Raw genomic sequence first — 72089 nt, forward strand, 5'->3', positions numbered from 1 at the left:
AAACTATCTTAATATGGATATTGCTTGTATTTTATCACTTTTGTAAGAGATAAAAAATTAAAATTAAATTTGAAACCGCATAGATCCGCAACTCGCCCGCCTCACATTAATTTTTAAAATATCTACTTCAACGCTCTCCATATTGCTATGCACCACAATCTTAAACCCACCACATATCGCTATCCACCACGACCTTAAACCAGCCGCACATCACTATCCGTCACAACGTTAAACCCGCTCTTATTTTACATAGCCTTAAATTCATCCCGCCCTGCATTTGCCCCATCACATTATCATCCCTAGTCCGAATATTAACAAATAATATATAAATGTTGCCTCATGGACCATATTACATTAATTTAAAATGATTATGTTATTCAATAATCACTGCCCCACGTGATATACATGACATACTTCATCTACTATCAATAAAAGTGATTTATTGTCTATAAAAATTATGGCTAAAAATTCAGTTAAACCTTTTGAATTAACATTATATTATCATCGATGTAAGTTATGTGTGCGTGGATCCGAGGGTAGTAAAATTTGATCTCAAAACCTTTGTCTATTCTTATAATATATTAAAGTGTGTGACCATTTCAATATAATTATAAATTAGAAAAAAAAGTTAAAATAAAGTATTAGAAAAAGTTATTCAATTCCGATATTAAACTTCACAAGTATAGAAAATTAAATTCATTTTTTATTATTAGTACATGTATTTGGTATTATATGAACAACAATGGGTCTTTTGGTAAACAACACCATAATATCATATGTATATGGGAGGTAGGGAATAGAGATGTATATAATCGAGTTAGTTTGAATTTTTCAAATAGTTTTAATGCGAATTTTAATAGTTTTATGATTTTTTTTGATAAAGTATTCATACAACTATTTATTTAGAACCTATTAAATATTATATTATGTTATGTTATATTTAGAGGTGGAGTCATGATAAAGAATTTAAGGTTTTAAATTTCCTTTAGAACCGCCAATCAATTTTGTTAGGTATTCACAAATTAATATACACATATTTAAATAATTTTGTAATATAAATACAAGATCCATGGAAAAGCAACTGGATTCGATCAAAGTCACGAATCTCTACCTAGCTCCGCCTCTAATTATATTATATTATATAATTTTTTGTAATAATATATATTTATATATCATATAAATAATACATTTAATTGAAAAAAACTCTATTAATTCCTCATTTACCTTTTAATGATGATGTTATAAGTATGGACGGTAGTGTTGTATTACATCAAAGGGTTAGTCATCTCTTTCCACTCACTATTTTATATTTCTATAATACTTTGTCCTAGTTTATATTTAATTTCATATGTTCGTTTTATGTAATATTTTATTTTTTGAGATTCAAATTACATAAATATTGAGTACTTTTCATTATATTGATGTGAAATTAATTTTGAGATTTCAATTAACTTCTATGCACTATATATTTATATTTCAAAAAAAAATTTAAAATCTTAAATTCGTTACTATCTTTGTGATTCTAAAACATATCTCAGTATATTTCGTTTATTCTTTATATATCGGTGTTCAAGGTTTAATTTGTAATGATTATCTTTTACATGATACCATGTTATTTCAATCCCCACAAATATTTGTGCCTTAGATATTGAACTTTTTACCTCTCAAAGTGAGAATTTATAAGAAAATTTTAATTAAATACGTGATATGACTAGATTTTTTTTATTTTTAAAAAGATAGATGATGGTAAATTAGAGCGCACATGTCTTGACCTTTTATACAGGCACAAATATCTAACTTCATGTGATTATCGTGGGATGATTGGGATCCTTTCACTATTAATCATTCAAAGTTTTGAGTATGGGCTCGATCGCTCGAATATGAAAAGAATTTGTTGAAAGTGTCATCCTCCAAAAATGAACCCTATAATGCAGAAATCTAAATTAAGTCTAATTCTAAATTCTAACATGAATATCTATTACCGAATGAAAAATAAAACTCGATACTTATGATTTGATTTCTTTGTCAACCGAAAACGGTATTGAGAATGAGACACAAGACTTCAATTAAAAGGGATATGATATATCCATATATCTACTATATATATGAAAAATAGCACTATTATGTTAAATGTGGTTAATTGTAAAGAATAAATATTTGTCACATGTATGGATTAAAAAGCTTTCAAACAAACAATAATTAAAAATAAAACTCAAATATATTTATATATTTAGTTTAAAAAGTTTATTTTAATACATGTAGATATATTAGTAAACCCTATATATAATGCCTCCTACTCTCCAACATTCATAAAACCAATTATAGTTTCACTTTTCCTTTTAAACAACTAATCATTGAATATGAATTTTATACTTAAAAAAAACTTTGGTGCAACTTGACATATACATTTAATAATTAAACAAAAACTCTAATAATTCTTAAATGATGATGTTATTATTTTTACTATGGTCGGTAATGACAATATATAACCATTTTATTGACACTATCTTGTGGGTTCAGCGTGTGTTGACATTTTTTTAAAATTAGTGTCACGTAGGTCTAAAAGGGTAAAAAATTATTTATAAAATAGAACCTTAGTATAGTATAAGTGTGTCTCTAAGACTTCAGATATAAATTAAGGGGTAGTTATACATTATTCCGTAGATATATTAGTAAACCCTATATACAATGCCTCCTAGCCTCCAACATTCATAAAACCAATTATAGTTTCACTTTTCCTTTTAAACAACTAATCATTGAATATGAATTTTATGCTTAAAAAAACTTTAGTGCACCTTGACATGTACATTTAATAATTAAACAAAAACTCTAATATATTCTTTGAATAATAATGTTTTTTTTTTTTACTATGGTCGGTAATGTTGTATTACATCATTGGGTTCGTCATTATTATAATCTCTTTATCAATTTACTCATGACAATATATAAACATTTTATTGACTTTTATACATAATCTCTAATTTTAAAATTATTATTCATTGTTGTTGCAATAGTGGTCCTCTCTAATCTCTATCCATCATTTTTCAACAATGCTAACCCTACACATTAAGGTTTAGTGGAATTAGAGCGACGAAGCTAGTAAGGATCCAGAGATTTATTCGAGTTTTTTATTTAGAAAATTTTATTGTTTATATATGTAGTTTAGATCAAAAGCGATCTGAATTTTATAATGATGATTTCAAGTGTTGATAATTGAATTATAAACTTAAGATTTGTACATATATTATAAACTTCTTAATCCAAATACACTATTTAAGCAAAAGTCACTGAATTCAACTGAACCAGTACGTGGACTTCTAATTCTATTTACATATAGCAGATATTGAACCCCTTCGACTTTTTTTTATATGTATGAATATCCCGACTCCATCATTGAGCATGAAATATTGTCATCTTGTTAATATTGAAAATATGAGAAGAAACTTTATTATTCTAAAGCTTAAAATTTCTACTAGACAATTCAGATACAACAGAAAAATTGTATGTTCTGATGATCTAAAATTTCTACTAGACATAACTTATATAAGACTTTTTATTTAAAAATAAAATCTCAGATTAAATAAATGTTGATTGACATAAGAACAATTCATATTGCAAAACAAAGAAAAAATTCACTTATTATGAATAATTCCTATAATAGGTATAAAATTTCCCTGTAAAGTATACAGAACTTATGCCTCATTACATCACAGATTAGTCAATAATGCAATGGTATCAACCAAAACTAAAACAACACCGCGATTTTTTCAATCTGATATCAGTATATCGAGTTTACCAGAAGGCCATCTTGGTTATCTCTGAGAAGATACTGTAATCATTATGTTTCAAGGGGCTCTGTCGAAGGGCATAGTATCATTGTAACAAATATCCCAGACAGCTTCCATGGTTTCCTTACTCGTCGTCTCTGAACAGTTTGGGTTAATAGACAACGATTTCATAACTCTTCGCTTCACACATTCCTTCATAGAGCCAAATGCAGAGGGAAGAAAGTTAGAAACTAATTTAACAATTAAGCAGTCATACATGTACAAAAGGATCTATATAAAGTTACATACAGACAGTCCATGCATTGAAGGATCAATATGAATCGATGTATGGAGACGAACCTAAAGAACCCTTTTTCCAATTCGATTCTATCTTTCCAATATCAAGCAGTCAAGTTTTTTCACCTTTTCATCACATACAGTATCCTTAAGGTACATGGGGTCAACGACTAAGGTAGATGGATAATATCTTGTCTCGTGAACCCATACAAGTACTGCAGTATTTGTTACATTCGTTAAAAGGTCCTAGAAAGATTGGTTTCATGTTTGGTATTTGGGGAACTTTTGTGCTCAAGGACTACCAAGAGCTTTTGGATAAACACTCGGCCTAACACAAACCCAAGAGCTAACCCGGGGAGGTAAGAATTGTCCAACACTGCAGGGTAGGTTCAACCAATGTGGGACTCTTAACACCCCAGGATTGTCTAAAACCATATAAAGAGAGTCGGGGAAAGAGACTGAGGTGCGGCTGGATTCCAAACTATTGATATGGGCCCTCAAAGAGAAATTACATTTTGAGTAGGACTGAGATGCAATGTAGGTCAGAACAGTCAAGATAGGGGGGGGGGGGGGGGGGGACTTAGTAAAAAGTGCACTCAAAGATGTAAAAGCCTCAGCAATTAAAGACAACGTAAGGCATATGTATGAAAAGAATGACGAGTTAAATTGCAGAGAGAATAACTCGAGAATTGCAGTAAAAGCAGTTGTCAAGTGACCATGATTTTTTTTGAAGCTGTTTGTTAAATTGGATAACAAGCCACCCCTCTACTCTTCTCCACTTAAATACCAGGCTTGTCTAGAGCAGGGTTCGAACTCATGACGTAAGACTAAACCCACACACATACGATGCGCTCTTAACACAAGACCAAAGCCCTGGGGGCCTGGCCAAATGTATAATTAAAAGAAATGTATCTCACTTCTATAGGTGAAAATCAATGGCTGTGCTAATTAGGGCCGTTAGTCCTTTGTCTTTAGCTTTCCATCCTTATAAGGATATGTAACTCAGAATAATGTCAAACAGCTAAATAGAACCGTTCAAATCACACTATGCGACGAGCTCGACCCAGAAGGCAAACCCCTTATTTTTGCTGGCAAGGGGTTTTAAACTTGAGATCTCCAACATGGAAGTCCCAAGCCCAAACCACTGGGCCACCCCGAAGGGTAGAAAGATGAAAACTTCTTCTTATCAAGCTTACTCCACAAAGTGAAGGACACAAGTTCAAAGCTGCTACGAGATTCTTTTCAGCTCAGTAAACAGTTCAGCTGGGGGCAGGGGTGTTTCCAATGAGCTCGGAGATGCAGCTCCATAACTGAGGTGGAGCAAAATACCACTCTACACAGAAAATTATAGGAGCAAACACGAATGATCAACAAAACTCACTTGTTCATGGCCACGTATCTTAAGAAAACCTCTCAGTAGTTCCCGTTTGTAATGGCAATCACCGCTAAGATGGCCAGCTCTGATCTGTAATAACAGTTACAAAGAATTCATTTTGAATAATCGAAGACAGCTCAAAAAGTACAAGAATCAGTATATAAGCGAGACTTGAGAGCACGAACTTCACTACAAGCATGATGAGCACAATTAGACCACTCCAAGTTTGCAGCACGACACTCATCATATGCATGAATTAACTCATGTATGATAACTTGATTCACCTCATCTTGATATCGCATGTAGTTACTGCACACTTGTATCTTAATAGCCAAAAAGAAACAAGATGAGTAAATACTTGAGGATGTAAGACAACCAACATAATAAAAAAAACACAGATAAACACACACACATCTGAAGTCTGCATATTTTAAGTGGAAAGGGCCTAAAATACCCTTTTAACTATGCGAATTGGTACAAAAATACCCTTCGTCTACCTTTTGGGCCTAAAATACCCTTGACGTCAACCTTTAGGTTTAATTTTACCCTTATCTTTAAGGGCCTAAATTCATTAATGAGGTGGCACTATCCTATTAGCTATCACAAAATTTAATTAAACTAATTAAAATATATATACCCACCCAATAGCCCACCCGTAAACTTATACAAATCCTCTAACCCAACCTTCATCCCTAAGGTTATCTATTGGGTTACCAGTGCATTCCAATATTTGATCACATTGAGAGTATTAATCTTTCAACACACAGGAAATTAAGCGAAAGGTGAATTGAAGAAGATTCATTACATTCCTACCAACAGATTTTGAAGTAACATTAGCACTTAGCATGATCAATCTTTTGGTGACATACCACCGATTCTATCTTCCACTATATGTATTCCTTCATCGTTTTCAAAGCAAAACACTAGATAATCTTGCTCTGAGAATTGAGGCCAGCTCGAGTCATTTTTTCTCCCTCCTAATCACCCTTCTCTACTGAAACTTTCACTATTTCCTTTTTCCTCTGTTCCATTTTCTTATTCAATTTCTTCTTTCTATTTTTCCTTCTATCACTAATCTGATCGAACACCATTTTCCTACTCTGTTTCTGAGGCATCATTGAGCAAAACTTATTCGATTCTTCCTCTACAAATGCACTAATATATATATATATATATATCAATTAGAGTAACAGAAAAAAGAGGTACTGTAGTACTCTTAACAGAGAAATAAAATTATCTAAGGGAACCTGCAAGCATTTCTTCAAGATACCCAATCTCTAATTCGCCATCTAACAAGCTTGGTTATTGTGTATGGACTGCTCATTCTTATTCAATTAACAAAATAGGAATATAATGGAATATATATTTGGGTAAGTTTACAGGTGGGATATTGGGTGGATATACATTTTCTTTTAATTAGTTTAATTAAATTTTGAGATAGTCAATATGATAGTGATACGTCATTAATGAATCTAGGTTGTTAAAGATAAGGGTAAAGTAGTGCCTAAAGGTTGACGTCGACGGTATTTTTGTACCAATTCGCATAGTTAAAGGGTATTTTAGGCCCTTTTTCGTATTTTAAATAAATATTAATACAAAGTCCACATCCATCATCACACGGGAGAAGTTAGCGTAGAAGTGTAACTTCAATCCTGAAGACATCTTTGACACTCTATCTACTTCAAAAGGTGGTTGTCCTCCACTGACCCACAAGGTTTCAACTGAATTTGCCAACTCCAAGACAGAAAATTGACAAACTGTATTTAGAACACAACAAGAAATGTTCTTCTAATCCACAATAGGCAGAAATAAAATTGGCCATCTCAACTTCTAATAGATATTGAGAAGTCCAGGAATAATAAATTATGTTAATTACCCCAAGTCCACGAACATAGAAGCCGCTGGCCATCTTGTTGCAATGGACAGCTCTTATGAAGTTATCACCAATTCGACAACCAGATTTCTCCAAATGCTCCTTTAAGAACTTCACCATTGGAGCTGCAAAAAAATGCTTACAGTCAACATCATTAAATTACGCCACAATCTTAAACTAGTTTGCATCAGCTGTACAAATTAAGTAGATCAATTCTATTCAGGTCCATTTATTTCAACAACATATGAATTTATGTTATAAAGCTTTTTGCTTTTATACAATGGTGTCTGGATTAGCTTGCAGGTGTATATATATATGTGTGTGTGTGTGTCATCCCATAAATTGTCGCAATTTATGTATAAAAAGCAATAAAGTAAGTACAAAACCAAAAACTAAAGAGTTTATATTGAATGGATGTTAACCACTGAATGTGAGTTACAACGCTATGAAGAAAACTATCAGAGATAGAGATACAGATAGAGAGATGTGAAGAACTTACTTCTAAGACTTCTCCGGATCATGTCTTGGCATTCCTCCACCGTACTTCCTTTGATAGTGGATGACTTCGCCATTTGGTAATTCGTGTTTCCTGGCTTCTCTCTGCAGAAGAGACACAGTAAATGGTTCGCACTTACAGGCCAACGAAATTCCCTTTTGTTTGTCTCACAATCATTCAAGGGAAAAGTCTCATTTTTATATGTCTATCTCAAGTCACTGTTGTGCCCTATTTTTTCTCAAAACAGATTTTGTGCACGACGCCACGACCTAACAACTCTTTTATGATTTGGGATTTTGAAGAGTCGCCACCTAACGAATTAAGACGCGTCAGGCCACCTATCTAACCTAAACTAAGGTCAACGAGCCACAGATCAGAGTAAGCGTTAAAATTACCTCGATAGAAAGGTGTTAGGCATGCTTGAGTTCCACAAATGTGGGTCCCAGCCGTATCTCATTCAATTTATGTGGGAGTTACAACGAGTAGCAATTAAGGTCACTTAAAACACGTAGCATGTAAATTCCTCTCCGCTTAGGTAATTCGCCAAATATATTATATATAATCTTAAAAGCAGGAAGGCTATCTAGTTGCCAAAATTACAGATATATTATTGTTGAAATCAAATTAAGGAGAGGAAAGAGAATAAATTATAGTCATAAATAACAAATAATCATCCATGAGAATCAATCACCCATGCTAAAACTTACCATAAAAATAACGAGTAAGTTTTTTTACCGGAGAAGGAGACACGAGGGCCTTGCTGATTTGTTGTCGCTGCTGTTGACCAGATTCTTGCCGGAGAAAGGAGGAGAAGGAAGAAGGAGTCTCGACGGAGCTCGATGTAGCTGCTGCGTGTGCTCTCGCCGAGATGCTACCCTCCGGAAAAGGGAACAGAGAAGGGAGGAGAAATCGATGGAGAAGACGACGGCTGGGAAGAGGGAGAGGATGCGCCTGTCAGGCAGCTGCTGGTGTTTCTGTCCGGCTGCTTCACTCGCCGGAAAAAAAAGGAGAGGAGGGGCGGCGGGCTGGAGAGGGGGAGTGAAGAAGAAGAATGAAAATAGTTTAGGTTTAGGAGTCTAGAGATAGAACGGTTAATCTGGACCCTTGAATAAATTAAGATGTAGGGCTAAGATTTGATCTTGAATTTAATGAATTAAATAGATGGATGAGTCTGAAAATTTAAATAATAAAGGGCTACAATTGCAATCAACTATGTGGTCATAATTGAAATGTCAATTGAATTAGAATGGCTAGAATCAAAATAAATTAGAATAAAAATAGATTAAAATTTAAATAATTTTGAGGAAAATAAAAGAAATGTTATTTAATTAAAATACTACGAGATATTTTATATAATTAAAATCACTTAAATTTTAGAACATTTAAATAAAATAATTATTTTGAAATTTATTTATAATTTGAAATATTTTAATAATATGTACAATAATTTTATAAAAATGTACTAAAACATATAAATTTTTATACAAAATCAATTAAAATTTTAAGCATAAATATATTTTAAAATAAGTATTTAATCAAATCGCATTCCTAAAAATGATCAAAGGTCAATCAAAATTAAATGTCAATAGTGACGGCAAAATCAGCAGAGCTACCCAGCTTAATCTCACAATCATCATCAAATTTGCTATCAATCTTGAACTAATACACTTCCAACTTCTGTTCTTTGGATTGTGTTCTTTCATTTCTAGGCTAAATTTGAGAGACCCTAGAAAATTTTTAGATTTTTCTTAAATTAATTTGAGCTAAAACTTTGTGGGGTGGTAGAAAACTTTTCTTTAAATTAATTTGGACTTTTCTTAAATTAATTAGCGTGTGATCATCTCACTTAAATGCTTAAGTTGTTTGAGAAAGCACACTTTTATTGTAGTTAATTATATTCTCAATAAGCCCCCTCATATACGGGCCTGATCCTTTTGCATGAGCCAAGCATGTGAAAATTCTTTTTGATATGGGTGATGGTGAGATTCAATCTCAAGACTTCTATCTAATACTATGTTATACTTAGATATCAGTTGTACGTCATGGGAAATAACTTTGAAATGGGTTTGCGTACTCTCCATCTTCTCCAAATTCAATTTGTGGGATTATTACACTAGGTATGCTGTTGTTAAACATAACAAACTAACCATAACTAACAAATAGTAAAAGCAATCCATTATGTAACTAATCATACCAAACGAAAAAAGAGAACCCACATCTAAAAATCCTAAAATAGCTTCTTCTTTTTTAATTCAAAAAACAGAGAGCGGTTTTTTCTATAGAGAGAAAATCATATGTAACAAGTCCAAATTAATTGGGTATATTATTTTATTTGAGTCAACAGTCTTTTCACCTACACAAAATAGGAGTGAAGTGACATATGTATCATTATAATAGCATTTGACCTCGTTAATCTACTATTTTGGATTGTAGCTCTGAAAAATGATAAAGTTGATTTTTGGAATATCATAGATTTTCTAATATAGTTTCTAGAATGGTATAGCGTGGTACCTAGAATAATTATCTTAAAGAAATATCTAGATATTCTAAAATAGCTATCTTGAAAAAATATCCAGATATTTCAAATTAATTACTAGAAGAAAGTTCACTCTTATAGATATATCTAGAAAAGATTCTAGTGTCATCCATGGACAAGTATAAACAGGGATGGTAGAAAAATCAATGTATTTAAAGAGTCTTTCCATTACAAAGTTCTTCTTTTCAAATTCTTTGTTTAACTTTCTAGCTTCCTCTTATTTTTAAGTTGAATCTTTCGATCTTACTTAACGATCTTGGGCTAGCATAAGGCTTCGTGAATTATACTTTTCTTTTGCTAATTCTTTATTGTAGCCAATAGCCACTTATATTAATCGAACTATCCCGGTCTTTTTCTTCAAGTCTACTGATCCTTTTTTAACCTTAATATGAGTTGTAAAATGTAAGTAATTATTTTATAGAGAAAGGTCAAAAATACCCCTCAACTTTCATTTATTGTTAGATTTTAACTTGTTATTATTATTGTTATCTACAAACTTATCATTGATTCCGCTTAATTGAATGAAAGACCCCAAAACAATAAAAATAACTCAATTTTTCTTAAATTGCTCAATTTTAACCTGATCCAACCACCTAATAATATAACCCATTTTTCGTAGAAAGTCAACTTTCTTTTATTAATGGAAAAAGGAGGCAACTCAAGATGGTTGTAAATCAAACGTGCCAACATCAAGGTTGTAATTGATTATGTCGACATAGTAATCAAAATCACAAGGTTAGATCTAAAATTAATACGATACAAAATCAATTTATCACATAATACTAAACAAGCGACAACAACAATAATAAGAATTAAGGATTAATTGAATATCATAACCAAAATATGGTTCATCTTTAAGGGATATAGGCCTCATTTGTTTCATTAAGATTAAGAAATCTGAATCTGAATACACATCTTAATATTAAGTTTTGCAGTAAGATTTGGATGTTTTGATTTGAATACACGTCTGAATATTAAGATGTGGTCTTTAAATCTGAACACTAAATATAATGCTGCTTGTTTTTATATCTGAATGTGGAAGTGAAATTAAACATTATAATAATAAAATATTATAAAATTTTCATTTCAACAATATATATCACTTTTGATATAAAAAGAAGTTTTAAAAGTATTAATAATCAGGATTAGAAGTACTATTTTTCATTCAAAAATCTTGATAAACTAATACACCAAAAATGTTATTGCAATCAGTGTTCACACACATCAATACAAGAAAAATATTAATATAAAAAAAAACTACTTGAAAGAATTTATGAAAACTTACCAATTGGAAAAAGATGGTGTTTGATTGAGAAAAGTGAGAAAGAAAGTTTTTAGTTATGAGATAAAACGCATGCCCAAAGCAGAAAAATTATAATTTATTATTTGATAACTTATTAAATGAGTCTGAATGTTGTTGATAGTCTCCTACATATCTGATTCGTTTAAACCTCTTTAGATCTATTAAGAGGTATTTTTTAAAAATAAAACAAATGAATTTAATGGGCTGAATTTGGAGTCAATTAAAACAACAAAGATACATAAGGAGAAATAAACTATTAGGCCTCAGCCCAAATTTCATTTCTCAGGCCCAAATCTAGTGTTATTCTTTGCATGGACTCCTTCAAATTATTGAAAAAGAAAAGTTGAAATGAGAACCAAATTAGATTCATTGGGTATTTTATTTCTATTTATTTATTTTTCGAGGATTGTAACACTAATCTATATATTCACAGGTAGACTACGTCCAAAATATTTATTCCCCTTCAAAAGGAAACAAGAGGTAAAATCAAAAATACAATATTCCTAACAAGGAAAGGTTAAGTGTATTGAACGTTCAAAATATATGTTGATGATATTATCGTTGGTGCTACAAATGAAATATTATGCAATGAATTTGGAAAGTTAACAGAGAATACATTTGCAATGAACATAATGGTAGAATTAAATCTATTTCATGAGATATCTTATGCACAAATATTTAGGTGCGTGTTTACAAAAGAATTTAATTTTATTAGCTTTAGTTCAATACTTTTAATTAATCGGAATGCATACTTTGTGTCATAATATACATTTATTGACTATATCATAGGATGCAAACCCCCAAATACTAAAAAGTTATGTGATAATGAATTCGGCCTCTAGATCCACACCTCTGTCGAATATCTGCACTCGAGTTTGAGCAATATAGATTATCTTTGTATTTCAGTTTTCTTGCGGAAGTAGCAAAGAACAAATATTATATTTGAAAATAAAAAAGAACAAGCAAAACAAATTTATGTATTCACCACTACACGACTTTAGGAGACAAGACTATGACAATGGATGTGATACCAACTACGCCAATTATAGGGGTGGGCATAAACACCGGAAAATCGAAACACCGAATCGAACCGATTTTTTTAAAAATTTCGGTTTCGATTTTTCGGTTTTCGGTTCGGTATTCGGTTTATTTTTTTGTATTTTCGGTATTTCGATTCAGTTTTCGGTACGTATTACTTTGGAATTCGGTATTTTGGTTTAAACCGAAATATTATATTTAATAATTATTAATATTAAATAATTTTTTTTAAAAAAATAAAAAACCCTAAATCCCTAATACCCTATCCTCTTCACTCTTCAGCAGTCAGCACAACTTCTTCAACTTCATCCTCTCTCTTCAACTTCATCCTCTTCCTCTCTCTTCAACTTCATCCTCTTTAGTCTTTTCTTCACTCTTCAGCCGCCGTCCTCGAGCAGCAGCCAACAGCAGCAGTAGCAGCCAGCCGCAGCAGCCAGCAGGTCAGCACTCAGCAGCCGCCCGCGAGCCGCGACAGCAGGTCAGCCGCAGCCAGCCGCCGGCGACAGCAGGTCAGCAGCAGCCAGCCACCAGCCAACCCAGGTGCAGGTATGTAAATCGTAATTTCAGTTTTTTTGATTTTTTTTTTTGATTTTTTTCATCTGATTTTGTTTTTATTACTAGTTAATAGTTATTGGGAATTTATTATGATTTTTTTTATATATAGATGGCTGAACAAACAGAATTAAATATGGGTGTAGCTGATCAAAGTCGAATAAGTATGGCTGATTCTACGGATAATACACCTACTAATAGCAATGATTTGTCGATTGGTACAGAAATAACAAAAAAAAGAAAAGAAATGGATCCTAGGTCTCTTGTTTGGCAACACTTTGAAAAGGTTTTTGAAAATGGTGTATTAGTTAAAGCAAAGTGCTTACATTGTAAACAATATTATGCTGCCAATACAACAAAAAATGGAACAAGTGGACTAAAACAACATTTGACTTATCGGTGTAAAGTGTATAAACCTCCGACTGTTGCACCCGGTATTCAAAAATTATTAAATATTCAAAATAACAATTTAGAGACTTGGAAATTTGAGCAAGAGGTATGTAGGAGAGCTTTAGTTGAGATGATTATTTTGGATGAACTACCTTTTAGTTTTGTTGAAAAAGAAGGCTTTAAGAAGTTTATGAGTAAAGTCCAGCCTTTGTTTCATATTCCTTCTCGTAGAACCATAACAAGGGATTGTTATGAAGTTTATGGTGAATTGAGAATAAATTTGAAACAATCTTTAAGAGAAATACAACCAAGAATTTGTCTCACAAAAGACACATGGACTTCAGTGCAAAGAATCAATTATATGTGTTTGACTGCTCACTTTATTGACAGAGATTGGGTGCTTCATAAAAGAATATTGAATTTTTGTCCTATCACTAGTCATAAAGGTGAGCATTTGGCTGAGTCTATTAGTAATTGTTTACTTGATTGGAAGTTGGATAACGTTTTTACTGTTACGGTTGATAATGCTTCTTCAAATGATGTGGCAGTTTTAGAGTTGTCCAAAAAATTAGATATGTGGGGAACTAATTTGATGGAAGGTAAGCATCTCCATGTGAGATGTATGACTCACATACTTAATCTAATTGTGCAAGATGGTTTGAAAGAAATTGGTCCTTCTATAAAAAAGATGAGACAAATGGTGAAATATGTTAGATCATCTTCTTCAAGGGCAAGAAATTTCTTGAAATGTGTTGAAATGCAAAAGATAGAATGTGATAAGATGTTGTCTTTAGATGTGCCTACTAGGTGGAATTCCACCTATTTGATGTTAGACACAGCAGAAAAGTTTGAGAAGGCTTTTGAGAGGTTTGATCTTTATGATGGTAATTTTCATTCTTTTCTTGCTACTGATGTTTGTGAAGATGGAAGTATCGCAGGGTCAATTCAATATGAAGATTGGGCTAATGTGAGGAATGTCACAAAGTTTCTTGAAAAATTTTATGAACTCACTTTGAAAGTTTCAGGTTCACGGTATGTTACTTGTAATGTTCATTTTGAAGATATATGTGAACTTGATGCTTATTTGAAATTATGTGTAGCAAGTGATGAACTTGATTTGAGTAAAATGGCTTTGGGAATGAAAGAAAAATTCAAGAAATATTAGGGGACTCCTGAAAAAATGAACAAAATTATTTTTATTGCTTCTGTTTTGGATCCTCGCAATAAATTTGTCTATGTTAGTTTTGCTCTTGAAGAATTACTTGGGGAAAAAACGGGAAATGTAGTGAATACGAAAGTAGAGGCTTACTTGAGGGATTTGTTTGCGATATATGTAAGTAAGTATGAAAAAGGTTCCAAAAGTCAACCATCTTCATCTGACTCATCTGATTCTTCTGGTAGTGGTATTTCTCAAAATATGTCCAAAAATTCTTTGAGAACTAAGTTGCACATGAAGAAACAAAAGAATGATTCTGAAAGTTTAGGTGTGAAATCTGAGTTGGATAAATATCTTCTTGAAGACCAAGAACTTGAATCTGAAGATTTTGATATTTTGAGTTGGTGGAAAGTTAATTCTCCTAGATTTCCAGTACTTTCACAGTTGGCTCGAGATGTATTTGCTATTCCTATGTCAAGTGTGGCATCGAAATGTGCATTTAGCACCGGTGGTCGAATTCTAGATCCCTTTAGAAGTTCATTGACTCCCAAATGTGTGCAATGTCTTATTTGTGTCCAAGATTGGCTTAGACAAGAAACCAAGCCTATTTGTGTTGAAGAAAGTTTGGAGTTTCTTGAAAAAATTGAACTTGGTAAGACTTTTTATTTTTTATTTATTTATGGAAAAAATAAAATACTTATTGTGTTGTATCTTGTATGACATGTTTCTTTTTATTAATTGTACAGATGGCAAATAGTGGAAGAAGCTCTTCCATTGTTGATCTATGATTGACTTGCAAGCGATGAGTTTAATACATCATTTATTTAATCATATCATTTTTTAATCTTAAAAGTAGTATTCTAAGTTTCCAATATTTGATTTTATCTTAAAAGGTCCAAGGGTCAAGACAATGAAGAAATAATTTTGTTGGCACGTGACACTTGAAAGTTGAAAGCGATCTCATGGAAGAAAGTCAAGAAACTCATTATTGTTATTTGTTATTGTTGAAAGTAATCTCATGGAAGAAGACAAGAAGTTCAAAATACATTGTTTGTTGCTTATTATTGTTTATTATGAGTTAATGAAAGACTTTATTGTTACTTGTTAGATTCTTAATATGTTGTATTTGTAAAGACATTAAGTTATTAACTACAAATTTACAATGCAACTTTTGTTTTAGTGTCACTGTGAATTTAAAATTTGTGGTGTTAATGCCTAATGACATATTGAAGATTTGAATCATTGATAATTGATATATTGAAATTTGGTAGTAAATTAGTAATGCACTTCTTTGATTTATTGTCTATTTTTACTTTTTAGCCCATTAAGTTGAAAAATCAAACAAAAAATTGTAAAGTTTAAAATTTTAAAAAGCCCACTAAACAAGCCCATTAAAAAACCGAAATAAAAAACCGAACCGAATTAACAAAAACCGAACCGAACCGAAATATTTTGGTTCGGTATTCGGTACGTAATTTTAAAAAACCGAAAATCGAAAAAACCGAAAAAAAAACCCGAACCGAATCGAAATACCGAATGCCCAGCCCTAGCCAATTACGATTTCTCTCCATTAAACTTAAAGCTAGTTTCTTAGCCACCTTCTATTCTTCCTAGTTTACGGGTTGATTTGGATCGATTATTGGTCAAAACTAAAACCAAACCAACTTTGTCGGTTTTAACATCATCAAAATCAAACCAAATCAAATATAGTATATATTTATCGATTTGATTGTTATCGATTTTGGTTCAATTTGATTATTCGGTTATTAACCACAGGTAAAATCAAAGAAACAACTCATTCAAAAAATGAAAAAAGTGACAACAATCCATTTGGCGGCTATAGTTAAGATAATCCACCTCACTCGCCCGATCGTCATCGATAAATAACAAGGGCTATTTGGTTCTCAAGATTGGAAGCCTAACCTTTATGTTGAATAAACATTGAGTTGATTTACACTTTGCTCTAAGATTGTCTGGAATGCACAAACACACAAGAGCCCTATCAATCAATGCCCAGTGGCATGTTGAATCAAACTACAACAATCAGTAATTCTAGATTTTGAATGACACACATCAAACAAGAAGAGGGAATAAAATCAAAAGTCATTTAATTTCTAAGCATCTGCCTCAAAAATGTTTCAAAAAGTAAAATCAAGGTTTTGTCAAACTAAATGACTAATAACAAAATCCATTACTAGACCAAAAAATACTTTCCTAAAGTAAGCTCAAGGGATGCATAGAGAACTAGATTGTTTTTCTTCTAATCAAATAGACTGAAGCCCATATCTTCATCTTCTGATGCCTCTTTCTCTTCCTTCTTTTCTTCCTTCTTCTCCTCAGCAGGGGCTGCAGCGGCTCCACCGGCAGGGGCAGCGACTGCAACAGCACCACCACCAGAAGGTACTGAAGCCAACTTTTCTCTGCCAGCAGCAATCAGCTCTGTGATATCTTTGCCATCGACTTGAGACAAGAGCAGTTGAATTCTGTCATCATCAGCCTCAGCACCAACTACAGACCACATCAACCACAAATGTGAGTGTGCAACAAACAACAAGCCACATTTGGCATGGGCATGGATATAATAGATACCGATAGTAAGGTAACACAATTCGTCGTGTCATCTGCTCAAGACATCTCAAAGAATTAACAACTGTAAATCAATGATTGTGCATTCACCATGTACATGAAACTAAAACTTAATGGTACTCCTACCTCATGTATACATATTAGAGATACACCATATCACTATAATCTCAACATTGCAGGTTAATGGAAAACGACAACGCCATGGTCACTTCTACCGAACTTAAGAAAAGAATACAGGGACTAGCAACACACTTGAAGTCTACCTCATTCATTAGCAGCTTGCAAAGTATAGAGTAAATTCAACTACATCAAATTTCATAGTAAAGGACTTGTTATTTGAAAAATTGAACCATTTAATACTACCAACATTATTTTAAAATATTTTCACCGTAATTCTTAATAAGGCAAATCATATTTCAAGAAGACAACAAAATCAGTGTCAGGATTCATACTTCTAAAACCCCTCCCTCTTTCTTTCTGCATACTTAATCTTAAATTCCAATTCAATCCCAGTCGACCTTAAGTAGCTTCTGGTACTCTCCGCACACAACAAAGCTTCAATTTTTATACCAATATATTACTCTATTGCCTGTGTAGATGATTCTAGGCAACTAATGGGCAAAACAACTCATATTTTCAAAGATCGGTGGCTAAAAAGAACAGGCCCAAAGTCCAGAGGTAAAATCTACTCACTAACAGTATGCATATGAACATTATTCGTTTAAGAAAATCTAAACACCATGCCCAAATCCCCTTGCCCATGAATCACACAATGGCCTTTACCAGATTGCTACCTCAAACACACAAAAAAAGACTATGAAACCAAACTATTAGGCTTTTTCGTATATCGATTATCTATATACATTCTGCTCCAGAGGTTAAATCTACTCACTAATAGTACACACAAAAAAACACTGAGAAACAAAACTATTAGGCTCTTCCGTATATCGATCATCAATATACATTCTGCTCCAAAGGTTAAATCTACTCACTAACAGTATGCATAAGAACATTATTCATTTAAGAAAATTTAAACCCCATGCCCCAAATCCCACTTACCATGAATCACACAATGGCCTTTACCAAACTTTAAGCTTTTCCGCATATCGATCATCAATATACATTCTGCTCTCAGTAACAGTATGCATGTGAAAATTATTCATTTAATAAAAGCTAAACCCCATGCCCCAAATTCCCCTTACCCATGAATCACACAATGGCCTTTACCAGTTTGCAGCCTCAAACACACAACAAACACTAAGACACCAAACTATTAGGGCTTTATTGATCATCAATATACATTCTACTCCATTCATACCCATTTCATTGTACTACCCAATAATTTAACATGTTTCAAATAGTACATTAATCTATCTCTCCATTTTGATGTTCAATTAACATCCTGATTACACCATTTTATCAAAAACATCAGTCAAATTTAAACAAACCAAAAAAACAAAAAAGGAGTTAACTTTTTTACCACAACCGAGGATATTCTTCAAGTCTTTTGCTGAAGGTGATGCATTACCACCCAAAACAGCCAACAAATAAGCAGCAATAACCTTCATTTCTTCTTCTATAACAGTAAACACAAGAAAAACATTAGATACATAAATTGAAAACACAATACGATACGATACGGCTAAAAAGTATGAATCAAGAGACAGATCAATTACTGAGGAGAATTGGAAGCTACGAGAAACTTCTTCAATGGTAGATTTGGGACTGCTATTAGGGTTTCGCAATGGTGAATATTGCCGCAATTTATACAGTTAGGGTTTTGGTAGGGTTAAAGTTAAGGTGATTGCGGTCGACCCGGAATGTTAGTGAGTTTACATTTCTACCCTTCTTATTTCTATAGATTGACTTTTTCTTCTTCATTTCTTTTTTTCCTCGTTATTAATTTTTTGTAACAATTATTTTCTTCTATTTATTTACTAGATATAAAAGCCCGGGCTCGTCTATTAATTTAGTTTTTTTTTTTGTGATACAAATAAAATTAGAAGAGCCAATTAAATTTTTAAATATTTATTGTTTTTTATTTTTATTATATTTTTTAATGTATTTTTCAAATAATATCTTTGGCATATGTTAAATATTTAGAGAGTAAATTAATTTTTGAAATTTTTTAAAAATATTTTAAATTATTAATTATTATGATTTATGTGGCACATGTAAAATTTTGAGAATTAACTATATTTTTAATACATTCTTTAAAAAGTATTTCAAGTATGTAATTTTTAAATAATATATGTTATTTCTCTTGTCCGAATTAGTATATCACATGTTAAATTTTGAGATTTAATTAAATTTTAAATATGTTTTTAGATAATTTAAGTCGTGATTAATAGTATTTTTAATGTAATTTTCAAATAATATATGTTACTATCTTTGATAATATATATGTTACTGCCTTTGAAACAATTTATGTGGCTCATGTGAAATTTTGAGAGCTAATCACATTTTAATTTGATTTTCAACTGTATTAAGTTGTTAAGTATTGTGATTTATAAACTCCAAATATGATTTTCAAATAATATATGATACTTTCTCAGTCCTAATTATATGGTACATGTGAAATTTCAAAAGATAATCAAATTTATAATATTTTGATTTATTTTTTATACCAATTTTATAAATTCATAGTATATAAAAAAGAAAATATAAAAATAAAAATAAATTAAAACATATAAAATACGAAACATAAATAGAAGAAGTTGAGGGACCTGCTGACCCTAAACTCCTCAACATTCGCTTCTAAAAATTCTAATATAAAAAAACTATAGACAATCTCGTTTATATTTTGTGTATTTATATAATTGAGCTATTTTCATCTATATTTTTATAAATCTGATTGGTATGAATTGGTTTTAGTTTATTGATTATTATAACTTTTAATGAAATTAGTGTCTGTATAAATAATTTCGCCTATGGTTTTTTTATAAACGAAGAAGTAAAAGTTGATTTGTACTTATAAGTTCGTATAATTATGTTGATAGTTATTGCATATTTTCTGTGCAAGTAAAATATAGAAATATACCACTAGATTAATTATATAGATCCAAGATTGAGAGTACACAAATTCCAAAATTGTACAATGAGAAAACTCAAAATAACAAATTTATATAAACACAAACATCTAAAACAATTATACAAATTATATCATACAAATGTCGAAAACTACTACACTTTTGGTACGACTTATATAATTGTAAAAATGAGAACATGAGCTAATATTTACATGGACAAAAACTACTAGATAGAAAACATGGAACTTCGTGCAATTTTTTTCTCCGTTAAAAAGTAAAGAGATCACATTTACAAATATACATATAAAAATATGCATAAAAAGAATATAAATATATTTGGACCATATTATAAATTTACATATCAAACTGTACATGTTCCTGTAATAGGTGCAAACACTATAGGTCCACAAAATGCAAGAAACATTTCAGAGCAAAGAATGAACATTTACTCGTAACATCGTTACGAAAACATATACTCATAGCGACATTACTGAGATCGAACATGGCGACATTACTGAGATCAAAGATACGAACATGTACTCGTAACAACGTTATGGAGATCGGAGATACGGAGTTGCAACATGAATTTACAGGTGAAAAGGGAACATATTTACATATATTCTATCATATAAAGAGAACTGTGTACATCAAAGAAACGACATCGTCATACACTAGCAAAAACAAAGAGAACTGTGTGCATCAACGAGACGACATCGCTGCATTCCTCGTACAACATGAATTTACAGGTGAAAAGGTAACATATTTACATATATTCTACCACATAAAGAGAAGTGTGTACATGAACGAAACGACGTCGTCGTACGCTAGCAAAAACAAACTGTGTGCATCAACGAAACGACATCGCTGCATTCCTCGTTCACTAGCAAAAACATACCTTTTAAGTCCATGGGAGAAGAGGTTACCACATAAAGAGAACTGTGTACATCAACGAAACGATCCCGTTGCATTCCTCTTACACTAGCAAAAACATACTTTCCAAGTCCATGGGAGAAGAGGCACAAGCGAAAATATAGCATGTACAACGATTGTCTACTCCGTTTTCCATTATTGCTCGGGTTCGGGTTCAGCTGTGTCGTATACTACATCCTGCTCGTCGAATTTTACCGCCACCAAGTACCTTATACTCACCTTGACAGAAAAAAAAAAGCGGAAAATGTCAAACAAAGGGATCGTCCGTCCGTCTTGGTTCGGATACACCTTATACGCACAGCCAACAAAAGGGAAAACAAATCCCACTATAATAATATATAACAGAACATCGTTGTATAAATGTTGTACAAAGTACTATTGTATGAAGTACCTGCTGTGGATCATAGACGGCATATTCGTTATACTCGAGGACACTATCCTTGTGCTCCGATGGAATCAGCTTACCGCATGGTACCTTAATATCATCCTTCCAGACAAAATGTTCTTTCTCGTTGGTTTTCTTCCTTCCAAGTCCTTTTACTCCGATTTTCTTCTCTTCCAATGCCCGAGTATCCTGCATCATAAAGCAGACAGTCAGATCAATTACAAACTAACATTCGAGTGCGTATATAACAATGTCTTTGCTACCTCGGGAGGACTCGGAAACTCCTTAATTTCATCACCGAGTGAAGCAACGGCTAAAACCAAGAAACTTTCTGGCCTATCTACAGCTGTGAAACCATATCTTGCTGCTTCTGCTGCTGCATCCGTGCAAACAATGGCTCTTCCAAACTGAAGGTGCATATTAACGGTGAGAGCAAATGTAAAACTAAAAGATAGTTCTTAGTAGATGAATTTCCATACCATGTATCCCGATACGGGAAGTGAACAAACTGAAGGCAAGAAACCTTTCTGCAGGTGCCTCAAAAGATTTGAACTCCTCGTACCTGAGGTCAAGTATAATGTGATCGACAATAACATTCATCGTCTTGAAACAACCCTCGAACGAGAACTATATACCAATGAGAGATTACTTACCACACCAGAGAAGAACTTTGTTTGGTAATCCCTTGATCTCATCAAGGGAAGGGCAAGCACTAGCTTCAACAGCAAATATATTCTCAACCGATATGCCGTAGCTCTGATGAAACATGCATTATAGATCACACCGACGGTTCAATATTTCGAAAGAGAATTGGAAATGAACATAAATAGATGTTACCATATCTCCAACTTGGACCGGCTCGTAAGTTTTCTCCAAGTAGTTCACTATCATTTTGTAGTCATCAGATTCTTTCTCCAAGGGAGAAACTGAACAGCGGAGTTTCTTGTAACACTCAAAGAGAGGATCATCGAGCGTAGATCCAGACATGTCTTCTATAATACGCGAGGCAAAGTTGATGTCGCGGATAGTTTCATAAGCAGAAGCAGCCTTGATTATTTTCAAACAGCAAGTTAAAAACACCTTAGTATATAATGCGGTGAAAGATTTAGAGAAAATGACATTTACATGCTCGGCGAGATCGGTATAATCTCTGAAAGTAAAAGGCCTCGTAGATGGCATGAGAGTGAACCACATTTGACTGAACTCGTGCCAGACACCCTCTGCTTCCGGTCCTGTTTCCTTCATTGATTTTATCTTCTCCACGAAGTGTAGGAGAATTTCTTCACCTGTAGAGTTGAAAGTAAACGAATCTTTTGAATGTTCATCACCGATACGAAATACACTAATAGGCAGAGAGAGGACTCACATCTTCTCAAATGAAAATTAGTAAGCATCCCTATAGGAATTTCCGGTGAATCGTGCACCAGCTCCATTAAAGCATACCTTCATCCAGCATACAACACTTCTTCAGCTCATTTTACACGTAAGGAAAAGACAAAAACAGCTTCGACCTGAAAGGCGTTAATACCTGTATATCTCTTGGCTACAAAGGACTTTCATGAAATTTGCCACTACCGAATCAAGCTTACTATGTGCAGCAGCAGAACCAAGTTGCCTTAGGCCAAGCGCTCCATGCCTAACCTCTATTCCGTCATCCTACAGAGTTAAACCATGGTTGAGTGATCTAGCAAATGGTACGTAAGTGAACCTCGAAGAAAAAATTTTAATTGTGAAATACGATATCAATAGGGTAGAACTTGTGATGCTTTTTGTGAATCTTCTTTTCCCTTTCCCAGTGTTCGAACTCGTTTCCAGTCATCTCTTCAAAGAGCCTAGCAAACTCCTTAATCGCATAATCGACATTTTCCCACTCCTCTAACTTGTCATCTGCTCTTAAACTATCACCATTTCTGCCCCTTCTAAGATACATATGCAAACGATTCTCCGATGACATGACAAGTTGCATAATACAGAAGCTGCATCAGTTTGAAGAATCACTTCATCAGTACCTGCAAAATAATACTAAGAACTCGAAAAAACTAGGGAGAGTTTCGACCATTACTCGTTGAGTTTTTTCTTTTGGTTGCAAATAGACAGCGCACAATTATACAATAAGCCATCTTTCTCCAATATTCTTGCGCCTTCGTCCTGCATCTTACTATCTTTGTGTACCCCTCTTTTTCCGTACACTTTAAGCTACAATAAACAAAAAACGGTATTGACGTAAACACCAAGATTTAAGTAGCAAATGTGAAAAGGGGGGCGGGGTGTGTATACCTCGGCTGTTACGGTTTCGAGTGCCTCTGCACTTGGATCCATCTTATCAAGGGGAATACCTTTACCTTCTACAGCAATGTCACTGGCGATGTCGTATGCATCTAAAGACTGAGCTTCTTCTTTTTCTATACTATCACTCAACCAAGCCTCCCTCACTACTGGTATACCCTTCTCCCTGAGAAACAACAATATCACAAATCAGAGGCAGATGCAACATAAACTCACCTGTTCAATTGAACCAGTAATCGCAAAAACACAATGAATTCAACTATAAATCGATAAGTTGAACCCCTCAAAGTTCAAATCCTGTGTCCACCTCTGCTCGACGTTAGAATATAGAAAGCAATTTTTATTAATCCAATTAATGTAGTGTCAATTAGATATACATACAAAGCTTCAGCTACTTTGGATGAGCCACCACGATCACGTTCAGCGGGAGAAACTACTACACAAGCAACCCCTGCAAGAGGTAACACTTTTAGTTCCTACACAACTAGAGAAGTAAATTTCATAAGAAAATTACACCGAACGTTACCAGTGATAGAGTTGTTCACTTCTCCACCAAATTTCTCGATTTTCGATTTCCAGTATTGCTGTGCACAATATAATAGCAACATAAACATACACAAAAATGAAGCCAAATTCATCTGAAGTTCTCGAGTACATACGTGTTTTCGAGTAAGACGACCAGCTAGAGATACCACCATTCCATCAAATGGCTTCTTTGGGGAAGATATTTCCTTTCGGGGGCGACTCTTGTTAGGATTTCCACGTTTCTTGATCAGCTATGAGAACATACAGAGATAGTCAAATTTCTTTCCTTTCTTTTCGTCCATCGAAATGTATCAAAACTAATTAGTTTTATGACATTACATCAGATATTGGAGTACTTTCAACAGATTCAGGGAGTTTGAGAGACTCTTCTCTTCTTGGTGGTTCCTTCGTGCTGTAAATACAACTTGACCACTCACTATAATCTCCGACGCAATGATAACCATCGCCAGAGCATTCCAACTTGCCACCACATATAGGACAATTGTCTAGAGGCCCGTAGAACATTACGTCTTGACTGTCCAAGAGAAGAGGAGTCGATCTCAAGTATGAAAGAATTCTCAATAAACGTCACACGGAACTACAATGCCTCGAATAATATTACAACGTATACATATTTCAAATATAGATTTTTGAAGCTCGAATAGTATATTATGATGCAACGAATTTTTCTAACAAAACCGGATTAACTTACCATCTAGGAACAACAGCATCATCTTCACCTTTAGAATACTGGCCATTTGCTTCAAGGATTTCGCGCATTTGCTTGACGGAGAGATGTTCGGTTATAGTTTTACAGAATTTCTCAAACTCGGCTCTGATTCCATCTTCGTGGACAACGCCTTCTTCTTCGTCGTCAGTTTTTGCTTTTTTGTGTGAGGCTGTCTCTTGGCTGTTGCTCTCTGCCTGCTGCTTCCTCATCACCTTTCTCTCTTCGCTTGTCGAGTGAGCTTGAGATCGGGTCTCATGAACCTTCACTTGCATAAATTGAGTAGCGGAGTCAAATTTTTTCCGAGGACTGTCAAAATACAAAGAAGTAACACGCTACGACATGTCAGCGTATGTAAGTTAAATCCTCCAAGAGTTTTTAAGCCAATCTATACTTATAAAGCAAAGAAATGTTTGCTGCTCTTTTCTCACACATAAACCAAATACAACATCAAATGTATACACACACACATTTTATTACTCTCTCCTTGTACTATCGATAGTTTTACTCAACTATATATAAAAAAACTAATACTCCGTCCATTTTCAAAAGGAAGACCTAATTTAACTTGAAACGGAGATTTAAGAAAATAATAGACTATCTTTTGATTCTAAAAAAATAACAGAATTTTTTACTCTTCTGAGATGGTGATTCTGACAATTTTGATTTTGGCAATCCAAAAATCGAGTGAGAGAGGCCCTGCTCTGATACCACGTAAAATTAAGTGTTAGACCTAACTCACACTCCAACAGCTAAAGCTAGTTCAAAGGAAGGAAAATTGTCCAAACCTTTCTTTCTTAGTTTTACAAGGAGTCCACCCATCCATTAACCAGCAATTGTGAAATTTCTGTCATTCTTCAACATGTTCTTTAATCTTCTGGCGTTAAACATGTCACACGTGTAATTACAAAAAAAAAAAGTCATGCGTAGTAGCCAAATTTAAAATCACAAAATCTCATTAACAAGGGCAATATAATTTAAGTTCTTTTTAAGGGTGGGGCAAGAACAACCGGGTCCAAGTGATATGAAATAGAGCTAATATAAGTCACAATATTAGAAAATCTTTGTGGGGTCAAGTGAAGACAATAACAAAATAATACGATAATCGAGCTATGAAAAACCAACATATAACAATAGAAATCGAAAATTTGTAACTAATATGGATTAAGTATGAAAAAAAAACTTTATTGCCTATGCACTAAAACATGATGACTAAATCCACAAACTTACAAAAATAAAACACATGCATACATAGTATTTTTGCTACCACAATTTTTGATAATAATCCTCTTAACATCAAAAACAAATTTTAGTTAGTAAAAACCAAAACTCCTCAAACAAATTAAAGGTCAATGAGACTAACTAATCACAAACAAAAGGATACAATAAATTAAATTAAACTTTGTATTAAAAATCAAATATAGTATAGCTAAGAACTAACCTTCATTTTTGATTGAGGAGTACTTTGCCTCTTAAGAAAAAAAATTTAGAATTTTCAATCTACATATATATAGTTACAAAATCAGAAGAGAAATTAAGTGAAAAAAGTTTTTTTTTTTTAACTTAATATGATTTTACATTGTAAGCTAGAAGGTTGACACGTGTACTAACAAAAACTCCCAATGTTTGACACGATTCATTGCTCTTTTCTTTAACTATTGCGACACCTACTTAGGTGTTACAATTACATTTTTTTATTTAAATAAAGATGTTCGACTAAATAAAATTTACATAAATATTTTTTGTTAAAGATTTTGTCATATTTAAAGCTACGAATCTATATTTTTAAGTATAATTTTATGTAAATTCATAGTATAGTAGAAAAATTTGTAAAAAAATAAATTTCATGCGAATTTTCGAATAATCTTTAGGAAAAATTCCATGTAATTCACAGTTTTTTTTGTAGTGAATAATCCTTTAAAATTTGTATCTCTCGGATACATTAAAATGTATTTCGAATATATTAATTATAATATAAATCGGATATATATAGCTCGAATAATTAAAATCTAGTTTGGATGCATTATAAAATAAATCGAATATATAATATATAGCTCAAATACATTAAATATTGGCTCAAATATATTAATACGTAGCTCGAATACGTTAAATACATTAATAGAGAAATAAAAAAATTTTAAAAACTTTTTAGAAATAAAAGAAAATATTAGAAACTAAAAAAAAATATAATACATGTATTTAAGTAATTTTTTTTAATTTTTAATTATGAAAGAAATATTCTCATCCATTGTCTCTTCTTTTTTAGGAAAGCATTCTTTTTTTTAAAAAAAAATATTTTAAAATATCCTGAGCAATTATAAATTTGAAATTCTTTAATTAAATTGTCAAGAATGACAATAGGGAATGTTAAATGGAAAAAGAAAAAACTAATATACTTGAAATATAACTTAATTTATTTTTTATTATTATGTAACTCGTAAGTCTTTCTCATTTTAAAGGAATATATTTTTCTTAACCCTACATAAAAAAAATAGAATATTCTCTACCGTATCAAACACTAGTAACTTCAAATTTTGAATTTGAGTATATTCCCATTCATCACTTGCTTATTCTAAATATGTGTGTGACGATTTACAAAATTGGGAACTTGTTACAACTTTGTCCTCTCATGTTCACTTCATTACTTTGGAACTTTCAAAGAGGTTAGAAAAATACAAGTAAAGTGAACTAGATCTTATTTTACGAATTTTAATTAAATAAATATTTGTATCGTTATTAGCAAATATCTAAAAAAGAGAGGAAAATGATTATAATTTTATTTAAATTTAAACTGAAATTATTATAACAATTCCAAACCTTTTGAGGTAAACCTATTATCTTCTGCATTATTTAATAGTGTATTTGAAAGATATATATGTTTTTCACGTGAACAAGTTATTATTTAATTTAATTTAATAATAATACAATATTTATGATGTCTACCTAAAGACATATATACCTTTAAGCACTATTAAATAATAAAAAAATTAAAGATTATATCAAAAATTTAAAATTATTACAATAATTTTAGTTAAAACTCGAATATATTTTGGACATTAACTTGAAAGACTGAAATACTCTATAATTTTCACAATATTTTTTAAAAATATCACTTATTTTTAAATGAACATAAATTCAAACAAACTAAAATACCTTTTGTTGCTCCCAAGTCGTGAGTTTTTTAAAATTGTGGAGGGATCTCTATTTCCAAGATAATACAAAGTGTTGTTTTTTTTTTTTGCAGTTTTGTGGAGTGGAGTACCACTTTTAAATTAGACAATCTCGAATGACTCATAACGTATGTCTTACCTAAATAATTAATTAATTATGTGACTAGGTTCATGCTCATATATTTATGTAATATAATTTATTTATTAAATTATTGGGTACATATAAAATTCGTAAATTTTCTACAATCTCCACCCTTAATTAGAGTGGTTTAGAGACAAATTTTGAATATTTGAAATATATAAATTTAATGATATTATATATGAAGTTGTGTAAAATAGCTAAAATGGAGGTTCGTCTTTGGAGTGTTCTGTGATAAGAAGGTATTATCAAAATATAAAGGTATGTTTCATAGAGCGGTGATCGGCTAGATCGATTATGTTGTATGAGATGAAGTGGTCGTGAAAGTTGCATAAATGAAATATTTTAAAGTGGATGTACGACATATTAGGAGAGATAAGATTATAAATAAAAATATTCGGAACAAAGTGAGAGTGAACATGATAAAGAGAAGCAAGACTGAGATGGTTTGAACATGTGAAAAAAGAGAGTATAAATATGCTACAATGAGCAGATGTGAGACGTTGACAATTTGAACTTCAAGAGAGGCAAATACACACTAAATATTAGAAAACATGGTTAAACAGAATATGACGCATCTTGAATTTATTAAAAAAAAAAACTGAATAAGTATTACTATTCGTGTCATATGATGTGTCTTTAGTAATTCTCTATAAAAAATGTTATTTTTGGTAACAGCTAAATATTACTCATATTTAATTTTACTCAAAAGTTGATGCTTTCTAACTTTTGAAGTTCTTACCTTAACACATTGTATATGCAATTGTTAGTATTGTGTGATTTATGTCGAAAGTACTGAGTTCAGTTCAACTCAGGAAAAGAGAAGAAGAAGAAAAATGATACACTCATACACCAAGTTTAGTGATTCTTTTCATCTGTATAAGTTTTGGTAGACAGAGTTACCTGACACCTGGTGTTAGTAGAATGTGACATTTATTTCGTGAAACTAGTTGAGGTATACACAAGCTTACCCGGACACTATGATTACCAAAAAAAAAAGGGATAGAAGATTAATTTGGTTTACTAAGCTCAAGTTACTGTCAATGCTTCATGGTTGAGGTTTTTTTTATCCTTTCTTGACATATCTTTAATAGATTTAGTTTCAATGTTCCATACAAGTTAGAACATGGTTAGTTTTTATATACAACTTATAGTTATAGATCAATATTTTAAAAAGAGAATTATAAGTATATGCAATATAGTCAATAAAACATTTGATGGCCTTTATATACTTCATTTCATCATTCACTATATCAAAAAAAAGAAAAAATCATGCTCAGAAAGCACTATACATAAGTCTAATCATTTCATACTACTCTTTCAACCATATCCTGTAAACCTTCGTTTTTCTTTTATAGTTGTCCCCGATACTTTTGAATCCTAATGCTGGTGCTGTAATGTAATAGTGTCACCGCGTTTTTCACCATATTCTGTTGGATATGTGAAACAGGATTTGGTTTGAAATATCAAAGTGACAGAAATGGTTATGAAGTTGTACAAAAAAGAGGCGTTGACAGTCTATCAGGAGTCGAGTTGAGGCGTATAGAGTGGTGTGTCCTCTCCAAGCAAAAGAGACTTTAAGATGGCTTCACAAACCGCGGTATCATAGATCAACAAATGTCCACCATCATGAACTTCGTGATATTGAATCCAAGGTAACCTTTCTGATACATGTCTTTGTAGTTTCAGATTGATGAATCTGTCTTCACACCCGTGCCAGAGGTGAACAGGACGTTTATCGTTCTCAGGGAAAGGATTGCTAAGCTCCAAAGGATCGAAATCCCATTTACTAAACGCCACAAGGAAGTCACTACGGAGATTGTTGAAAACACTTCTGCTCTTTAGCTTGTCCTGAAGATGGAAAACATAAATAACAATATCAAATCTTTGAGGAAATGGTGAGGCGGACTCTACTTGCTTGGGATTGAGACGTAGTTAGTGTTATTGACCTTACCGCGGTAAGAAATTGAAATCCAGGTGCATTCTTCAAAAGCTCCAAGTCCTTGTCCGTGAAGTATCTAGGTTTTGCACCACCGTTAGAAGAGGACTGAGACGTTTTTCGAATCATCCACCAATGCAATAACTTAGGTGCATATCTTGCAACCAAAGTCATCCTTTTGTACCACTTCTTCCGTTCATCGTCCTTTAATACAGATTCCGGTAGAGATGGCCATTGGTAATTGACAATGGGGACAACAAATGCCACCCCTGCTAACCTACCAAGTTCGAAAAATGGAAGACATGAATTTACAACAACAAACAAACAAACTCAGTGTAATCTCACAAGTGGAGTTTGAGGAGGGTCGAGGAGGGTGGTGTGTAAGTAGAAGCCTTACACTTATCTTGTGAAGATAGAGAGACTGTTTCTTAGACCCTCGACTCAAGCAAAGACATGAATTTCCAACAACAACAACAAACGAACAAACTCAGTGCGATCTCACAAGTGGATATGATGAGGGTTGAGGAGGGTGGTGAGCAAGTAGTCTTACGCTTATCTTGTGAAGATAGAGAGACTGTTTCTTAGACCGTCGACTCAAACAAAGACATGCATTTACAACAACAACAACAAAACCTAGTCTATGCTCACAAGTGGAGTCTGAGGAAGGTTGTGCGTATCTAGCAGCCTTACGCTTATCTTGTGAAGATAGAGAGATTGTTTCTTATAGATTGTTGACTCAAGCAAAGACATGAATTTACAACAACAACAACAAACCTAGTCTAAATCTCACAAGTGGAGTCTGAGGAAGGTTGTGCATACTTAGCCTTACGCTTATCTTGTGAAGATAGAAAAATTGTTTCTTATGGACCGTCGGCTCAAGCAAAGACATGAATTTACAACAGCAAGAACAACAAACCTAGTCTAATCTCACGAGTGTGGTCTGGTGGAGGAGGTATATACATAGCCTTACTTTTACACCTTGTGAAGGTCAAAAGACTACTGTTTCTGATAGACCCTTGGCTCAAGCAAATAAAGGTATGATTCAATTTGACATTTTGTTCATTCAGGTTTTGTGTTATATCTTTATCTATACAATTTAGACTATAAGTTTATCATCGAATGAACTACATTGCTGATATCGATCACAATAAAAGCACGATACGATGATTTAATGAATGTTACCTATGTGATAGGTGTTTGATGCAACTCCAGGTAGGGTAAGATCCCATGGAGAAACCAATTATGTGAAATTTGGATCCCAATTCCAAATGATTTGCTAATTCTTCAATATCTGATGCTTCACTCCTCAACGATCGTTTCGGATTAGGATCACTCCCTCCATATCCAGCTCGATCGAATTGAACTATATATACTCCCATCGAGTTCATAAGTTCCTGTCGAAAATTTTAAAAAAATTAACCAGATATATCGAATTCGTTGAATTATGACTCATTTGTTGACTTAACCAAATAGGTTTGAACAAGAAATGATTCTATCAAACTATTGGATCAAAATAGTTTCAACTCAAAAAAGAACATATACTATACACTTCTCTTTAATTTTCCTTTGACAAAAATATATATATAGAAAAGAAGAGAAAATTGAGTACTGTTGAGCAAATTGAGCTATAACTTGTCATTCAACACATTTCACTAGTCAAATTTTGACCAAGTTGAGTCATGACTCCATTGTTGATTTTGACTTATTTTTTCGTTCAAATTTAATTCAATTCGCACATGGGAAACACAGTTGTATAAATTTGGAATAATTTAAACTAATAATATAAGAGAAAAGAAAACATAAACTTTCCAAATTTTTTCCTTTTAAAAAAGAAAATTTGGGTTATATTGATCGTGTTGAATTATGACTTATTTATTCAGAACACATGATCTTTACCCCAAATAATACATTTCGAAGTTAAAGTCATGATCCATTGTTTAATTTCACCTGTTTTCTGCTCAAATTCAATCCAACCTGTTCATTTAACAGTTCTGTTCCACAACATATCAAGAAGTTATGTTGAATTATGACTTTTCTATGAGCTTCACCCAAATAATATATTTGGAGCGAATTGAGTCATGACCTATTCAAATTCAATCCAATCCGTCCATTTAACAATTCTATTCCACGACATATCAAAGAAGTAATGATGAATTATGACTTAAGACTATGACTTATTTATGATCTTTCACCCAAATAATAAGTTTCAAGCAAATCGAGTCATGACCCGCTCAAATTGAATCCAACCTGCTCATTTAACAATTATGTTCCACGACATATCAAGAAGTTACGTTGAATTATGACTTATTTATGATCTTCACCCAAATGATAAATTTGGAGCAAATTGAGTCATGACCTATTCAAATTTAATTCAACTCGTCCATTTAACGATTCTGTTCCACAGCATATCAAGAAGTTATGTTGAATTATGACTTATTTATGATTTCTCACCCAAATAAGTCAATCATCCATTCAAATTTAACTCAACTCGTTCATTTAACGATTATGTTCAACAAGATATGAAGAAAATATGTTAGATAATAATGTACCTGGGGTGCAAGAAAATCCCTTTCTTTGGAGCTGTCAAATCCATGAATAAATATAATTCTGTAATTTGATTTTTCCTTTGGAACACCTCTTTCTTTGTAACACAAGTTTCTTCCATCAATTAATTTGAAATTTGATGAAATATTTGGTTTAGTTTCTGCAGAAACCATTATGATTTTTTTTTTTTTTTATATAAATGAGAGTTGTTTTTTTTCTTTTTCTTTTAGAGATCTGTTCATAATTTTATATAAGAGAAAAAACAACTCTTTTTTGGTCAACCATTTGGCCCCTTTTTTAACAAAGAAAGTTCCTTTTGTAAAACTCAAAAAATATTACTCCTTTTTTGTCCCCATATATATATGTGGTATCAGGTGACACTATTTATTTTTTAAAATTTACATCTCATTTTTTAAAATAATTACGACGTTCAAATCAATTTTTTCCGTATCTTAATTAATTTGTCGTTAAAAATATAACAAATAATAGCAATCATTTAGTGTTCTTTTGTATGCTGAAACAGAGAGAATATTATTGTTGTTTTTGAGTTTCAAACGTTAAAACTTTTTAATTTTGATCGTGAATCTGTATATAATTATTTAAGTTTTTTAATAACGAAACTCTATGACAATTTTTTTTAGTCTACCCTAAAAAAAATGTGAAAATAAATTAATTTTAATATATTTTTTAATAATAAATATATTCAAGATTTTTTTTTAAATATATATTTCAGAAGTCTGTCTTTTTTCTTAAATTTTGCGCTTCATAAAATTGTGCTATATTAAAATAAAAATATAATACTATAAATTATAATAATTAATTTAATTTTTTTATGGTTGAGGGTGGGGTGGGGGTGGGGGTTGGTTATGGATTCCTTGAAAAGGAAACTTCATATTGTTTTTCCTTTTTTTTTAATTTTTTTTTAAGGTAGGATATTTTGGGCCACCAACTAATTTAATAAATTTTGTTTTAAAATGTTTGAGAAAATTACGGCGCAGAATATTGCTAATTTACTACATGAGGAAAATATGTGAATAATCTTGAAATATACAACATTGAAATTAGTAAAAATACAAAATAATATCAAAGATACCATACTTTTCTCCAATAATTTAGCTTATTCTAGTTATGGAAATTTTATTTTGCTACATTTACGATACTGTTTATTTGTTTGACTCTGTATTCACTTTTTTTTTAATGGACTCACGTTGACATGTATTCACTTTTTTTTTAATGGACTCACGTTGACATTTGAGGGAGTATTTATTAAATTAATTTTATTAATTATATTTTAGAAATTTAAATTTGACCACTAATGACGGATTGCTTCCTCTGTTATTGAGGAGATTTTAGGATAAGTTGCTAAAATAAACGGAATGGAAGAATCGATCTGTTCAAATAATTCTGAAGAAAAACTGTTGATAGCAGGTACGGTAATACACTGATAGGGGAGCAACATGGAACGAGGCTCCACACCCTTTTCTTGGGCATTAGGAATCAAATGTAGTTTGTTTTTACACAATATTGATATTGAAATCTCGACTAATTTAAATTTATGGATTGGAGATGACTCATTTTTCGAGATGACATTTCAAATAGAATGTTTCATAATCAATGCTCGAATTCGAAATCTTTGAATGAGAGGAGTCTTAATCATATCACCACAATTTATATTTGATTATTTTATCTTTGTAAGATAATAAAGCAATATATTATGTTGTTTAATTAATGAAAATGTGAACATCATTTTAATTTTCCCTATACTTTATGAAAGTACATGAAAAACTTGAAGACTTGAGTCAATAAATGTCTTTAATTTGGATTTAAATAGGGTGATGACCACTCCAAAAAAAAAAACTTTTTTTCATTGATATTTCTTACTAAAAAAAATATTCATAGTTATTTTTAGAGAATCTTTTATCTATAAGTGAGAAAAAAAAAGTTCAATAATTAAATTTCAACAACAATTTGTTTTCACCAGGTGTTGTCATTTTTTATTTCCAACTTTCACTATAAATACAAAATTTGAAATAAAAGTTATTAGATTTTCGAAAAATTCAGGTATTTACTATAATTTATTAAAAATAAAAATGTGGTTATTTATACTCCATTATTTAGCCACGTTGCAGTGCAATATGCTTTAATAATTCTTGAGATTTTTTTTTTTATTTTTTTGGTTGAATTATTATTCTTGAGCTTTGTGCACATGAAATGTGGTGCACAATATTACAATATATTATTTCACATTTGTGCATAATAATTAACTTTTATGTCAATGAAAACATGTGATTTGATTCTTTTTATTATTATTTTTCTGTTTTTTTCCCTAACATCATTATTCATAAAGTTAACAAGTCGATTAATAAAATATTTAACTCAACCTTAAAGGATCGCCAAAAGCTATTATTAATAAGATAATCAGTATATTACTATATTCTTAATCAGAAAATTCAAAATCGAATTTCAAAAATAAAATTATATTTTTATTTAATTCTTAAAATTATTTATACTAAACTAATTGTTTTTTTCCCTAAAACATTTAAATTAGGTCTTTTATTTGAATTTTTCACCTTATCCCAAGGGGGAATTCGAGGCAACGCTCCAATCAAAATTTTAGACTGTACTATTTATTCTCTGTAATTAAAAATACTCTTATTAATATATATATTTACCGTCGTGAAAGTTTACTTACGGAATGTTACCACGAAATATTGATTTCTCTCTATCTCTCTCCAAAATTTCTCATCTCTTTCTCTTGAAAGTTCTTGTGTTCTTCATTCATCAAGTGTGTGTATGGATTCGATCTTGATACTTATTTATTAGGTGATCTAACTAAATATGCAAAATGTGTTATTAACTCAAGAAAGTCAATAAATTAATCGCGTTAAAATAAGAGATATTGGATAATATATATATATATCAAAGCTTATTTTAACCCTTCTACTAATGAAAAAAAACAAACAAAGTTAAATAATGAAATAATAACAAATTAGCAAATCTTAACTTCCAAGGAAGTGTAGACTTTTCAGACCATCAACCCACCCACTCCACAAATAGAAAAAGGAAATAAATAAATAATGAGTACATGTATCGTCTCTATATATAAAAAAATTTGAAAAGTAAGTTAACAATAATAATATATCTAGCTTAATTACTTTTGAAAAAAATAATATATTCTTTCCGTAGTTATTAATATTATGAATTGTTAATATGTTACTCTAATTTTTTTTAACTATGGTATAATTTTTTATTCTTTTTTTCTCGATCTTTAATTAAAAAATAAATTTTTCCTATTTGCTTATTTATTTTAGTAAATCAAGAAATATTTATTAGTTCTTTCTACATTATTTTTATTACTTCTTTTGTTGATTTAATTCGTTATCAAGTGAAATTAGATTGTTAACTCTCAATTGGTACTTAATTATCTACATTAATTACGTTAATCTTTCAATTCTGCAAAAAAACATAAATGAACACAACCCTTTTTCAATTTTGAAAACTTAGTAGCTATGATACCTGCTATATAAATTTTTAGTTAATTCAAATATACAAGATATAATTATTTAGAATTATTTTAAAAAATAATTATTCATTGTACACGCTTTGTAAAGAATTATACACCTCATCAATTGGACTCTTTTGAGTAAGAAAGATAACAACACGTCATTGTCTTCTTGGTCGTAAAACTAATGCGGGAGGACCATCTTTTTTTCTCATTGATGCGGTATTCGTATTTAAGGTTGATTAATATAGAATTTATATCGAATAGAATTGGAGCTGTCAATATGGGCTAACTCATTTCATTTGGATTTATTCATACAGGTTTTCACATTTTATGGTTCAACTTGGACTAGTCCATTTTTGGTGTGGGCCAGAAAATGGTCGGTCCAACCCACAAGTACGTAGGCTACAGACTTGCCGGGTCAGTCTACTTTTAAAAAAAAATATTTTTTTTTATAATTACTAAATTGAATTATAAATTATAATTTAAAAATATTATCATGAATAACGAAAAAATAATATTACATGATGTTAATGTTACTACTTGTTAATCAAATCCAAAAATAAAATTATCTTATAATATTTATTAATTTTTTTTTCAAGTAAAAATATCAATATCTAAATAAAAATATTAACTTAATTATTTTGAATTTGAACTCTTTTTAATTCTAAATTTAATATTATATCACATTTTTAAATAAACTTTTACTGGCCCACACACCGGCCCTACCAATACTTATCAAGCCTCACAAGCAGACTTATTCAGGTCAGGCTAAAAAATAATTTTCTTAAATAGACTCCAAATAGTCCAGCCCTATTAAATTTGGGTAACTTTCACATATAGCAAACACAAAATTTATATTTGTATGCTATAGCAAAGTTTGCATAATTACGCTCCATAGCAAACATACATGTGTATAATTCACTATACATAATTAATTGAAACGAATTGTATAAAACGAGAAAGAGAGAAATTATATACAATTTGAATTTGTATAAAATGAGAAAAAGAGAAAGGCAAAAGAAATTGTTTATATAAGTGTATATTGGGAATATTTATTTAAATGAAAAATAGAACTCGTTGTAGTTTATATACATATACCTATTGGTGTTGTTTTGAGTTGAATAAGTATATGAAACTGTTGTCTATTTTTTCAAATTTGTTTGTTTATACAATTTCGTCCTTAGTTTGGATGTATGATTGTGTGTATATACATTATACAAACAGATTTCAATTTATGTATGGGCATAAGTTTGTGCAGTTATATATGCCTAAATGATCATTATACAAAAAGTATCCTTATACAAAAATAATGCACAAAATTGTATCAAACGTAAATGTTTATATTGTATATACAGAGAAACTGTTGTGACGCTACTAGTACAATAACTATAAATGTATTAGTGGAACTGTACATTATAATTTTAAAATATTGTGTATAATTAAAATTTATATCGGTGGAAACTATATATAATTTTTTAAGAAAATTCTGATATGGGGAGAAATTTTAGGAGAAATTGAAAGAAATTGGGAGAGTAAAAATAGCTAATGAATTTGTATAAAAATAAAGGGTGGGCCCAATCAATTGAAAAAAAAACTGATTTGGGGAGAGATTTTAGGAAAAATTGAAAGAAAATGGGAAAGAGAAGACAAGAAATGAATTTGTATAAAAATAAATTATCACTTTTTTTTAGATTTGTAGGTCCTAATCAAATTGGAAAATATGTGCAACATTTTCTGCGCAATACAAATAAATTAAATAATAGCTATAAGATTTATTTGATTTAAATGTTTGCTATTATGTACAATTTTTCCATTAAATTTCGAGTTAGGCCAGACCGGTCCAACGACCCTAGCCCATATTGACGACTCTAAGTAGGATCCTATTTAGGAGGTAGTATTTTCTATCAAAGATTTTTATATATCGAGACACAAACCCGAGACCATCAATTTAAGAAAACAACCATATACACTGCATCACATTTTTTTGGTGATGACCATTTCTTTTTAGCGTTTAATCAAAATTTGAATTCAAGAACATATTAGATGAAATTCTTATCCCCGATCGGAATGTTTGTGACTAAACAACTATATATATATATATATATATATATATATATATATACTTGTGAAGATGACAAATATATATATACTTGTGAAGATGACAAATACAATCCAAGAAGTAATAAGTACTTGACCAACTTGATAGGAATAAGAGAAAAATGTCTGAAATATATTCGAATTTTGGCAGAAATTGTTGTAACAATATCATACTTTGATAAGGACTTTTTACCCCTACACTATTTAATATTGTATTTTAAAGGTATATATGTGTTCACGTGGACATAAAAATATTGCATAATTATTAAAAGTAATGTGCCCACGTTGGACACGTATACATCTTTAAAATACACTATTAAATAGTGCAGTGTAAAAGATCCTCTATAAAGTTTGGTATCGTAACAACAATTTTGGCTAAAGTTAAAATAGTTTTCAGACCCCTTTTCCTAGAAATAATGTTGGTCTATTTTCACACCGAATATATGGTATAAACCCTTCAGAGCATTGATGGAACATGATATAACATTCATATTGTCTTGTGAAAAAAATTGCACTTTAATCAAGTAAGACATTTGATCATTCAATCTATTATGTATACCATTTTTTTAATCAAGTTTTAAATTAACAAAAATTAACTTTTGGTTCTATGATTCTTTGGTACTTCAATACTATTCCAATGCCTCTATTTATGTAATACTCTTTCAATTTTATAATGAGATGATTTTCACCTATACAAACAATACTTATGGCTTATTTTAGACGATATATTTTGAAAGTTCATTTTTCATCTTGAAACTTTGAGCACACGTAGTCAACACCAACATATAAATTGCGTTTGAGAGAATATATTTTTTTCTACTAGTTCTAATTTTACGTTTTCAGGACCTAAGTTCTATGTGGTTAGTTTGTCTAGGGAAGCCTATCCTGTTTGGGGTTGCTTATATGACATACCACACATGTATATTTTAATGTAAAAAAAAATGTTGTTATTTTACTGTTATTGTAGATAAAGTTAAGTTTTCCCTTTTGGTACATGAATAAAATTTGGTGATCATACGTAAAATTAACGTGAGTAGGTTGGTTAGAGTTGATCTTGTGGTTCATCCGCGAACTATTGATGGAGTTGTTATCATACTAAACTATAAAAAAAGCAATGGAAATGATAGTTCCACAACACAAGAGGACATTTCAAAATTTGATTATTATAGTAAAATTTTGTTATAGTGAATGACTGTTATACTTATATAGAGGTGGTTGTGTCCGATTTAAATTCATTTTTGTTTTGCCGTGTCAAATTGAATATTTGGCTTCCTTCTCCACATTATGAGCTAGAGGTTACAACTAAAATGGTTGGATCAAACTTAGGCAAGTCAAAATGGATCAAATCAGTACACGGTCATACGACCCAATTCACCCGAGGTTTGCTTGAGTTGAAATAGGCTAGGTCGAGATGAGTTAAATGACAGTTCATATCCCAAACCGTGGAGAAGATACTTATGTTCATCTACATATTACATGTTAAGTTGTATAACTATCTTATCTAAAAGTTTAAATTGTTACTTAATCATATTACATATCTCAACATGTCTCTTCATTTAGGGACTTGAATTCTATAAATGAGTCAAGCATAAGCAAATATTGTTTCCATTTTTTAATGACATTGAGATTTAGTTTGAAGTTTGAGCCTCTTGTCTGCTCTGATACCATATTGAAGTTGTGATTATTTTAATCACTTAATTATCTTACGTCTCGATATTACTACTATGATTTGAATTCTTTTAGTCCACCATATCAAGGAAAAGGTAACACAACAATGCGAGTTTGAATTATTGTATTGGGACTTTACACTAAATTTTGAAAAATGAAAATTTGATCCAACACAAGTTTCTAATCCTTTCAAAGAGAATGATAGAAGTGTCCATCTTTGGGAAAGGTTTAGAAAGAAAAATTTCTACCAAGAGAACTCAATCAATAATAAGCAAAGAAGTTTGGTTGGATTAAATATCATGAAGCTCCTAATGCTAGTCAGTTGTTGATTTTTTGATGCTATGCTATGTAATGAACGAGTAGAATAGAAAATATTGTGATGAAATAATTGTAATATTTACTAACTTTTGTGATAAAATAAAAAATAATAAAGCTAGTACAACATTATCTATTGTACTATATTTCCTTGATAAAAAATCTAGTAGTAATGAAGTTGGTTCTTGAATTTGTGGACTAATCAAATTCACATAATTTCTGAATATATAATTTTATTTCTAAAAAATTGAACAACCAATCATTAATTAGAAGCGGCAATGCCCTAGGGTATTTATTTAAGATAATTAGAAGTTGAATTATGCATAATCGTTATAGTGTCACGATCCAAATTTGCAAGTCGTGATGACACCTATGTTCCCACCCAATAGGTAAGCCAACCCAACATATTAACCCAACTAAACCAACAAATGAGTAAAAAGACTAACACTTAGCAAGAATCTCCAACATTGAGTTCCTTATAAGTACGAAATGCGGAAGCTAAAATATATCACCCCAAGAATTGTTGTCTTAAGTACAAGAGCTTCTAAAATTCGATGCAAGTCTGAAACTAAATGACAAATCTAACATAAGGGATATCCTGTTTGAATACTAATAACAGAATAAATAAAAGATAGAGGGAGGTGTGGGCCACGAAACAGCCAAGCAGCTCACCACAACTCCAAGCTCGGACTCAAATTGCTCCACGAGATGTGCTTCTACTCGGAATCGAATCTGCACCACAAAGAGTGCAACAAGCGTAGTATGAGTACGAAGCCACGTGTACCCAGATTACAATCTTAACCTCTCACCCTCCCCAGCACGGACGATCTCCACGTGCCCAACTTATACTCAGTCTCATGTCTATGCATGTGCACAATATTGTTTCAATAGAGGGGATGATGATGCATCTCAATCAATCAATATGAACATAATACATGACCACCTTAATTATCACAGCTATACTGGTGAAATAAATAAAACACAATCACACAAGAATTCAAGTCAATAATATATCAACTAATGCCCATATGCTTTGGCATTCTCAAATTTCAATCCACATTCTATAATAGAAATTTTCCATTTTATAACACCGGTACTCGTACCAATGCCCATCACACCATTGATACGAGACCAATCATAAAAGTCAAAGGAGTTCGACATCTAATGGCATGACATGTTCATGTGCAAGCCGTAATATCAAATTAAGGGCCCATTTGGCTATAGATTTCTCAAATAATATTTGGGAAAAAGTTTGACAAATAATGTTTGTCCATACAATTTGTCCTTATTTGGCAAATATCTCAAATTCCCAAATATTAGTTTTTTCTAGTATTTGGGCCAAATCTCATTATTTTGGATCTTTTGAAAATTAAAATTTTATCTCAAACTTTTATCTTTACAAAAATGCCCTCTATATTAGTTGTTTGTGTTTTATTACATAATTTTTTTACGTAAACATCAAAATAGTGATGAAATATTTAGTGAATATTAAATAATGATATGATTGTTGATGAAAATGATGAAAAATTAACTCAAGGTAACAAAGTCATGTGCTTCGTCTATTTCACGATGTCTGAAATGATGCTTGTTGCACTCACTCCAAATTACCACATTTCTCTAGTGTCATAGACACTATTTGTTATTGTTGCAACGAACATCCAATTGAATTGTAATACAAACTTATAGTTAGTTTTGATAGTTTTTAAACTTTATGGGTATAATCATATTTTTCTAAAAAGGTGAAATATATTTCCCAAATCCTATGGACAAACACATTGTCAAAATTTCACCCAAATTTTTAGTCAAATAATATTTGTCAAGAATATTTGAAAATTTATGGCCAAACGCTAGCTAAATATGCCATCTTATTTCTCGCCTTTATAATGGCTAATAAGGTTCATAGAAGGACATATAAGATGCCTCCACTCTTATTAAGACGATTCTTGTTTGAATTTTGTGTATTGAAAAAAATTAAATTAAGAAGTGTGTCTGTCTTATTAGATTTTATGCAATGTCAATCCAAATTAACTGAAGCCGTAGCGCGAGTACCAAGCACCAAACACTTATACCTTATCAAAATTCTTACAAGAAGCCTCACTTTCAACTATATTAAAACTTTAAATCCATTAATTTTGAGTTAACGCTTGTCCAAAAATGACCACTATCGTGATTATTACTATTTTTTTAGAGCAAAAATGTTTACTACATAAAATTTAGTCTTATGTTCTCTACACATTAAACATTGGTTACGAATTTAGATAGGTTTAGTTGATCCCCAGTATCCTCAGCATGTGTGTCTACTTAAAGATACATTGTATGGTCTTAGAAAAACACCAAGAGCCTGGTTTGATAGGTTTATCATGAATTTCTTAACACATTGATTTCATTTGTAGTAAGGCTGATGCTGGACCTTCCTTATTTACTTTGCAAACTCATAAAGGTAAAATATTTCTCTTGTTATATGTGGATGATATTACTTTCCTTATTTACTTTGCAAACTCATAAAGACAAAATATTTTTCTTGTTATATGTGGATGATAATATTGTCACAGAAAGTAATACATCTCATGTCTCAGAGTTGGTTCTACAACTTGGGAAGGAGTTTGCTATGGAAGATCTTGGTCCTATACACTTCATTCTAGGAATTGAGGTGAAGTATTTTGAAGGTGAAATTCACTTAAATCAAAGCAAGTTTGATGTTGAGCTACTGTCTTGCTAGGAATTGAGGTGAAGTATTTCGAAGGTGGAATTCACTTAAATCAAAGCAAGTGTGATGTTGAGTTGCTGGCCAAGACAAAGATGACTTTGACAAGGGCTCTAGCTACTCATTTGGCTCAAAAACATGGTTTGCATGAAACTGTGGGAAGTCTTGTAGATTCATCCTTGTACAGAATGATAGTAGAGAACCTTCAATATTTGACCTTCACAAGATCTGATATCACTCATGCTGTGAATATAGCAAGCTAGTTTATGCAAAGCTCAAACATTGAACATCTTCAAGGGGTAAAAAAGATTCTCAGGTACATCAAAGGTACTCTACATTTTGGACTCAAAATTATTTCACAATCACTGTGTAGGTTGTATGGCTACTCTGATGCTGATTGGGGAGGCTGTACCACAACTAGGAGATCAACTACAGGCTTCAACATCTACTTAGGTGCAAATTGTATTTCTTGGACCTCCACTTAGTAGTATTGTATTACAAATTTTTTCTATCAATACTCAAAGAGCGAAATAGATTTTATGTTTTTATACCATTTAGAAATCTCATGTATAGGATTAAAGAAATCAAGGATTGTATTGATAAAAATAATGTTGAGTTACAACCTCCTTATATAGGAGAGAATTTTACAGTCTTAAGTTTACTATACTTAGAGTCCTACTACATTACCTATTAATACTATAATAATCGTAATAATGCAGTTATAAATAATCTAATAATAATTTAATTGTATGCGTAATATAGTCCTAAATAATAAGTAGTCTGATCCTAGTGTGACTCTAATTCTACAGCAGTGCTATAAACTTGCCAGTCAACTTTGTTGAACATGTTCCAATCGTCAGCTTCCTTCTTCATTAGTAGCACATAATCCTTGGAAGAACGGTTGATGTTAAATTGGTGATACCTAAAGGTGCAATTAGTCAATGCCAACCTTATTTAGAATGCCCACATTTTCAAAGACAAAATAGCGAAACTAGCAATAACAACAGAAGAAAGATTTTTGTTGGTAGATTGCCTCTTAATTTATCGGAAGAAGAATTTAAAACATATTTTAAAAAATTTGAAATAATTTCACAAGTGAACCTCATCTTCAATAAAGAAATCAAAATAACCCCGAGGATTTGAGTTTGTCACTTATGATTCAAAAGAATTTGTAACACATGTATTGTAAGAGAAATTCACTAGTTGAATAATAAATATGTTGAGGTTAAAAAAGTAGAGCCAAGGGAACGAAGAGTTATGAATATTATTATCATAATTTTTACCCTTCGAATTCCGGCTATGGAATGTGGAAAATTTATAATTGTTATAATGGGATTATCGCCCCTCATTATTGTCACAATCATACTATGCGACCTACTAATTGAACTAGTTTGTTTAATCATTTGGGTACAAATCTATTTATTTCCCCACAACTTCTGGTACTATATTTGACCCCTACATATCCAATCAACTGCTACGGTTCAACTCGTAGATATTCAGTCAAGTGTTACAGTTCAACGCATAATCAAGTGAATGATAACAAGTGCTCTTACTGGGTTTTATCAACTTTTGCCCAGAATAATGTGATAAATGAAGGAAATGACCAAAAATGCAATGATACTGAGGTTCAATATGTTGGAAATGGTTCATATCTAGCTAATGAGAGTACAAAATCACCAGAGAAAGAAATAAACAATGGTGAAACGACGACTTGGAGAAAATTCCCCAAGACAATACAAAAGAAAACAATGGTGAAAAAGATCACTTGGTGAAAATTTTCCAGGTTAATACTAAAGATGACACCTAAAGTACAGGGAATTAATGGAATTTCAAAGTGTGTTTGATCTAATAGAGTATTTTACTTTTATGATGTTGTATGTTACTTTCCAAACTTAACCAACTTTAATCGAGAAAAAGTCTAAAAAAGTTTTTTTATCTTATATTTAATATTGAAAGTCATTTTGTATTATATTTTAAAATGGTATCAGAGCGTATTGATCAGAAAAAAACCCACACGTTGCAATGCCCTCTTCTTTCAACACTATGTTGACCTTCTCACTTCACCAAATTATTGTCGCTTACTCCATTAAACTTAAGTAAGAAAACTACCTCATATGAAGGACAAAAATATCTCAATTGATTCAGGTGATGAAACAAATGTATCTCATATATTAACCAAGTAAAAGAAGTTGTTCCACTGGGTAGACTTCTAGGAAAGTTGAAGCAGTTAAGAAGGGTGCAAAATAATGTGGCACCATTGATGATTGGAAGGAGAAAAATGTGTTGCTAAGGAGTTGAATCTCAGGCACCTTGACCGAAGAAAACATGTATATAATTATGGATTGCTCAACTGCCAAGGAGATATGAGTGTGTTCGAAAAAAGCTTATATTCAAGCAACAAAAATAATTAGTTTTGCTAGAGGTTTAGGTATCAAACACAAGACCTTTGACATATTAGGTAAGACACCATATTTCACTATTAATCAATTTGTTTATGTTGCCACGAGTGTTGATATAAGGGAAGATTAAGAAAATGTGTCACAACAAAATCATAATATGATATTATCTGCCCAAAAAGGTAGGGAAAAAGGAAACAACAACACTAACTCTAGAGGAACAGGTTTCAAGCCAGCTGGACAAGGAACAGGTTCTCAGAACAATCAATATGGACCAGGTTCTTTAAACAATAAAACTTTCCAAAGTGAAAATAAGAGAACGAATAATATTGAGTCATGTCAAATATGTGATGAGAATAATCATACTGCTCTTAAGTGTTTGTACTGGTGGGACTACTCGTATCAATATGCAGATGAACTATCACAAGCAACGACTAGACATCACGTTCATACCGAAGCATTGATAAAACAAGTTTTTGTTGGGTATTCAAATTTTTTTTTGTTGAGTATTCGAAGCAAGTTATGAGTAACAGTTCCTCTACTCACTAGCTTTAGGGGAAGTGTTGAAGAAGAAGGAAGCTGACGACTGGAACATGTCAAAGGAACTGGTCCAACGAAGTTGACTGACGTGTGTATAACAAATGTTAATGAAGAAAGAAGTTGAAGATTGAAACATTTCAAAGGAACATGTCTAAAGAAGCTGACTGACAAGTTTATAACACTGCTGTAGAATTAGAATACTACTCATGTAATTAATTGTGTTGTAGTAGGATTCCTAGTATAACTAGAATATGACTCTACTCCTATATAAGAATCTTGTAACTCAACATTATAATTATCAATACAATCCTTGATTTCTCCATACTTACATGAGATTTCTACAACTAGTTCAAGATTCAAGATAAGTTATATGGCAATTCATATTCCAAACCACGGAGAAGATATTTATGCTTCATATACATATTACATGTTAAGTTGTATAACTATCTTATCTAAAAGTTTAAGGTGTTACTCAATTATATTACATATCTCACCCCGTCTCTTCAAATGGGGACTTGATTCCTTAAATGAGTCAAACACAAGCAAATTGTTAGAATCGTAAATAAGCAGGTGTAAACGCGGAAGCTAGCAATGCAAACATCGAAAGACCACGAGTAAGAAGACAACGAGGAATATACCAAAAGACACAAAGATTTAACGTGGTTCGGTCAATCGACCTACATCCACAAAGGAGATGAGCAATCCACTATAAATATGAGAGTACAAAATACAGAGAGAAACAACCTCAACCAATTTACTCGGAATACATGAGGTTCACACAAGTGATAACGTATCCAACTTGTGACCCATAAATTCTCTCCCTAACCAAACTCTCAAAGCTCTTAAGACTACATTGTGAATGTTGATTAAGTTTAAAGGAACATTCCTCTATTTATAGAGTCCTAAACCTTTTCCTACAAGAAAAGGATTAGTCAATCCAAAACCTTTTCCTAAAAGGAAAACCTATTTATGGTAAGAAAATCAGGGCAAACAAAACCCAACAAATCTCCCCCTTGGCCTGAATTTCTGACAAAATAAATTTGTCCACCTTCTTTACTTAATCTTCAACAACTTGCTTCTCCTCTCCATAATCTCCTTTGCAAAATTTATGACTCAACACAGAGAACCTCTCTGAAACAATTTCTCCAACAAAATCTTCATTACTGTCAAAAAGGTTGCGGTTAGAACTACATCCGTCAAGATGAACACCTCTTTCTAATTTGGTTCAATCATCGATTATCGAATGTAACGACCCGCTAGGTCGTTTTGAGAATTAGGACTATTTTGACTCTTTCTGAAAAAATTTTTAAGGTGGGTATTTTAACTATTGATAACTACAAGTACCTAGTTGATGAAACTTTTATTAATATAAGTAATATAGATAATAGATTAGTGGGGTTTCACGGTTAACAAACTCTTGTTCAGAAAATAAAAGGGGTGGAGGCAGAAACTTACTGTAAGCGACGAACGAGAGGAAAAACAATAAGAATTGCTCAGGTAAACGCAAGAAATTTTCATTCTTTCTCAGTTCTGCATATTAAAATAGGTTGTCAGAGGGCATTAGATTGTTGTTATTATTATATTCTTAGGTTGTTTATTAAGGGTGTTTTTTTTCATGGGTAAGATGTAGTGTATAGTGAGTTGAGAATTTATCTATTATCACGGATTGGGATTTCTAGGGACGTTAGTGTGGTTATTAGGTGATAGTCTAATAAAATCCTAATCGCTAGACGTATTGTGAAAATCTGGGAATTTGATCTGCAAATTTCCCTCCCGTATAATTAATTGTTGCATAAGAATGATGGGAAAAAATGTTGAGTCAATCATTGGGCAATGATTGCCAATGATTGGCATGTGACAAACAATTTGGCCAAATTGTCACCTGTACAGAATGACAAATTGGAGGAAAATTGCAGGCTGCTTGCGACTGATGTCGTGCATCGTTAGAGTGGAATTATTCTTATTTTATTTATTTACAAAATTAATTTACTAGTTTTTGATATACTGAGATAGATAATTAATTATTGGATATATATTATATGATCTAACATTGAAATTTAGTGTATTTAAGAAATTAAGGTTAAATTCTTGGCTTGAAATTTGACAAATTGGCATATAAATTATATCAAAATTTGGAGTTTGGTTGAAAATATGAGTGGGTTTTAGCGTCTATGATAGACATATAATAATTTGAATGTCTACAAAAAAATTGCTTACTTACGAATATTGCAAAATTGGTAGATTGGGAATGTTCCGAAACCTTGCGAAAAGGAAAGGAAAAATCTTAAAAGATTCGCGGCACAAGTTCGGCATCTAAGGTATGTTAAGACCTTTTAGACTTGTCGAAGGACGTTTTCCTAATTAAAGATTAAAAAATGAAAATAGACAAAGGGGTAAGGGGGAAAGATGGTGGTCTTGTATCAATGGTGTGACGGGCATTGGTACGAGTACCGGTGTTATAAAAAGGAAAAGTAATATTATAGAATGTGGACTGAAATTTGAGAATGCCAAAGCATATGGGCATTAGCTGATATATTATTGACTTAAATTCCTTGTGTGATTGTGTTTTATTTATTTCACCCGTATAGTTGTGATTATTGAGGTGGTTATGTATTATGTCCATATTGATTGATTGAGATGCATCATCATCCCCTATATTGAAATAATATTGTGCACGTGCATAGACATGAGATTGAGTATAAGTTGGGCACGTGGAGATCGTCCGTGCTGGGGATGGTGAGATGTTAAGATTGTAATTTGGGCACGTGGAGACCGTCCGTGCGAAAATTGTTTGATATTATGATAGTGCGTTGAGATCGTCCGCACAGACACGTGGAGATCGTCCGTGTCGGTATATGGACCTCGCGAGTCCCCCATGGGTCATGAACTCTCGATGTATTTCCGAGGAGTATCATGTATATACGGTTGAGTGAGTACTGGGTATTCTGAAACATATCATTTCATGGCATCATATTGCATTGCATTTCATCCCACCATTCATTCTTGATGACTATATGTTTCGTTTGGTGTTTGGAAAATATTAAATGTTGATTTCCTTTATTGATGAAACTTAAATAGTAAGTGTAATATATATATATATATACTTGTACAATCTAAGAATTTATTTTCTTATATAACTCCCGTCACTACTTCTTCGTTGTCGGTCAATGAGACATACTGGGTACACGTGGTTTCGTACTCATACTACGCTTGTTGCACTCTTGGTGGTGCAGATTCGATTCCGAGTAGGAGCACATCTCGTGGAGCAAATTGAGTCCGGCTTGAAGTTCTTGGAGTTGTGGTGAGCTGCTTGGTTGTTCCGTGGCCCACACCTCCCTCTATCTTTTATTTATTCTGTTATTAGTATTCAAACAGGATATCCCTTATGTTAGATTTGTCATTTAGTTTCAGACTTGCTTCGAATTTTAGAAGCTCTTGTACTTAAGACACCAATTCTTGGGGTGATATATTTTATCTTCCACATTTCGTACTTATAAGGAACCCAATGTTGGAGATTCTTGCTAAGCGTTGGTCTTTTTTACTCATTTGTTGGTTTAGTTGGGTTAATATGTTGGGTTGGCTTACCTATTGGTTGGGAACATAGGTGCCATCACGACTTGCAAAATTTGGGTCGTCACATCGAACCACTAAACCTGACTCCATCATTGAATATGGCTCTGATACCACTTGTTAGGACCGAAAATAAGCAGGTGTAAATGCGGAAGCTAGCAAAGTAAACCTCAAAAGACCACGAGTAAGAAGACAACGAGAAATATACCAAAAGACACAAAGATTAAACGTGGTTCGGTCAATCGACCTACGTTCACAAGGGAGATGAGCAATCCACTATAAATATGAGAGTACAAAATACAGAGAGAAACAACCTCAACCAATTCACTCGGAATACATGAGTGGTTCACACAAGTGATAACGTATCCAACTTGTGACCCATAAATTCTCTCCCTAACCAAACTCTCAAAGCTCTTAAGACTACATTGTGAATGCTGATTAAGTTTAAAGGAACATTCCTCTATTTATAGAGTCCTAAACCTTTTCCTACAAGAAAAGGATTAGTCAATCCAAAACCTTTTCCTAAAAGGAAAACCTATTTATGGTAAGAAAATCAGGGCTAACAAAACCCAACATAAATATGTCTTTTTACCTTTTTAATGACATTGAGATTTTAGATTGAACATTGAGCCTCTTGCGTGCTTTGATATCATCTTGAATTATGTGAATTTGGTGCTACTCTATGTGAAATCATCTGGAGGAAACTTGGAATGATGAGTAGAAACATAAATCTTTGTGATGAAATAATTGTAATAATCACTAGCTTTTGTGATTAATCAAAAATAATAAAGCTAGTACAACATTATTTATTGTACTATATTCCTTGATAAAAGCTCTAGTAATAGTGAAGTTGGTACTTGAATTTGTGGACTAATCAAATTACATAGTTTTCGAATATATAAATTTTGTTTTCAAAAATTAGATCTTAATTCAAATTTACAATCAAAATTAAACTATTTAATTCTCAAAAGGTGAAAAGTATCACAGAAATTAAGACAAAGAAAATAGGTTCTATAACGCAAGTGTTATTGGTTAGGTTGATTTTCAAAATAGGGTCGAAAAGGAACATGTCAGGGTTATGATTATCAACCAACTTACCAACCGTTAATTAGAAGTGGCAATGCCTTAGGGTATTTATATATTTAAGATAATGAGAAGTTGAATTCTATATAATCTCTATATGCACAATCTTTGAATCATAAAAGTCAAAGGGTTTCGACATCTAATGGCATGACATGTTCATGTGCAAGGCATAAAATCAAATATGTCATCTTATATCCAGCCTTTCTAATGACTAATAAGGTTCATAGAAGGACATATAAGATGCCTCCACTCTTAGTAAGACAATTCTTGTTTGAATTTTGTGTCTTGAAAAATAAATAAATTAAAAAGCGTTTTTCTCTTAATCAAATTTTACGTAATGTCAATCCAACTTAATTGAAGCTCCAGCGTGAGTACCAAATACCAAATTCTTACAAGAAGCCTCATTTTGAGTCATAGATTAAAACTTTATATCCATTAATTTTGAGAGTAACACTATTCCGAAAATGAATCTACTACCGTTATTATAACTGTTTTTTCAGAGCAAAAATGCTTATTTAATAAAATTTAGTTTTATGTACTCTACGCAATAAACACTAGTTACAAACTTAGAGTAAATTAAAAGAGTGTAACTTGTTATAACATGTTAAATATTACAGTTCGAGTCTCCACCAATTCCTTTCCACAAGTAATTATGTCTCAATTCGAAATAAATTAAAAAAAAACATCGTATGAACTAAAAAGTACTTACTACTTTTCTCGTAAAATAATAGAAAACAACCATCAAAGGGTGAGATAGATGAAATCAATCTCTTGCCCAATAGCTAAGGTTCCAAATTTTAAACACTAAGAATAATAAAATTCTATTAGTAGGGAATATCCTCTTAAATAGACCCACGTTACGCAAATTTAAATTACTTGAATCAATAAGATTCGATACATGAGATAGTTATATAATTATTTTTTTTAAAAAAAAATCAATTCAAACACCTCTACCTTGAACTTATTACTTGTTCTTCCATAATTGTCTCCAACAAAGGCTTCCTAAATTCTTGTCTCACCGGAAAACCTAACGGTCCGACCCCGTCCTTCTCCGACGATCTACACATCGTTGCCTCGTTTTCCGATCCCAATTTTCCAACGGAAATAATATCTTTTGTTGTTATAATGGAATTCACTTTTTTCATTGGGAACATTATATAAATGTTCCCTAACTCCAGCTCTTCGTCGGCCGATAAAGCTGAAAATCTTCGGCCGACGATTAAGGAGCTGGAGTTTACTAAAAAACAATTAGGAGATTCCAACATAAGCTCAGCTGCTATTATTGGTTCATTAAATTTATAAATTTTTCCATTTTGAAAAATAACCCTTGTTGGTCTTGAACTCATAACCCTTGGTGAAGTACCACATGAAATAAAATTCCCCATGAGAAAAAAAAAACAATTATTAGAAAAATTGGGTTCGTTATATTTTTGAAGAGTAAAAATTGAAGGATATATTTACAATGAGATGAGAATCACAACCTATTTATAGTTGGTTTGGGAGAACTAACAAAATCTTATTCCCTAAATAATTAGAAGTATGATAAGTCAAAGATATTTAAATTTGACTATAAATTTGGATATAAAATTTTTAAAATATAAAGTTACATATGTAAAAGTCAACATAATTAGTGATTTAAAATAATTTTAAAAAAACTTGAAGATAATTACAATCAAAGAAGATATTGATTTGACTTTTAGTAATATGTAAAACTTGACATAAATAGGACGGAGAGAATATTATAGTAAAAACATTTAATCATTTTTCAAAAGAAAAACAATTTTGAAGAGTAGCAATTTCTATAATTTGTTTAAACAATTTAAATATATTTTTTTCAATATTAAATTAATAATTGTGTTTGGTCAATATTTTCCCTTTAGCTCAATTTATATCAATATTTGACTGAATATAAAGTTTAAGAAAAGAAAAATAGAAGGATGTCAATTTTATAAAAAAAACATATTGCGTGAAATGAGTCATCGATATTTGTATGATAGTAGATTATTTCCATAAGAACAAAATAAAAAGTATAAATTATGTTATTTTTTAATAAAAAATTTAATATTTTTTGTGTAGTCGATATTTTGAAACATAAATAAATTAAGATAAAAGAAAGATAATAAATTTATTAAGCATAAAGTTTACTATATAAGACGCATTAATACTACATGGGGAATGACCTGTCAAGTCCATGGGATTGTGTTGGCAAAAAATAAGGTATGAATATTATTAGTTTGGAAGGTTTATTAACTTCTTTTTTTTCACTTTTTGAAAGTTTTGTTTCATTTTTATGGTGGGGTTGGGGAAAAAGATTGGTCAAATGTGTTTTATTATCAATTTGTCTTAGTGTTTGTGAAGTGATATATTCATACTAATCACCATTAACTCTAGACAAAGAATATACTACAACATGTATTCCTACCAAAAATTATAACTTTGGGTTGGTTTTGGGGTGAAAGCGAAATTAATAAATTAAAAATTTACTGAATCTCGTAATTTTGATATAAAATATTAATAGTTGTCGTAGTACTAGATCAGTAACAAAAATAACATATTTAGTGAAATTCTACGAGTAAGGTCTAGAGAAACAAAGTAATATAAATGGAGATACTAAATAACGTCAAAGTAAAATTAACGTTTTATTATAAGAAAAAAATCTTTGTAATAAAATTGAAACGATACAAATAAAGTTAACATTAGTGTTACAAGTATATATGTAAGGACAATATGCACAAGTCCAGAAATGATCCAAATATTTTTATATTTATTACAAGATAATCAAAGAAATTAGAGGTTTTTTTATTTTATTTTATCTTTATATTGCTAAGTTGATTAGGCATTGTTGGTGTTTGATATAGACTTGAAGTTTAAACATTTTGTTTGTGAAATGGACATTCACAAAAAAAAAAAAAAAAATTTTTAGCGACATTAAATATAAACATTAATAAAGAGTGCTAAAGTCATTATTGGCATTAATTAAATGTCATTATAAGCAATATCGCTAAAAGTTTTAGAGACATATACAAAGAGTGTCAATTGCCGCTAAAGATACATATTTAGCGGCTATTAAAAATTAATTACCGCTAATGATCATTTTTGTTACAGTGATTTAGCAACCAATATAGGCTACTCACTATTTCACTAATCAATCAAGCCTAGAAAATGGCCGTTTATACACACAACTACTACTTCTCAAGTATTTTATGACATTTTACATTATTTTGTTGGACAAATAGATTAAAAAAAAATCCATTGAAGGTTTATAAAAAATATGGTATCTACCTCTAAAGTAATAATATGTCTATGTTGTTGCTGTTGTTGTTGTCCAAATTAATAAGATTATGAGTATGTTCGACTGAGAAAAACACTTTTCGAAAATTGTTGAAGTCAGGCAAAATGCCTAACCATCAACAAAATGATAGTTCAAACATTTTATATACAGAAACTTAGACATTATGTAGACTTAGAGTTGGATATCGCAACTCAAAGTTATTTTAAAATAAATAAATGTGTCAAAAATTGTAAACACACAATTTAAGGGGATTTGGCTCGTGTAAACACATAATGACATACATTAGTCATGTTTTAAGAACTTGGCACAAAAACAACCATTTATTACATTTTTTACCATAACTTAGCCTCACATATAAGTCATAGTCATGTATTTATTCTTAATAATAACAATAATATTTCCTATTCCGTTTAATGTTCAACCAAAAATTTTCCATAAAATTAACAGATAAATATTTAGAATTTATATGAATCTAAGAATATGATTTCCCCTTACTTTTTTTTTTTTTGTGCGTGAGGTATTCAATATGAAAAAGTTGAAATATCCAATATGAGAAAGGAAAGTTATGGATTGAAATGAACAGTAAAACTTTTGTGAAGAAGAGTGGATGGAATCGTAGAATTTGTGGCCAAAGATTATCCTACCTTGCTATTGTTAGATCTTAATCTAGTTTATGAAAAAAAAAAACTGTGTTTAGATATGAATAAAAATTTAGATTTTTTTGAGAAATTATATCTGAATATGTTATTATTATTATTATTCTTTTTAATATAACAATAAATATTAATTTGAAGTGATAAAATGTTGGACATGTATTCTTTGATACTTACCTTGGATATTATTATAAAAATATTATTTATTAAAATGAAAAATTTGAATAATGTATAAAGTTCTAAAACTTTATTGTTTTCGGGAAAGACTGAATTTGCTTCCCTCTTTTGAAGTAAAACGAAGAGAGTAGCAATGAAGAAATCCACAAAACATAAAGATAACAAAAGAAAAAATTTATTCGCGTCGATGTTTATATTAAGTCAAAGCAAAATGTATTATTATGTAATTTAATGAAGTAAAATGAATTATAAATTTAAACGCATAGCATATATATATTGATTTGGTGTAAACATCCGGTGAGAGTGAATTTTAACCGCGTAGCCTTATTCAAAAGGAATTGATAGGATTTTCTCTCTCCGATTATCTCCTACAATAAGATAAGAGGTAAGAAGCAAGGAAGCAAATGATCATAAGGTTATCTCTCCTTTCATCCTTTTTTCTCTATTTTATTTTTCTCTTTTTTGGTTATTTTTTTCTCAAGTCATATTATTTTCTTTTATTTCTTTCGAAATAATCTAATTTCATACTCAATTCTTTTGCTCCTTTTCTTTTTTGTCGTTATTTTTCGTTTCATGTTTTATTTTATTTATTTCTTCAAATTTCTTTTAATTCTTTCGTGTAAAAATTTGATACATTGATGATTTAATAGTTCACATAGCTAATAAATATATAAGTTATGAGGGAATTATGTATAATTTTATGATAGCTAATACATTAATAACTAATACATACATAAATAACACATAAATTTACTCATAAGTCATAACTGATCCCTATATTCCTAATAGGAAAAATTGTATGTAATAGCAAATTGTTAATTCAAATTAAATGCTATAAATATAGTTTGATTAATTGTACCCCATAGTAAACTGTTGCTATTTCGCTTCTCTCTCGGTGAATCTCGCTCGCTACTCTCGTTCTCTCCCTCGCCTCCCGCACTTTTTATACAAATGCAAATGTATAAAATGCATTTCTGTTTGTATAAAGCGAGAGAAAAATGTATATATGCATATATTTTCGTTACCTCTCTCCCCTCTCCCAAATTATGCTCGCCATTCTCTGAGATCTCACTCGTTCACTCACCTCTCTCACTTTATACTAAAACGCAATTGTATAAAGTGAGATGTGGGAGAGAGGAGGAAGGCGAAAGAGGTTGACTAGTTGTATTCGTTGTATCAGACTATCTATCAGATAATTGTATCACGAATATTACAAATACAATTGATACAAATAATTTGTATCAAAATGAATATAATTGTATTCATTTAGGAGGAGAGAGACGAGCAAAATCGAGTGAGAGAGGAGAGAGGCAAGTGAGATCGAGAGAGGGAGGAGAGATGCAAGTGAGATCGATAGAGGGAGGAGAGAGGATAAATACACGTTATATTCGTTGTATCATGAATACAATTGATACATAATACAAATTGTACAATTGATACAAATACAAGTACAATTGTCTGAATAAAATCGACACAATTGATTTGTGTCGTACATCGAATAAAATTCTATAAATTATATTATCTAACACAATTTATGTTGGCGAATACAATTGTGAAATACAACTTGCCATAATAGAATTCATATAGAACACTTATACAGTTGATACATGATAAAAAATACAGTTAATATGAAATACAAATACATTCGATACAAAATACAAAACACAATTATCATATTTATGTGTGATATTTTTGGGAAATTTATAATAAAAATTTATATTAATATAAATTGTAAATTTTAAAGGGATAATGCAAAAGTACTCCTCAACATATGCCCGAAATTTCAGAGACGCACTTATACTATATTAAGATTCTATTATCCCCCTGAAGTTATTTTATTAATAGTTTTCTATCCTTTTTCGGCCTACATGACACTATCTTGTGGGCCCAATGTTAGTTTACTTTTTTTTTTCAAGCTAGTGCCACGTATGCCGAAAAGGGGAAAGAAAATTACTTATAAAATAAGTTCAGGAGGTAATAGGACCTTAATATAGTATAAGTGTATTTCTAAAATTTCGAACATAGATTGAGTGAGTACTTGAACATTTCCCTATTTTTATACTATAGCGATCTTTCATAAATATATATCACATATTTATCTTAGGGCAACTTTCCAATATAGCAAACAAAAAATTCATATTTGTATAATGTAGCAAACTTTGCATAATTGCGCTCCATAGCAAACATAAAAACTGTATAATTCGCTATACATATACAAGTGTATAATTCGCTGGCCTAAATTGTATAATTTGCTGGCCTAACTTGTATAAATCGCTGGCTTATTTCGCTGCAATTGTATAATTTGCTTGCATATAGTTGAATCAAATTAAAATGTATGTATATTGCATAATTATAAGTTTATAGAAAAAAATATATATATTTTTCTCGCTTTATACAAAAACAGAAACACAATATATACACTTCTGTTGTATAAAGCTAGAGAAAATTGTATTTCACTGCAATTGTATAATTTGCAATTGTATAATTCGTTGGCCTTTTTCTCTGCAATTTTTGAAGTAAAATGTTTGTAAATTGTATAATTAAGTGTATAACACGAAGATATACATTTTTGCATGTGTATATACAATTTTCTCTCGCTTTATACAAAACAGAAACAGAATTATACACTTCTGTGTATAAAGCGAGAGAGGCGAGCGAGAATGGAGAGTGGCGAGCGAGATTCCTGGGAGAGAGACGTTGGCAAATTTTAGATAATGTTTGCTATGGAGCACAATTAAATCAAACCCTAGCTATTCTATTTAATTTAGGTTATTAGTTTGCTATTTTATGTAATTTTCCCTTTATCTTATCGTGTAATTTTCCCGTTTATTATAGCGTCAAAAAAGGGATATCCATGCGTTTGGCCCATTATAGGTAGTTTCTCCTCTAGCTGTCCAATAATAAAAAATATTCCACACAAATAAGGGGCAACGAATATTCTTATAGAAATTAGTTATAAACCAATTACATGATTGAAATTATTCATTTGAACTCATTTAAAAATCTTGATGGATAATCATATTATATAATTAAAATAATATTTTTATTTGAGTTTTCTTAAATACTTTTTTTATATCTTAAATTTCTTAATGAAAAAATAAATATGCCATGTGAAAGATAGAAACAAATAAATATCATTTGGATGTATATGTTTTTGTAACTTAGAATCAAATTAATCTCATTTGGATGTACATGTTTTTGTAAGTTACGTATGGATTTATATTATATTAAGAAGAATTAAAGAGTTGTTGTCAAAACGTTTCTTGACCACTTCAAAATCTCAAAATTCTCATGCTAATTATTGCATTTTGAAATAGGGGTGTGCACTATTTGGATTAAATTGAAAAATCAAATTAAATCAAACTGAATTTTAATTTGAGTTGGTTTTTTAGGTTTTTAATTTGGTTTTGAATTTATAAATTACTTTGTTTGATTTTTTGGTTTGGTTTTGAATTTAGAAAAATGAAAATCGGAAAAATCAAATTATATATTGTGTGTGCTCGTGCGTGCACGTGTGCGTATGTGTTTACAATTAAGTTGGAATTAACCACTTTTATCGCTTTTTAATTATTTTCATTATGATTTAGTTTATTTTCTTATGTTTGGACATCAATAATTGATATACTTTTAAGTATTTTGTTTTAAGTTTTACTTGTGATTTATATTAAGAAGTATATTTAAGAAATTCAATATTTTATATTGGATTGAGTTACACTTCTTCAACACCAAAAATCGAAAACCCAAACCGAATACTATAAAACGAACTGAAAAACCGAATGCACATAAAAAAAACGTAGAATATAATTAAGGAAAAATTATGCGATGTAATAAATATTTAGCCTATATTAGATACTATAGCTACAGTTTAAGAAAATTAAAATTTATGCGGCTATTTTTTCCAATTTTTATGTATTTGTCTAATTTGTATATTTCGCCTGATTTGTATAAATTCAATTCTTGATTGTATAAGTTCATAATTTTGTATATGCTTACTGTAGCTATTTGTATACAATTTATGATAAAGTACCCTATTTGATATTGACAAACGAAATATACAAACGTAATTCTGAAAAGTTCCTAAATGTATAAATACAAAATTTGTATATACTTACTCTATTTGTATATGTTAGTGAAAAAACTTACAAGATAATAAAATTGCAAGATTACAATTGAAAATAAAATGAAGAAAGTAATCTCTTCAGGCTGAGGCGCGGATATCTCGCTCTCTTTAAGGAGATTCAAGCCCACTGCAGCAAATGTTTTCACCGTCCAGCAGTAGTCGTCTTTGACTTGTCCCCTCCAGGATACAACAGCCTTCACAAAGTATAACTCAACAACTCTGGACAAGAGTTGAGTCCAAAGCTCCACAAAAAAAGAACACCTTCCTTCAACTAATAAGAACTCTCTTTTAGACTAACTCTTTCACTATTTGTTTTCTCTTGTGTTTTGTGTGTCTCTAAAACCAAATGAAGACTACCACTATTTATACTACAAGAAGTCTTCCTAGCAATGAATAGGAAGACAATGGAGGTAGTAAATAGTGAAGATAATGGCCTTAGGAGTTACATAGGTTACAATGGGAGTTACATAGGTTACATAAGTTACAATGGGAGTTACATATGTTACATATGTTACAAAGGGAGTTACATATGTTACATAGGTTACAAAGGGAGTAATGGAGGAATTAAGAATGAAATACATTGATGGATAACCAATGCTAATGGATGATGTAGAAGTCATCCATACCAATGTTCATTCTTATAACTCCAAAATAAAGCAATTTAGTATTGTTAAATATTATAAAATGCTAATAACCTAACAATCCCCTACTCATTTTAATATTTAGATAAGAGAGTATATTAGCTGAAGGAAGACTACTATGCATAATGAAGGTGTGCTCTGCATTGAACCTCCACTTAGTGAAACAGTAACTTTTACTCCAGAGTCGTAGTGGTCTCAGACTTGAACTATGACTGCTTAAGTAAAATAAAATATCACTGCTCACACATAATAATCAAGGTGTTGACATGAGCTTTAACAGCCAGCACGTTATGGCCATGTGCTATCCCGATTTCATGCGTGCATTTGAGAATAAGCCCCATTCTCATAGGAAGCGACCTATTTCCACACATCACATAGGTGAAATCTGTCGAGAGTGCTCCTGTAAGATTAACACTCCACCCATACGGGCTACAGATATTCATTAAGAGTTTTATCAACTCAACCTTCACAAACTACAGGAAATAATGCACTCACATCATAGGGAGAGAAAAAAATAGTGCATTTTTCACAACAAGTCATCATATGATTAGTTTTTCCCTTTGAACCTGGTTATAGGATCTCTAGTCCCCAGGTTGGGTTTCCTCATATATGACTCAAGGATTTGTAGGCTTCAATCCCATCCCCCTCGATGTGCTCCAGACCTTTTCTCTTGTTAAGGCCTTCGTAAGAGGATCTGCAAGATTATCACAAGATTTGACATAATCAACATTAATGATACCATTTGTCAAATACGATCTTACATTACTGTGTTTCCTCCTTATAGGTCTGGATTTACCGTTGTAATAACGGTTTTGAACTCTACCAATTGCAGCGGTGCTATCACAATGAATTAAAATAGGAGGAATTGGTTTTTCAAAATAAGGAATTTGAAACAATAAATCTCTTAACCAATTCGCTTCCTCACTAGCTGAAGCTAAAGCAATTAGTTCAGCCTCCATGGTAGAGTTAACAATTATAGTTTGCTTTTTTGATCTCCAACAAACAGCACCACCACCTAAAGTAAAGACATAACCAGTGGTAGAATAGGAATCACCTGACAAGTGTTCCAATCTGCATCACAAAAGCCTTCAAGTACAGCAGGATATTTTTTATAGAACAAACCACAATTTTTCGTTCCAATTAAATATCTCATAACTCTTGTTATAGCATGCCAATGTTCATTACCTGGCTTGCTTGTAAACCTGCCAAGTACTCCTACTGCATATGCAATATCAGGCCTAGTACAATCAGTCACATATCTCAAACTTCCGATTATACTAGCATATTCCTTTTGATTCATTACATCATTTTCACTTTCAATAGGAAATAAGTGAACACTTGAATCAAAAGGAGTAGCAACATACTTGCAATCATGAAAGTTATATTTTTTCAAAATTTTCTCAACATAATGTGACTGGTCAAGGAAAATCCCCTCACATGTTCTTGTTATTTTTATTCCAAGAATAAAATTTGCCTCACCAAGATCTTTCATATCAAAATGGCTTCTAAGAACATTTTTAGCTTCATCAATAACATTCATGTTAGAGTCAAAGATCAACAAATCACCAACATATAGGCAAATAATCACATGTGAATTATTCCAAGACTTATGATATATGCACTTATCACACTCATTTGTCTTAAAACCATTTTCAATCATGCAGGAATCAAACTTTTCATGTCATTGCTTTGGTTCCTGTTTCAAGCCATATAGGGATTTAGTAAGTTTACATACTTTGCTTTCTTGACCTGCTTCAACAAAACACTCGGGTTGGTCCATATAAATTTCTTCATTTAGGTCTTCATTTAGAAAAGCAGTTTTTACATCCATTTGATGAATTTGCAAATAAAAAATTGCAGCCATAGCAACTAAAAGTCTAATGGATGTAATTCTTGTTACCGGAGAATAAGTATCAAAAAATTCTAGGCCTTCTAGTTGTTTAAAACCTTTTGCAACTAGCCTAGCTTTGTATTTATCAATAGATCCATCCGGTTTCAATTTTTTCCGTAAGACCCATTTACAACCAATTGTTTTACAACCCAGTGGTAAATCAACTAACTTCCAAGTTTTATTAGAAATTAGAGATTCCATTTCATCATTTACAGCCTCTTTCCAAAAAATAGAATCATGTGAAGATAATGTTTCTTTCAAAGTTAGAGGGTCATTTTCAACATTAAACACATAAAAATCAGGACCAAAATCTTTTTCTACTCTAGCTCTTTTACTTCTTCATAACTCAAAATCAACAACTTCTTTATTTTTCAAAGTTGAAGTAGAAGAACTAGGTAGTGACAAAATATTTTGTTCAATCCTTTGACCCCCACTATCTTTAGTATCAAAAGGAAATTTATTTTCATGAAAAATAGCATCACCAGATTCTATTACAATATTATCTTCTAGATTAAAAAATCTATAGGCTGTACTATTTGAAGCATAACCAAAAAAAGCACGAGTAGTAACTTTCTTACCCAACTTTGTAATCTTGGGATCCATTCGCCTCACAAAGGCTAGACAACCCCTCTTAGATATCCCAAACTTGGCTTGTAACCTTTCCACAATTCAAAAGGTGTTAATTTAGACTTTTTATGGGGCACACGATTAACACATAACAAACAGTTAAAATAGCTTCACCCCAAAAATTTAAAGGTGCATGTGACTCAATAAGCATGACATTAGTCAATTCAACCAAAGTTCTATTTTTCCTTTCTGCTACTCCATTAGACGAAGGAGAGTAAGGAGGAGTAGTTTTATGAATTATTCCCAATGATCTAACAAAAGAATTAAACTCATTTGATTCATATTCACGGCCTCTATCACTTCTAATTCTTTTTATTTTTCTTCCATACTGATTTTCAACCTCATTGAGATAAGTTTTGAAATTTTCAAAAGCGTCACTTTTATTTTTCATCAAGTAAACATATGTAAACTTAGAAAAATCATCAATGAAAGTGATAAAATATCTATTACCTCCACGAGTTAGTATTCCACCAAGTTCACAAATATCAGTATGAACTAATTCTAACAAATCAATTTTTCTTTCAACTTGAAAATGAGGTCTTTTAGTGATCTTGGCTTTACTACAAGCCTCACATTTCTCACAGTTCTTTTTAACCATTGGGATTAATCCTAAACTACTCATGATTCCAACATAATGATCATTAATATGACACAAACGAGCATGCCAAAAATTAGTAGAAGAAAACATATAAACAAAAGTAGAAGTTTTATTCATTTCAACATTCAACTTAAACATCCCATCACATGCATACCCCTTCCCCACAAAAATACCTTTCTTCACTATTACATATTGATCAGATTCAATAATTTGTTTAAAGCCTGCTTTATTAAGAAGAAAACTAGACATCAAATTTTTTCTCATAGAAGGAGTATAAAGTACATCTTTCAATGTTAATATCCTTCCAGAAGTAAAACACAATTCAACATCTCCCTTTCCAAGCACTTGAGTAGTGTGAGTATCACCAAGCATGATGGTTTTTGGCTCCTCAAAATGAGTATATTTTTTAAACCAGTCTTTGTCATAACAGACATGACGGTTTGCACCAGAATCAGCCCACCATCCATCAACATTCTCAACCATGTTTATGTCGGTAATCACCGCCACAAAAGGTTCTTCGGTAACGTTTGCCTGAGGGTTAGGACCACGTTTTCGGAATTTGCAAAATCGAGCGATATGCCCACTCTTGCCACAAACAAAGCATGGTCCCTTTTCTTGAACTTGTTGAGTTTGTGCTTGGTGATTTTCACCATTATTTTTCTTGGGAGGTCTACCATTATTTTTCTTGAATTTTTTTCTTCTTAGGCTTTAAAGAAGTATTTTTGTGAGTTTCAGGAGTAGCATTATTCGAAGTAATTAAATTTACCTTCGATGCGATGTTGTTCTCTTCTGTTTGTAAAAGTGCATCTTGACCTCTTGCTTCTTCTTCCATGCGGATTTTCATTATCAAGTTTTCAAGAGAGTTTTCCTTTTGTTTGTGGCGCATAGTTTTTTGAAATTCCTTCCAAGAAGGTGGAAGTTTATCCACTATGCCACAAACAATAAGGTTATCTCCAATTTTAACCTCTTCGGACCTAAACTCTCCAACAATCATGATGAAGTCTTGAGCTTGATCTACCACTGATTTGTTGTCCACCATTTGGAAACGAAAAAATCTACTAGCTGCATATTTTTTCGCTCCAGCCTCTTCGGTATCATACTTACTCTGCAATGCCTTCCAAATTTTCTTTGCACTAGAGTAAGTTCTATCATAATAATCATAAAAATTATCAGATAGACAATTAAGAAGATAATACCGACACTTATAGGAATCACCATCGTACTTTTCCACTTTCTCTAGATGAGAAATAGTTTCATCATCATTCATAGTGGTGATGTCTTCTTTATTTGGATTCTTCTCCGTTAATACATAAGAAACATTGAAAAGACTTAAGTAGAAAAGTACTTTACCCTTCCATCTTTTGAAATGGTTACCATTGAACCGAAATGGCTTGTTAAGATCTCCCATCTTGACATCCGCGGTTTTTTCAATTGTAGCCATGTTGAATCTCCTTAAAATTGTTAGTGAAAAAACTTACAAGATAATAAATTTGCAAGATTACAATTGAAAATAAAATGAAGAAAGTAATCTCTTCAGGCTGAGGCGCGGATATCTCGCTCTCTTTAAGGAGATTCAAGCCCACTGCAGCAAATGTTTTCACCGGTCCAGCAGTAGTCCTCTTTGACTTGTCCCCTCCAGGATACAACAGCCTTCACAAAGTATAACTCAACAACTCTGGACAAGAGTTGAGTCCAAAGCTCCACAAAAAAAGAACACCTTCCTTCAACTAATAAGAACTCTCTTTTAGACTAACTCTTTCACTCTTTGTTTTCTCTTGTGTTTTGTGTATCTCTAAAACCAAATGAAGACTACCACTATTTATACTACAAGAAGTCTTCCTAGCAATGAATAGGAAGATAATGGAGGTAGTAAATAGTGAAGATAATGGCCTTAGGAGTTACATAGGTTATAATGGGAGTTACATAGGTTACATAAGTTACAATGGGAGTTACATATGTTACATATGTTACAAAGGGAGTTACATATGTTACATAGGTTACAAAGGGAGTAATGGAGGAATTAAGAATGAAATACATTGATGGATAACCAATACTAATGGATGATGTAGAAGTCATCCATACCAATGTTCATTCTTATAACTCCAAAATAAAGCAATTTAATATTGTTAAATATCAATATTAAAATGCTAATAACCTAACAATATATTCGTAAGTGAAATATACAAACAAACCCCCCTACCCACCCACCCACCCATAGAAAGCAAAACTATAGCTGTGAAGCGAAATTAGCGAAACTATCTATAAAAGTTTATTATGTCTATTATGTTTACTATTTATAAAATTCTCAATAATTAATAAAAAAAAATTAATTCCCTGTTTAAAAAGGAAAAGGAAAAACTTACCTATATAAGGTCTTACCAACAGATAATTAAACAACTAAATTAATAGTCAAAATCCTTAATTAACAAATGAGTAAATTTTCTGATGTAGAATCTTAGGTCCCTAATCTATTACATGTTATTTCTTTTAATTTGTAGTAATAGAAATGCTACCACCTCAAAATAAGGGGAAAACATATCAGCCAAATTTATTTTATATATATATATATATATATATATATGTGTGTGTTAAACTTTTAATGTTGTACAATCCTACTCAATATATATATATTCAAATTATATTTCATTGACAAGTGGGTAAATGAATTATAAAAGTGACAGCCTATCCCACATGATTATATTTCATCTAATTCCAACTTGGGTTGCCAGTAGATCCCTAATAAAAATGAAAATAAATTATGGGCAAAAATCATATTGTATATATTAATTTAGTATCTTAAATGCATTATTTAAGTGATATTCTAGTAAACTAACCAAGGATTATATATGTTCCTTTAATATATAACACATTTTTTTAAAAGTATAGCAGCACATTAGCATCAACAAGAGAGGCCTCAAATAGCTTAACAACTTGTTTGGATGGTTGTTATATTGTCGACATTTCATCATATTATATTATATTGTATTTATTTGGTGAATACAAATTACAATTAATATCATATTAACAATTTAAAAATGATAAGTCAATATAAAAAGTAGAGTACGATAGAGAGGATAGAGTCGTAATAAATGATTGATTCCGAAAGACAATCAGTTCAAGTAACGCACACATAGCAAAATAGTTTGTAAAAGAATATAAAAAGATAAAGAAGTCATAACAAAGTATACATAAATCATTGCATAACATTCATGCAAAAAGAAACAATAACCAAAAAAATAATGTGATACGTAAAGCATAAATAATATTCTCTTTTTTAAAAAAAAAAATGATCCATTTTCTTTTTAGTCTGTTTAAATAAGAATGTCATTTTTATTTTTTTAGTAATATTTTAATTTCAACTTTTCACGTGACATGTGTAAGGTTATAAGATTAAAAGATAATTTTATATATTTGATATAACTTTAACTTAGAATCAAAAGATTAAAATATTTTTTTATTTTTTTAAGTTTGTGCCAAGTTAAACTAGACCACTCTTTTAAAACGCAGAAAATAACAAAAAACTAAAAGGACAAAATAGGCATTGCACAAAATTCAAGAGAAAGAATGTTTCTAGTCAAAAGTAAAAAGGCAGAATTCAATTTTAAACTTTAAAAAATTAAAAAATATGAAGAAAAAAAAAGAGAGGGAAAATACAAAAGTACCCCTCAATCTATGTCTTAAATTCAGATACACACTTATACTATATGAAAGTACTATTATTTTTTGAATTTATTTTATAAATAACTTTTCTTTTCCTTTTCGACCTATGTGACACTAATTTTTAAAAAAAAATCAATATGCACGAGGCCCCAAAAGATAGTGTCACATAGATCGAAAATGGTAAAAGATTATTTATAAAATAAATTAGGGGAATAATAAGACTTTCATATAATATAAATGTATCTTTTAAAATTTCGGAAATAAGTTAATGGATATTTATGCATTTTTTAAAAAAAAACTAATTTTCACTTATTTAAGTTTTGGAATATACTTTAGCATATTTTTTTGGTTAAAAACTTGTTTCTAAACTCACATAAACACTCATATATTATAAGTGAGCCCAAAAAGAAACAAAAAACAAGAATGAACAAACAATATTCAAACATGAAAAGACAAGGCCATATTTTAACATTCAAATGGAAATTACCTGTATTTGCATATGGTCTAAGTTGATCCTGTCCCCATTATCAAGCAGAAAGATAAACTTTGAAGAACCCCATTTCCATTTATAGAAAAAAGAAAGGTAAAAAGATTTCAACTTTGGGATTTTCAAGAATGTAAATCTTGATTCTGCTGATAAAGTTTTGTTCTTTGATAAGTTTTAAGTCAACCCCATTTATTGAATTGATATGTTGAATCTTAATTTGTAGTGGAATTTGATAAATCAAGATTTTTTATTTTTCAGAAGGTAAAGACTCAATTTTGGATTTTTCAAGAATCTGATGAGTATAGCCAAGGGTTGAAGTAGTTGTAAATCTTGATTCTTTGGAGAAGGATTTGTTCTTTGGTAAGTTTAAGATAAACCCCATTAGCTGAATTGATTTGGTGAGGTCAGTTTTTGATGTTTTGATTGTTGTTGTTCGATTTCTGTTACTATGTATTGTTGCTTGTACTTGTGTTACTTCTTTTTTTTGACTGTTGAGCCGAGGGTCTGAGGAGCATAGAGTGTAAGCAGAATTTTGGTAGTTTCAAGATAACCCCATAAGCTTAATTGATATGCTGAGGTCATTTTTTGATATCTTGATTGTTGTCCTTCGATTTCTATTACTATCTGTTGTTACTTGTACTTCTATTACTTCTTTTTTCGACTGCTGATCTGAGAGTCTGCAGGATTTGGTAACTTCAAGATAACCTCATTAGCTGAATTGATTTGCTGAGGTCAATTTTTGATGTCTTGATTGTTGTTGTTCGATTTCTATTACTATCTGTTGTTGCTTGTACTTCTTTTTCTCGACTGTTGAGCCAAGGGTCTGAGGAGCCTATAGAGAGTACGCAGAATTTTGGTAATTTCAAGATAACACAATTAGCTGAAATGATATCCTGAGGTCAATTTTGAAGTCTTCATTCTTGTAGTTCGAGTTCTGGTAGTCTCTGTTGTTGTTTGTACTTCTATTACTTATTTTTCTCGATTGTTGAGCTGAGGATCTGAGGAGCATAAAGTGTAGCAGAATTTGGTAATTCCGAGATAACCCCTTTAGCTGAGTTGATTTGTTGTGCTCAATTTAAAGTCTTTGATTCTTGTACTTTCTTTACTTATTTTTCTGGACTGTTGAGCCTAGGGTCTATCGGAAATAGGCTCTCCACCTCTGTTGTAGGGGTAAATTCTGCTAAACTCTATGCTTCTTAGTCCCCACTTTGTGCGATTACACTGGATATGTCGTTTTAATTTAGAAGAGGAATTTGACACACCGAGATTTTTTGATTTTTGTCTTTTCAGAAGATGGTTTTCAGAAGAATTCTTGTTTTGATGATGGGATGTCTGGGATGTGCTGATCAGACAACAGAACAAAATGCTAATAATAATATGGAATCCAAGTCATCAGTTGTAGATGAATCTGCTATTACTACTCTTAGAGTCAGACTTAGTGATGGGAGGTACCTGGCTTATAGAGAAAGAGGAGTACCCAAGAACAAGTCAAAATACAGCATCATTCTTGTTCATGGATTTGGCAGCTCCAAAGAAATGAACTTTATGGCTTCTGATGTAAACACAAATAACTCTCTCTCTATATATGTCTCTTTGAATCTTTTTTTTGTTTTTGACTGTGGTATTCGGATGAGCTTTCACACACCTCAACTAGTTCCATGGGATTAGGTAACTCTGTTCACCAAGATTAGAATAAATTGAAAGAATCACCTAGTGTTTTTGTCTCTGTTGGGAATTGAACTTGAGACCGACCCCGTGACTCTCAACCACTTCATTGGCCACTAGTACACCCTTGGAAGCCTATCTCTTTGAAACTTGAAATCACTTTTTTTTTAAAAAAAAAGGTTAGTTAAGGATCAAAGTGATTTAGTGCTGACAATTGGGTGAATAATATGAAAAAATAAGCTCAGTGGGGTGATAGGACACTGGGGTTATAGGACACTTATATAGTTTAAGTTTGTAGCTGAGAGTTTTCCCTAGTTTGAGTGTGTTTGTTTGTATGCCGTATCCCAAGAAATGATTCAAAATGTTGGTTGATGCAAAGGGTGTCACCACGTCAGTAATGCAATGATCCCATGAGTGCTCCGAAGTTTAGCATTCTTGGACGAGAGTAGTAATAGGATGGGTAAGATGCTAAGAGGTCCTTGTTTTGCATCCTTCACTGACCTCAATTAGTTTGAGATTGAACTGTAGTTAATTGATTCCCTACCCCCTCGAAACAAGGTTGACTGGCTTGATTATTGCTTTAAGTCAATTTACTGACATCGAAAGGCCAAACAAATAATCCAAACGAGAAAATCATAACTTCAAAAATCATCATTACAATAAACTCATTGAAGCCACGTGGCCGACCCCCTAAATTTTTCTTATAGATCCGCAATCACGTTAAAGTTTCTGGTGTTGTTTAGCATTTGTAATTCCTTCTTTTGGTTAGGATTTCTTGCAGGAAATCATTTTCCGGTCTGTTTTCAATCGAAGAAATGACATTATTGAATCTGCATAATACCATTGAGAATGTTCTAATAGTACTTTAGATCTCAGGAACTCCTGGATGGAATGGAGATATACCTCCTGATATACGACAGAGCTGGATACGGAGAGAGTGATCCAAATCCAAAACGATCCGTTAAAAGTGAAGCATCTGATATCGAAGAGTTAGCTGATCAGTTGCAATTAGGATCTAAGTATTATGTTATTGGCGTGTCGTTGGGATGTTACCCTGCTTGGAGCTGCATCAAACGCATTCCTCAAAAGTATAACAAAACTCGCTTCACATGAATTATAGATTTCTAGCTTTTGTTGTCAATTGACAAACATGCTGCTGCAGGCTTGGAGGAGTGGCTCTAATAGTCCCGTTTATAAATTACAAGTGGCGCTCGCTACCTGATGATCTCACGAAGGATGATTACAGGAAACAACTCTGCCGGCTTATGCTTTTGCTCACATGTTATACCCCGGGGCTATTACATTGGTGGTTCACTCAAAAAATGTTCCCATCAGCTACTGTTCTTGAAGGAAATCCTAAATTTTTTTGTGACAAAGACTTGGCCGTCTTGAAGAATACAGACGGATATCAATTGTTCACTCAGGTAAACTTCATCAGCTATGACCAAACAAAGAAAAGGAAATAATGTACTCACACAACCAGCTTTCTTAACGGAAATTTGGTTAGTTATACTTGTTTAAGTTGACTCGGTAGTGATACGAGCAGTTAAGCCTTCCTTGGCCAGTCCCGTGAGCTTTACTGATTTTGATTTCATACTAGTGTGTAGTAGTATAAGGACTATTCTGATTTCTGGTTTGTGACACATTTTATGTCTATTGACAGGACGGGATAAGGAAACGAAGGGTATTTGACTCCCTTCGTCGTGACTTTATTGTGGCGTTTAGCAAGTGGGATTTTGATCCACTGGAGCTAAGTAACCCGTATCCACAAAACGAAAGCTCTGTTCACATATGGCAAGGTTACGAGGACAAGGTTGTGCCCGTTCACTTACAAAGACACGTCTCGCAAACGCTCCCTTGGATTCGGTATCATGAAGTTCCTGATGGTGGGCATTTGCTTGTGTATGATACTGCTGTGTGTGAAGCTGTCTTGAAATCACTTTTGCTTGGAGAAGATCCTCCATTGTACAGGCCTAAATTAGGTGTTTGAGTCTAAGTTGCGCGGACTCTTCACTTTCATTGCCGCACTCGTGTTGGACTCTCAAAAAACACACTACTTTTGGAGAATCCGACTCGCACCGATTGACATATTTGAAGAGTCCAAACAACATAGGTTTGAGTATTAGTTCATTCATTGTACCCAAAGATGACCGTTGTAAGTTACTCCATCTGTATCAATTTGTTTGTATTACTTTCTTTATAGTCTGTATAAAACGTAGTCTCTTTCCTTTTTGGGCGATTCGGTAATTTCAATTTTTTTACATGGCATATGTAAGGTGACATGATTAAAGGGTATTTTGATACAATTCAACCAAGGGTGGACATGGTATAGTAGACACCGAGTACCGTACGAAACCGAATTTTTTGACAATGCAATGACATGATATTTGGTATGTATGTCTCAAAAAGTTTGGTATTCAGTACGGTATTTGATATTTATGAAAAAAATATTGAAATACCAAATACCATTCCGAAATGTATAGTTACACATAATATTCATGTATATGTAGCTATATAATACTAGCAAATATACTAAATAATAACTAATTATTTAGATGTTGAAATTTTGACCACTCTATCTTATCTTGAATGTGCTGTTCGAGTGTTTGATTAATAAGAGAATTGTTTGTACTTCGAATACTTTTACATGTGTAAAGTATTAGTATTACATAATTTGAGACATTTCTTGAAAAGCCAAAGTCATTATTCTTTATTTTATATATATATATATATATATATATATATATATATATATAAAAGTTGAAGTTGACTACACTATGGTAACCGACTTACAGTACATGCAAACTATCGAAATTTAACTTCAACATACCAATCACACTAAATTAATTTGGTATGATAATGGTATAACACTTATAAAATCGAAATTATCGAACTTAACTCTTCAACATCATATCATGCTCATTCCTACATTTAATATATCTTTAATCTAAAATTATAAAATTTATCATTTTTTTCACATTATTAATTCTATATATTAACTCTACATTTAATATATCTTCAACATACCATTTTTTTTAATATGAATGATTTTGGGGGCTATTATAACCTATTTATCAACAGAAGAAATTAAAATCATCCTAATTAAGGATACAATGTAAATAATTTCATTTATATATATATATATATAAACAAAATTATCAGCATGAATGATACCAATAGAATATATGATACTGATTTAGTGTCAGTTAAACGAAATTAGTTGAAGATATATAATTTAATTATTAGTGGATATGAATGTTAATAGGTGTATATTTGTAATTATTTTACTTTTATGGGGTAATCGCTTAATTTCCCTTAAAATCATCCTATTTGTGCCAATCACCCTATTTGGATTAG

The 72089-nt window shown here is 31.5% G+C and overlaps 5 protein-coding genes across 14 annotated transcripts; 1 reads left to right on the forward strand and 4 right to left on the reverse strand.

Moving 5' to 3' along the window:
* Nucleotides 1–3612: 3612 nt before the first annotated feature.
* Nucleotides 3613–8958, reverse strand: LOC101246656 (mitochondrial inner membrane protease ATP23). Of its 2 annotated transcripts, none has more exons than XM_010328968.4 (6): nt 8516–8958; nt 7812–7912; nt 7316–7437; nt 5625–5762; nt 5446–5529; nt 3613–3980 (listed from the first exon to the last, which is right to left on the reverse strand). In XM_010328968.4, the coding sequence occupies exons 2-6, from the start codon at nt 7882–7884 to the stop codon at nt 3846–3848; spliced, it is 552 nt and encodes a 183-aa protein (XP_010327270.1). In that variant the 5' UTR covers nt 7885–7912; nt 8516–8958; the 3' UTR covers nt 3613–3845. The 2 variants fall into 2 exon arrangements, with proteins under 2 accessions (XP_010327270.1, XP_010327293.1); XM_010328991.4 differs by having other exon boundaries at nt 8544–8880.
* Nucleotides 8959–16874: 7916 nt separating this feature from the next.
* On the reverse strand, nt 16875–19235 carry LOC101246850 (large ribosomal subunit protein P2). 2 transcript variants are annotated; one of them, XM_010328897.3, is made up of 3 exons: nt 19046–19235; nt 18850–18945; nt 16875–17291 (listed from the first exon to the last, which is right to left on the reverse strand). In XM_010328897.3, exons 2-3 carry the CDS (start codon nt 18935–18937, stop codon nt 17044–17046), a joined length of 336 nt encoding a protein of 111 aa, XP_010327199.1. In that variant the 5' UTR covers nt 18938–18945; nt 19046–19235; the 3' UTR covers nt 16875–17043. The 2 variants fall into 2 exon arrangements, with proteins under 2 accessions (XP_010327199.1, XP_004228456.1); XM_004228408.5 differs by having other exon boundaries at nt 18850–18942; nt 19046–19192.
* A 1749-nt stretch (nt 19236–20984) lies between these two features.
* LOC101246372 (protein ADP-ribosyltransferase PARP3-like) lies at nt 20985–26775 on the reverse strand. 7 transcript variants are annotated; one of them, XM_010328644.2, is made up of 20 exons: nt 26693–26775; nt 26040–26128; nt 25887–25955; nt 25237–25560; nt 24864–25059; nt 24659–24775; nt 24526–24583; nt 24381–24450; nt 23991–24165; nt 23776–23909; nt 23452–23689; nt 23242–23369; nt 23080–23156; nt 22839–22999; nt 22551–22760; nt 22367–22469; nt 22193–22275; nt 21977–22120; nt 21720–21902; nt 20985–21547 (listed from the first exon to the last, which is right to left on the reverse strand). In XM_010328644.2, exons 2-20 carry the CDS (start codon nt 26075–26077, stop codon nt 21464–21466), a joined length of 2592 nt encoding a protein of 863 aa, XP_010326946.1. In that variant the 5' UTR covers nt 26078–26128; nt 26693–26775; the 3' UTR covers nt 20985–21463. The 7 variants fall into 7 exon arrangements, with proteins under 7 accessions (XP_010326946.1, XP_069152606.1, XP_010326979.1 ...); XM_069296505.1 differs by having other exon boundaries at nt 26040–26125; nt 26693–26765; XM_010328677.2 differs by lacking the exon at nt 25887–25955.
* A 2984-nt stretch (nt 26776–29759) lies between these two features.
* Nucleotides 29760–33365, reverse strand: LOC101246557 (uncharacterized). Its single transcript, XM_004228407.4, has 4 exons — nt 33049–33365; nt 31682–31893; nt 30515–30776; nt 29760–30411 (listed from the first exon to the last, which is right to left on the reverse strand). Exons 1-4 carry the CDS (start codon nt 33214–33216, stop codon nt 30082–30084), a joined length of 972 nt encoding a protein of 323 aa, XP_004228455.1. The 5' UTR covers nt 33217–33365; the 3' UTR covers nt 29760–30081.
* A 33574-nt stretch (nt 33366–66939) lies between these two features.
* LOC101246272 (uncharacterized) lies at nt 66940–71047 on the forward strand. 2 transcript variants are annotated; one of them, XM_004228406.5, is made up of 6 exons: nt 66940–67163; nt 67326–67427; nt 68358–68624; nt 69609–69820; nt 69895–70156; nt 70396–71047. In XM_004228406.5, exons 3-6 carry the CDS (start codon nt 68361–68363, stop codon nt 70720–70722), a joined length of 1065 nt encoding a protein of 354 aa, XP_004228454.1. In that variant the 5' UTR covers nt 66940–67163; nt 67326–67427; nt 68358–68360; the 3' UTR covers nt 70723–71047. The 2 variants fall into 2 exon arrangements, with proteins under 2 accessions (XP_004228454.1, XP_019069621.1); XM_019214076.3 differs by lacking the exons at nt 66940–67163; nt 67326–67427 and adding an exon at nt 67734–68237.
* The last annotated feature ends 1042 nt before the right edge of the window (nt 71048–72089 follow it).

Source organism: Solanum lycopersicum, chromosome 1, assembly GCF_036512215.1.
Source record: "Solanum lycopersicum chromosome 1, SLM_r2.1".
Lineage (NCBI taxonomy): Eukaryota > Viridiplantae > Streptophyta > Magnoliopsida > Solanales > Solanaceae > Solanum > Solanum lycopersicum.

Coding starts and splice junctions, on each gene's coding strand:
- LOC101246656 (XM_010328968.4), bottom strand. CDS start 7,884: ATGGCGAAGTCATCCACTATCAAAGGAAGTACGGTGGAGGAATGCCAA. Junction 5,763..7,315: donor TCTATGTTCGTGGACTTGGG/GTAATTAACATA, acceptor TTGGCTATTAAG/ATACAAGTGTGCAGTAACTA. Junction 5,530..5,624: donor CTCATCATGCTTGTAGTGAA/GTTCGTGCTCTC, acceptor CTGTTATTACAG/ATCAGAGCTGGCCATCTTAG.
- LOC101246272 (XM_004228406.5), top strand. CDS start 68,361: ATGGTTTTCAGAAGAATTCTTGTTTTGATGATGGGATGTCTGGGATGT. Junction 68,625..69,608: donor TGAACTTTATGGCTTCTGAT/GTAAACACAAAT, acceptor TTTAGATCTCAG/GAACTCCTGGATGGAATGGA. Junction 70,157..70,395: donor GATATCAATTGTTCACTCAG/GTAAACTTCATC, acceptor GTCTATTGACAG/GACGGGATAAGGAAACGAAG.
- LOC101246372 (XM_010328644.2), bottom strand. CDS start 26,077: ATGGATGGGTGGACTCCTTGTAAAACTAAGAAAGAAAG. Junction 25,561..25,886: donor AGAATCACCATCTCAGAAGA/GTAAAAAATTCT, acceptor GTATTTTGACAG/TCCTCGGAAAAAATTTGACT. Junction 22,121..22,192: donor TTCCCGTATCGGGATACATG/GTATGGAAATTC, acceptor ATGCACCTTCAG/TTTGGAAGAGCCATTGTTTG.
- LOC101246557 (XM_004228407.4), bottom strand. CDS start 33,216: ATGGTTTCTGCAGAAACTAAACCAAATATTTCATCAAATTTCAAATTA. Junction 31,894..33,048: donor GGGATTTTCTTGCACCCCAG/GTACATTATTAT, acceptor AATTTTCGACAG/GAACTTATGAACTCGATGGG. Junction 30,777..31,681: donor ATCAAACACCTATCACATAG/GTAACATTCATT, acceptor CGAACTTGGTAG/GTTAGCAGGGGTGGCATTTG.
- LOC101246850 (XM_010328897.3), bottom strand. CDS start 18,937: ATGAAGGTTATTGCTGCTTATTTGTTGGCTGTTTTGGGTGGTAATGCA. Junction 17,292..18,849: donor GAAGAATATCCTCGGTTGTG/GTAAAAAAGTTA, acceptor TGTGGTCTGTAG/TTGGTGCTGAGGCTGATGAT.